Here is a 72089-nt window from a genome sequence, read left to right as displayed (position 1 = left end):
GGATGTAGCTCACTCCTTTCAGCTGTCCGACATAAACGTTAGACATACCTAATCTTCCTTGCAGACAGAGAGAAGGGGAGAGAAGAGAAATTTAATAGAGATGCTTGTTCAAGAGACAAATAAAGACCAAATTCTTCTGCAGTGTACTTTAAATGACACTCAGTTCATTGATAACATTCCTTATATGAATATCTGCAGGTTGTTTTGGCTTTTTTCCTTAAAAATGTTACCACATGTGCTTGGCACCAAAGGAAATGGATATGAGCAGCTGTTTAAGTGAAGGCTGTGTATTGCTACATAAACATGCAGGGAGGTGTTTTTTCATTATAGGGTTATAAATTCATAACTTGCAACCTGAAAGAGTGCAGTCTCTATTTCTTCCCCAAATTGTAAAAGTATTAAGGTCTGAGTTAAAAACCTCTGTTGCGATATCAAGGGAAATCAGTCTTATGGTTTCCAGGCTAAGAGAAAGTCACTACACAGATGTAAGAAAAATGAGATTTCCAACCCCTATGAGAGGTTTGTGCCTTCCTGCAAGGTGCGGAGCTGCTGCTGCAGAAGCTGGTGGGAACCAGCAGCCCAGCTCCTCGCAGAGCTGGCTTGAGCTGTCCTTGAGGGATTTGGGGTGCATGCAGCCAGCTGCCTATGCATTGCTGGGGTTGCACCAGCACCCTTTATGGGCAGGCAGATAGCTTGGTCTGAGAACATGTCTTGTCCTCAAGCAAACACCGGCTTGACCTGTGGAGCAGCCTGAGTCTCCCGCCAACACCCCAGTCCCAGGAACAGGGGCTTCCATGACATTTGGGTGTGATACCTGTCCCAATTAACCTGCATGTGGCGCCTTACTGGGCTCTGTTCATGTGTAAGGTGGAGATGATGGCATTTCACTACCTCAGCAGAGCTGGGAGAGCAAACACACAATAGAGGCACCAGCGCATTGCTGCTCCTCCTGTTCTTCAAAAGTTTTCATCCATGGATGCATTAATTTGTGTGCGTTGTGCCCAGAATCCTTTACAATTCATAGGTAACTAATAAAAAAGCAGTGATGTGTAAAGGCCTTGTTGAATTACTAATGCAGATAAATTAAAAAAAATCAAAAACCCCTCACTCCTTCCCTTGCATCAGATCCCTTGAGTCAGGCCTCAACCATAGTTTGTTCAGCATCTTTTATTTTTTTTCTTTCATTTGCCAAGGCCACAAGCATCTTTAAATTAGTATATCACAGGGGCAATCAAAAAATTCTCCCCACATTACACAGATAGAAGCAGCTGGACACCTTGATAGCTCCATGTTGTAGGCTCAGAATAATTTTATACCCTGCCAGACAACTTCAGGTGAAAGGAGAGAGTGGGAGGTGAGTATGGAAAGCCCCAGTTGCTGCTGGGCGCACTGTGGTAAAGGAAGGGTGCTCCAGCAGAGCCTCAGCCCACATGTGGTGCACACTGATGACATATTGCCCCACAGAGCAGGGGTCACCTCATGCTATTTGCAAAACTCTGTAAGCTGAGATAAACAGGAGAGGAGTTTTAGGACTGAATACAACCTTGTTTCGTCCAGTGAACTAGAGGCAAGGAAAGTAGCAAGTCCATAGACAACTCTGTGCATAGCTGCTACCAATACTCTTTGCCCATTTTGGGGTGCTGGCAGTTACCCCTTTGTACTCTGCTGCCCTTAGTTTTGTGAGTGTGTATCTCTCCTCTGCACACTACAGAGACCTAACTTTCACATCTTCTGAGGCAGGACTCATTTAAGGTGACTGGTGCTCCCTGCCCAAAATAAAGCCACCAAGAATCACTGGAAACTACTGGGAAAGCTTGCTTGCTCCTAAACCACACAGTCCTCTTCCCTGCTGACCATGAACCACCTACAAGCATCCCACCCAGTGTCACCTCTTTGCAGACAGCGTGTAGAAAGCTATTCTGCCTCCTGCCACAGTAGAAGGCACAACATGGAGGGTGAGATGACCCAGACGGAGTGGAGATATCCAGATGAGACCCTGGCTGCCAAGAAAGATGGCTTAAAGCAGCCTTGTCCAACATCCCAAGTACTCAGAACTGTAGCTTTCTTTTAAAAAGTGGCTTTTTGACATCAGTTTACTTTAAAAAAGATACTCATAAGGTAGGCTTTCTTTGACAGAAATTTTGATTCAGTTGAAGGACTTTGACAAGGATAAATGCCTCTATGCCTCTTGTTACCAGCATCCTGAGTTCTGTTCCTAAAGCAAGGTACCCTCCTGGTAAGCCAGGGCAATGCTGAGCACCTCACCTGATAGCCCAGCAGCTAACAAGCATCATCAAGCGTACTCTGAGCCTGTATGATCCCAGGGTCTGTCAAAGAGCAGGGATGAGCTGATTTTGCAGTGAGTTGCTCCTTGAAGTCAGACTTCCTCTCCATCACTACACTAAGCCACGACGCTGAAGCTGAGGGATGACACCTGCTGAGGTGGAAGAATGCCCAGAGACGCTCAGCATTTCCAGCTCACACTGTGTCAGCGTGGGTTGTCTCAGTCAACAGAGATGGTCATGACCCAGAATGGAGCAATATTCTAGTTTTCAGCTTCCTGATTTTAATAGGCCTTCTCTTTCTGCCTGAAAAAGGGGAATGAAGTGAACTTCATTTGAAGTTCACAAGCATTTCGATGGTACTGTCATTGCAGTCTACAAGCAAAGTCTCACAGAATCATCATAGAATGGTTTGGGTGGGAAGGGACCTTAAAGATCATCTAGTTCCAACGCCCCTGCCATCAGCAGGGACACCTTCCATTAGACCAGGTTGCTCAAAGCCCTGTCCAACCTGGCCTTGAACACTTCCAGGGAGGGGGCAGCCACAACTTCTCTGGGCAACCTGTGCCAGTGCCTCACAGGAAAGAATTTCTTCCTTATATCTAGTCTAAATCTACCCTCTTTCAGTTTAAAGCCATTACCCCTCATCCTATTGCTACACACCCTGATAAAAAGTCTCTCCCCATCTTTCCTGTAGGCCCCCTTTAAGTACTGGAAGGCCACTATAAGGTCTTCCCAGGGTCTTTTCTTCTCCAGGCTGAACAAACCCAACTCTCTCAGCCTGTCCTCATAGGGGAGGTGCTCCAGCTCCCTGATCACCTTTGTGGCCCTCCTCTGAACCCACTCAAGTAGGTCCATGTCCTTCTTATGTTGGGGGCCCCAGATCTGGACACAGCACTCCAGGTGGGGCCTCACGAGAGCAGAGTAGAGGGGGAGAATCACCCCCCTTGACCGGCTGGCCCCACTTCTCTTGATGCAGCCCAGGATACGGCTGGCATTCTGGGCTGTGAGTGCACATTGTTGGCTCATAGTTGTTTTCAATCCACCAGTACCCCCAAGTCCTTTTCCTCAGGGCTGCTCTCAATCCCCTCGTTGCCCAGCCTGGATTTGTGCTTGGGGTTGCCCCAACCCATGTGCAGGACCTTGCACTTGGCCTTGTTGAACTTCATGATGTTTGCATGGTCCCACATCTCCAGCCTGTCAAAATCCCTCTGAATGGCATCACTTCCTTCCAGCATGTCAACCACATCAAATGTGCAAAAGCTGTTCCTCCCCTTCCTGCCTCCTGAGGTTGTCCATCCTTGTTGCCACCAGCAAGATGGGCCTCTTGCAACCATCCAAGGTCACTTTTTAAGGCCAGCATCTCCTTTTAGGCTAACACAACCTCTCCAAATTCAGTCATCCAGGTTCAGAAGGACATTTGAGGGCCTTTTGAACCATTCACCAATGTGATTCAAATCAATCACATTTACTTCCAGGGACACATGAGACACCTACATGTTCTAGGGGAGTCTGGCCTAAGGGTTTCTCTGTGAGAGAAGCACAGTGTTGTCATTAGGCTGTCGCAACCCACAAGAGTTTATGAAATGCTTAGCTAGCAAAACAAAAAACATTAACTTCTTGGCTACAGCTTTCTGCCAAAAGATAGGCAGGTCGTGCCTCAATGCAGATGTCTCAGGGAAAAAATGTGCAGTGCATTAGAGAGCTGTGACTCATAGAATAATTATCCTCGTTTCTCATAGTTTATTAATAATTTAAACCCAATCTTGGTGTTATTGATCTATCATTGAATCGGAGATTTATTTCAGATCTGTAGTCACTGAAGCAGTAAATTTAATCCCCCTTCCCCTCCCACCCTTCCATCCACTAAACTCACTTTATAACTAAAACATGATGTTTAGGCTGTTTCAGTAATAGGAGAGGCGAAGAAGAGCTCAGAGGCTGTGTGTGGCAGGAGCAGCCTTAAGCTCACAGAAGACTAAGATGAGGGGCATTAATGTTCTGGTTTTAATACACCTTTTTCGACCAAACAATCCTCTGCACATGGTCTTAGGGATGCTAAAAGGACCAAATGCTACTTGGTGACATGTGCATCACAACCAGATTATAAACCAGTTTTGCCTGTTTTCATGTGAGTTTACTTGTTCATTCCCACAGTTAACCACCACTTTTGCACTCATGCCAGTTGCAGATCCCAGTCCTACTCTTTGTCCTCTGGAAACACAGATGTGAGTTCACCAAGATAAAAGCACCTGCAACACATAGGCTGTTGCAAGGCACACAAGCTCTTGGGCCCAATCCTAATCTTACTTAAACTGGCAAAAACCTGAAACAGCTGCCTGGGTGTCCCAGGAGTACCATGAGTGTAAAATCAATTTATGTGCATGGAGGATCAAGCCTAGAAAACTATAATGTGAAGACTCCTACAGCAGTGCTCACTTGGCTGTACCATGTGTCTGATGCATTCTCTAATATAAGCAGCAAGATCTGGCCTTTTAAAGGAAGCCAGGAATAGAAAACAACATGCTTTACAGCTGTAAAGTGCCCAGAAAAGAGATTTTTGTAGGCAAACGAAATACATTTTTATTAGACCAATTGTAGTATATAGTTGGGGTGGAAACTGTGTTCTTGGCTGTACCAACTCTTTCTCAGCTCTGAAAGAAAGCAGCAAATGTGCCCAAATGTTCATCTGTTCTTTTGCATCTATATTAATGGATACACTTAAACATATTACCATCCTCTGCCAGCCCATCCTCTCTGCTGTCCTTAGACCTTGCAGCTGGAACCACAGCAAGTGGGGGCTCTTGGATGCAGTCGGGGCTCCTGCAGCTATGGAAATGTGCAACGGGGCCAAGCTGTCACAGCCTAAAGAGCAAACAAGACTCAGTGTAACCAGGCAGAAAGGATGTGTTGGTGAGGTAAAGCACTGCATGCACTCACAAGTGTGCTCTTAGTGCATCTGATGTTTCTTGCCCAAGTGGAAGGCAACCCTATAGATAAACATCAGGAAAACAAAGCACAAGAAGTTCAGTGTAGTCTATAACGATGTTTCCCAGAGGTATCATTCTTAATTAAATAGTCATGGAGCTGGGTTTCCCTTGATTTGGTTATGGGGGGTTTTTGGTGTTTGCTTTAGATTAGCTAAACCTGGAATAAGACCAGGGAAATGCTGCTATTTCATTGATCCTGCAGGACAAAGAATGGTGCCAGCAGTAACACATCAGGGTGGAGGTGCTGGGTGTTGCAGGGCTGTTAGGAGGGGAGCAAAGCCAGGGAAATCTGTGGCTGCAAACGCTGCTTGGCAGCTGGGTCCCTGTGACACTGGGTCCCTCCTGTCCCGATGGGACAGTTGTCATCCGTGGGTCACAGCTCCTGCAAAGCCCAGGCTTGCTGACATTAAACCTTTCTCTTCTGTAAGGCCTGAGAGACTTGTTTGGTGAGCTTTCTCTTGAAGGTGTGAATTCCTAGAAATTGGGACTTTTCTGCAACCTCCCTACCTCCCACTCCTCACTCCACTCAGGTGGAGTGAGTGGTTGCAGGCACAGATAACCATCACCAGTGCGAGTATCCACCTGTCACAGGAGCAGATTTGTGCCTCTCTGAATATACAACCCTTCCTTCCACAGTTTAGTCCCGCACCATGCAATTAGGAGGGTATTTTCAGTAATGAGCAGCCAAATAGAGAAACTGAGCATCACTTGAGAGTGTAGTTCACCCGGAATATGTTATTTAATGTGTTTAAGTCTCATTGCACCCTGGTGAGGTGAGGAAATACCTTTTCCTGCCCTTTTAGGAGTGGGTAACTCACTCCTCCTGAGCTAGGTGCCTACTCCTCTGAATCACTTGCTGGAGGTGCCTGTTCCTTGCTGTTGACAACATTAGGCTCCTAATTCAGGCATTTCACTTACAGGGATGACCTTGGGCCTTGGTTTAGCTCACACAGTTCTCCTGATCCACGAGATACCCTCCTCAAAAGGCCCAGGAAAGGTATTTTCAGAGGCAGGTCATGCTCACCATTCCCCTCCACCCAGGCTGGTCGCAGCAGGGGCGCATGGTCCCCACCCCATCTGGCAGCCCTCGGAGCCTGCAACAGTGCAGAAGCAGTTTCAGCATCATGTCCTTATGGTGGGGGAAATTCTGCTCTTCCCTCCAGCCATGGAGGTGCTCTCCAGGGACACCAAGTTGTACCCCAAGGCCAGAGAAAGCAAGGGGCCAGCCGAAACCAAGGAAGAGGCAGTGGCTGAGGACAGAGAGGAGAATAACAAAGCAGAACTGTGTGAGCAAGGTACAGTGTGATATCTGGAATCATTGTAGCCACTGTGAGATAAACCTGAGTTTTCTAGGTGCCCGTCTTCCATCCTTTGATAATCTCAGGCTAAACTAAAAACCATTCTGTTCATAAGAATGATTAAAACATTTGAAATCCGCCTTTTAGTGCTGTAGATCAGAGATTAGCACTGTTTGGTGGCCATGGAGGAGAAGTTATCCTGTCTAGTCATCCAGGGCCATAAAAAAAATGAGGAGGGAAATGTGAATGGGAGCGTTTTTGTCAGAATGCTAGAGTTAGCCTCTATGAAAGGGTCAAGTGGATACCTGGGAGTACCAGCCTTAAAATGAAGGGTCGCAGCCCTCTTCCTCCCATGGTCTTCCTCCCCAATTTCAGTGAGTTTCAGTTTTGCCACATCTCAGTTGGGTGGGACATAGAGTGTCAGAGACCACAGGAGGCAAGAAAAACGTATGGTTTGGAGAAAGTTAGGAAAGGGGATGAAAGAAAGAAAACTGGGAATCTGAGAAAGAGGGCAAGAAATATGAGACTAGAGAAGGAAAAAATAGCTGTGGGGATCTGAATGAAAAACTAACGAGGACAGACCCCAGGGAGGAGAGGAAAACATGAACAGGGTTTAGGAGAGAGGTAGAGTGTGGGGAGGATGGTGGAAAAACAGAGTGAGACATTTAAAGGGGAGGTGGATATAAATTAGAAGCAAAACTTGGAGGAGAACAAATTTAGAAAAATTGCAAAATGAAAACTGCAAAGTGAAGAATGATTGATTCCAGAGAGCAGGGGATATAAATAAGCTCAGCAAGACAATGCTCCTGGTTGTCCATTGAAAGTTTGGTGACAAAATAGTGCAGAGAAGGTAACTCCTCTTTTCTTCTCCTGTCTGGATATCTGCAGTCCTCAGAGGAATCAGGCAATGAAAGAAAGACCTGGGTACTTCCTTTCTGTTTGGGATAGCAAGTGCTCATTCTGGAGAGAAAAGGGAAAAGGGCAGAAAGAAGATATTATTTTCTTTTTTTCTTTTTTTTTTCTTTTTTTGTTTTTTTTATTTTCACAACAAGCATTGACACACATTTGTTAGGTAGAGAGTCGTTGCCCAGAGCAAGGGCTGTGCTCCATGGTGTGGTCTGCTCCAGCATTTTCCAGAACAGATACCAGACAAAAGGAGGGACACAACTGCAGCGTCGCTGCCTGTGATACATTCCTTTGCCCACCCCAAACCTCTTGGTCTCCCATCACTGGGGTGCATCATCTTAAAATCTGCAGGAGGAGAATTCCTGGAAATCTGGCTCTATGCCTTCCCCCACGCTGCAGCTGGTTCCTCCATCCCTACTTTTGCTTGTCAGGCATTTGTATAAATAGGATTAACATCTGCAGTTACACTTAGCTAGGTTGCAAATTACACAGGCTATCAAGTCTTGTGCTTCAGGGCATACACTGATTACCATCAGAGGGGCAAAAATGAGTTTTTCCAATAACAGAATATTGCATGATTGAATGGGGGGACATTATGGGGCAGAGTGTATTAGCCTTTGCCATCAGTATCAGTTATATGTCATTACTGCATCAAAGCATCAGATGTGGGTAAGCCACTTCCATTCAGGCAGCGTTGGTGGTGGCTTGGTCCAGACGAGGGTTGGTTGTTAAAACAGGCAGCGATTTCTGAAGCTGCTTACAAAATGTGCCTCCAGCAAGGTGTACTCCCTGCTTCTGTTTGCCTATCTCCTGGGCTGCATGCCTTCAGCTGGTAGGAGTAGCATGCCCTCCTCTCCTTTGTGGGATTCTGGTGGGATCAAGAGGCATCAGAGGATCTGGGACCCACAGTAACAGAAGGCTGGTAAGTACCTGACTGAAGGGTATGCTGACCCCATCTTTACAGTGCTCCCAGGGGCTTGCAAGAGGGACTGAGGTCCCCATTAGCCCTCTATTGTATACCAACAGCTTTGCCCACCCTCAACTTTCAGACCATCTCATTTCCTTCATCTTGGCAGCAAATGATTGTTTCATTTGAATGGAAGATCTAGAACTGACAGCAAATCTAAAATAAGAAACATAATTAGCAGCAAAACTTTTAATTCCCCTTTCTAAGCCATTTCTAAATGTGTTAGTTCTTATTTATTGAACCTGGCTTGACATTTAGACAGTTCCTTTTAATGCTAATAGGGTTGATTACCAGGTTCAATCCTACTGCTTTGAGAAAATGGCTGCTCAGTATTCAGAACTGCCAAGTTTCCCCTGCACAGAAATACTCACCTTTCTCCACAAGTAGCATGTATTATTCAGCGCGAATACCTTAAAATGAGGCCAACGTGAGAGTGAGGATCCTGTGCCAGCAATGTCACCCTGGCAGCCCATGCATGAAGCCTGTGGCCGTAGGGTGCCCAGTCTGCCTTTTGTGGCTAAAAACTCCCTCCAGCACCAGTGGCACAGGGGCAGTTCACGCGCTGTGAACCAGGTCAGGATTTGCCCGGGCTCATCGGCTTGGCTGTGGTGCTGGGGGGCACCCTGGGGGCAGCAGGACCCCCAATCAGTGACAGGTGGGGACCCCCAAGGAGGAGAAGGAGTAGCCACAATGGGAGAGGAAGAAGAAGAGGAAGAGGAAGAGGAAGAGGAAGAGGAAGAGGAAGAGGAAGAGGAAGAGGAAGAGGAAGAGGAAGAGGAAGAGGAAGAGGAAGAGGAAGAGGAAGAGGAAGAGGAAGAGGAAGAGGAAGAGGAAGGGGAAGGGGAAGGGGAAAAGGAAAAGGAAAAGGAAAAGGAAAAGGAAAAGGAAAAGGAAAAGGAAAAGGAAAAGGAAAAGGGAGAGGAAGAGGAGGAGGAAGAGGAAGAGGAAGGGGAAGGGAGCAAGGAAACCAACTGGTTTCCCCAGGTTGCAGCTAAGAGCTGGGGTTTCCTGCTCTTGCCCACTTGCAGTTGGCACTCTTCATTCAAGGTTCTCATCTTCCTTCTTATCCTACAGAACCAAACACAGCAGGGACTCCTTCCTAATGGAAATCTAGGACCAAGAAATGTGGGTTGATTGAGGTTTTTTCCTTAATTATCACTATCAGATTATTTGCTTCAGTGCGTGTAATGGAGCTTTTTTGTGCTCCCTCTTCTGCAGATCAATCGACCAGACAGATATTCAATTGTCCTCCTGTTTCAACAGATATCATCATTACCCCTCTGGAGACACTGCAAAATAGCACAGGTGTCAATAAGAATAGAATTTGGCCTTACATTTACTTTAAATTAGGCCATAGAGGTGAAAAAGTTAGGTTTTCAGAAAATAAGCTTCACCTCCATATAGCTGAGCATGCAATGTTGACATGAGGCTGCTTGGATGATGCAGCTGCCTCCAGAAATAGGGCAGGCTCCTAAATGCTGAGAGTGTCAAGCCAGCCTGGTCTGACAATCTTTGCCAATGGCTGGCCAAGTGCAAGGTAAGTGCCCTGATCTAGAGAACAGAGATACTAGAGCTCAGGATTTTCCCCCCAGGGTGTGATTATCTTGTAATAGCCACTATCCCTCATTCTCATTTCTAGCTGGAAAGGAGGTACAAAGCGAGGCTCCTAGTTTGTATCCATCAGCTGGTAAACAGCCAAGGCATGGCTTTTAAGGCAACCTTGGAAAAGTGCACAGGGACATAAAATGTCCCTGTCATTAAGTTGTTAAGTTTTCAGCCAGAAGAGGCACTTGTATATTGTGTCATCGGAACATCCAAGTGTTTGTTTTTAATTTAGTCGGGGAAAACTTGTGTGAATGACTCAGATTTGGACTGACCATTTGAGACACTGCTGCACATTTTATTTCTTTTGCTCTCCCATCATTTGTAACCATGCATCATAAGCAGAACAGGAACCACTCTTTGAATGCTGCCTTGGAATGACAAAAACCAAGATGATCCAGGTCAGGCTAAGGGAGGGTGACCTGACTGCCACAAAACATCCTTGTTCTGAGACACAGCCACTGCCAGGTCACATTTCCACCACACGGTGAGGTGCCCATCAGGGATGGAGCATGAGGCGCATCCCTTAGTTATCAGCCGTGTTTCAGAACAACTTGGCCTCCAGCTGAGGACCGGCGGAGAAGACTTGTCCATGCAGGAGAAGGTGGACTGGACAGGTTTCTGCAGGTCCCAGACCTGGTGATGGGAGGAGATATTGCAAGCCAGCTTTCTGTCGGGTATGCCTTTTGCCTTATGTCCCTGTGCCTGTTGGAGACAGCCAGCACTCAGGTGGCTTGATACTCTCCCTCAATCACTAAGGTCTGCTTCAGGGCTCCCAGAGACAGCCACAGAGGTCACTGCTTTGCCCTCCACAGTGGCGGTATCCCATGAGAAAGGGTCTGTGCTCTGAAGTGATTGGCCTACAGAAGCTTTCGGTTTGGGAGCCAAAGAAAAAGGGGTGCATCTGCCCGCGGGTCTCGGTGGAAGGGTTATTAAGCTGAAAATTGTGCCTGGTGTGTTCAGGCTGGAAAGTCACCGAGCAGCTATATCTCTGTGATGCAGGGGGCTGCATCAGAAGTGGTGACAGGCAGCAGCACCAAACACCTTGGGCTACATTTAAGCTGCTTTGCCTTAGTGGGAGAAATGGTGTGAAATGCAGGACAACTGCAAAGGGTCAAGCCCAAAGTGAGCCTGGCTCAGCATCCTGGACAAGAGCCAGCAGATGATCAGGAAGCAATGCAAAAATAGAGCAAACATTTATTTATGCTTCCCAGAATACTCTCCATTTCCCTAGTGGTCTGTGACTCGGGAACCTCCTAACTGTAGACACCATCTCTGCATTTAATAACCCTTGATGGATCCTTCTTTCATTGATTAGTTTCCACCCTATTGAACCTATGCAAACTTTATACATCTACTGTACCCTATGGCAAGGAGTGCCACAGCTAAAAATCTCTTTTGTTTATTTTGAACTTGTCACTTGATAGCTTTCTTTGATGATGACTCTCTTCCTTTGAAGAGCACTGAATAACGTGAACAGCTGTTCCCCAGTCACGCCACTCTTTCCATCACAAAACTCGGTCATATTTCTTCTTCAGTCATTTTTTCTTCCAAGATAAAAAGTCTTAATCTATTCATTCATTCCCTGAATGGAGGCCCTTTTATGCCTTTGATCATCTTCAATTGCCTTCGTCTGTAACTTTTCTATTTCTTCTATATCATATTTGAGATTGGTGAATCAGGACTGCACAAGAGTATTCAAGAGATGGGAGCCCATGGATTTATACAGCAGTATAATGATTTCCTCTGTTTTGCTCTCTCCTCCTTTCCTAATAATTTCTAGCTTTCTGTTTGCTATTTTGATTGTTACTGAGTGTTGAGCTGACATTTGCATAGAACTATCTCTTATAACCTGAAGATTTTTCTCCCAAGTGGAAATAGCTAGCTCAGAGCCCATTATTTTGTATGTAAAGCTAGGATTGTCTTTTCCCATGTGCATCACTTTACATTTATCTACATCAGATTTCATCTGTGATTTTATTACCATTTTATTCAGTGCCATGAGGGTCTTTCTGCAACTCTTCACAGTCAGCCCTTTGCCTCAACCACCCTGAATATCATCAGCAAACTTCTTGTCTCCCTGCTCACTTCTATTTTGAGATTATTTATGAATATTTCAGAAGCATGGGACAGTGCTTAGGCTAATTTAGCAGGTTTCCCTCTCAAATTTGAAGTGCCAGGTCCCAAGAAGAGGGAAGAAATGTAGCCTCCCAAGCTCTTGGGATGCAACTAGAGATCAGTTGGTGCTTCTGGGGATGGATGGTGTGCTTAACCAGCACGTCTTCCTTTCCCCTTGCAGAAATAGATGGGGGGGGGGGGTGATGCCGCTTGCTGGGATGCATGTCTAGCCCCTCCACCAGACTGTACAGGACCAGTAGGAGATGATAGGGTTATGGTGGCCCTTTCTCTTGCTGAAGCTGGGCCCTGGCACAAAGAGGCATGCAGAAGTCCTGGGGTCCCAGGGGAGGAAGCAGAGGGGAAGCAATGGATGGCAAAGCCTTTCTCTGAGAAAAGTGCTGCACACAAACTTGTAAGACATCACTTTGAACAAATAGGAGCTAACTGGTAACCCTTTCTTGCAATAAGCTTCATGGGAATCTGTTGAGCTTGCTCAAGGGAGTCCAAGGCTAGAGTCAGAAGAGAAGCTGGTCCACGAGAGGAGAGTATGAGGATGACAGGATGACTGTGACCGCCCTCCACCTGGGTGAGGTGAGACCCAGCCAGCCAGTAACCAGGAATTACCCTGAGAAGCACTTTTTCAGTGATGGTGTTTTCCCAGGGAGCAGCAACTTGCAGCAGTGCCTGCCAGCAGGTCGGTGCCAGGGGGACAACAGTGAGGAATTCTTCTTTCTGCTGGGTGCATCCTTGTTTGGGGGAAGAGGCTGGAGAATTGCCAATGCTATTTGTAGGCAAAAGATGTTATTTGTAGGTTGAGCATCACTCTGGCACTGGAAGTGAGCATGAAATTAATTCAGATGAGAAAGTTAATAGCTTTGGTGAAGGGTTTCTCATGCTTGTCCAGTGGTGCACCTCGGAGCTGTGGGTTCACGCCAAGCATGTTTCACTCTCCTCTCCAACCCTGGTAATTTCTTGTTGCTGCATTTAGAGCCAGGCCGTGCAGGATTTGCCAGCTCTCTGGCAAGATGCCTTCCAGAAAAGGCATGTGGCTTCCAGAAAAATGCTCTGCAGAGGTTGTTTGATTCTCCTGCAGCTGTGAGAGGAGAAAGGACAATAGTATTTCTTGTCTGATAACAGAACAAAAATTGCTCCAATTGCTGCCAAAGGGCAGATGCTCTCCCCTTTAAGTGACAGAATGGAATGGAATGGAATGGAATGGAATGGAATAGAATAGAATAGAATAGAATAGAATAGAATAGAATAGAATAGAATAGAATAGAATAGAATAGAATAGAATAGAATAGAATAGAATAGAATAGAATAGAATAGAATATTTTCAGTTAGAAGGGACCTACAATGATCATCTAGTGCAACTTCCTGAACAACTCAGGGCTGACCAAAAGTTAAAGCTTCTTGTTAAGTGCATTGTCCAAATCCCTCTTAAACACCTCTCTAGGAAGCCTGTTCCAGTGTTTGACCACCCTCTTGGTAAAGAAATGTTTTGTAATGTCCAGTCTAAACCTCCCCTGGCACAGCTTTGAACCATTCCCACACATCCTGTTACTGAATTCCAGGCAGAAGAGCTCAGCACCTCCCTCTCTACTTCCCCTCCTCAGGAAGCTGCAGAGAGCAATGAGGTTGCCCCTCAGCCTCCTTTTCTCCAAACTAGACAAGCCTAAAGTCCTTAGCCAGTCCTCACAGGACATTCCTTCCAGCCCTTTCACCAGCTTTGTTGTCCTCCTCTGGACACATTTGGGTACCTGAACATCTTTCTTAAATCGTGGGGCCCAGAACTGCACACAGTACTTAAGCTTGACCCATCAGAAAACCATGACCCATTTGATGACACAAGAAAAGAGTAGGCATCAGTGATGCAGGCACAAAGTGGATCTTTAGATGTAGGAAGACCTGTCTCTCCTGGTAAAATTAATGTGCATTCACATGAAAAACCTTACTGGTTTCACAGATCCACAAAGCAAAACAGAAATTCAAGAGAAGACCAGTGGCAGACCCACTGATATTGAAGCCATCAACTCCCTCCTTGTCTGAGCAAAGAAGACACTTGGTCACCTTAAACACAAAGACAGAAGTCTCTATTTCCATCCCAACCTTTTGGCTGGTGGTCATGCCACTGCCTGCTCTGGGGACTGAAGCAAGAGACTGGCAAGTGCTGGGGGCTCCTCTGTCATGGCTGAGGGTTTCAGCTGTGTCTTCAGCCTTTGTTTGTTTAAGGTTAAGATTTGAGGCTGGAATGGCTGTGTGGTGTGCCCAGTGTCAGCCCACTGCTGGTGGACCACACCAGCGTGGTGGACATGTCTGCACAGCCATGGTGCAGTGATGGGTATAAAATCAGTCCCTTCAGTTGCTGTTAAAAATTTCCCATTTCATTTAGGTCTTTGCCCTCCTTTTTCAATGGGAGGTTTTTGGAAGGAAGAAGTACTAAATAATACCTCTTATCACCACCAGAAAGGGAGATCGGGATCACAGACATAGCATAGTTGTATAAATAGCAGTGGCAGCAACCTATGTAGCTGGACCAGTACAAACCCACAATGCATGAAAATAAAATCAGAGTACGCTGCAAAAATGTATGGGTGTCATTCATCGGTACTGGTGGCATCAGAGTTTGTATCATCAGTCAGCCCACCCAGCCCTGGACCACAGCTGGCTGACGGAAGAGGAAAACCCACCCAGAAAGCAACCTGAGGCAAGATGGAGTGGATTTAAGCGACATGACTGCTCATGGTAGAAGGCATCAGGATGACTACTATAAATACTATAGAGAGGAAAAAGGCTTTTAAAGCTAAATCAGACTTAAGCCACTTTTGAGCAATTATCAGGAAGAAGGAGAGCTAATAATGACTGTTTCCATCACAAATGCTTTGCAAAAAAAAAGGGGGGTTTTCCTTTCCAAAATGCAAACGTTCTTATTTCCCTTTAAGTTTCTCCATATCAAGATTGCCTAAAAAACTGAGTGTCTTGTTTATTAATGTAGCTTCTCAGGGGTTTGTTTTTAAAGAAGAGACAGGAGCTAATTTTTAAAACTTGTTTTAAAAGTCTTAAAGTTTTAAGTCTTTTAAAAAAGCTTAAAGCCTTTCTTTGCCCTTTTTTTTTCACTTCACAGAATGCTAGAAGAGGACCAAGTTAACAAGCTGTTCACATTTTCATTTGAAAAACAACTATAACTTTCCACTGAGCTCTTAGGAAGGAGGCATAAACATGCCAGCTGCATTTATGTCCTATGCCAGCCCCACCACTTCTGATGGACGCTGCACCCCACAGCTCTTTTGCTGCAAGACATCTAAGGAAGTGTTTGACACTTTCATCCAAGAGCTGATGAGCGAAGATGAAGTGGAGGAAGAGCTGGACATCACTCCCCATGCCAACCCTTCCCAAGCTGAGCTGAGAAGCAGCATCAAAAAGAAACTGCTGCAGCAGTAAGAGACTGAATTAGAGCAGCCCCAGGCCCTGATGGGAGGCAAGAAGCCCCATCACCAGGTCCCTTCACTCCAGTCCCAGGGAATTTCACTGGTGGGAACCTATCTGTGGCATTGCACTGCTGCCCAAATTCACCAACAAGCACTGAGACATCCTCATGTCAGCCCTACACTGGTACCACTGGCAGGAAAGATCCACTGCCTCCCCCAGGCAGGATGTGCTGAGCATGCAACAGTGCTGAACAGGGCCAGAATGAAATGTTGGACCAGGATGGTTCAGTGCTCTGAAGGCAATACTTGCCTGAGAGTCCTCACACAGCTTATCTTCACTGTAGAGCCCTTAGAAAGGTATTGCATGGCTTGATAAGGAGCAGCTAGAGCTGAGGGCTCAGCAGCCATCAGCTGCTCCATATCTGCACTTCTGGCATTGAAGGTTTGACATTCACAGATTAGGAAGATCCCTAGAAAGAGGGATGAGGCCACATGTTTTCCCAGATGGTAAAAGGTTTTCCCAAGGTAAATCCTGGGTAACTGTTCTTTCCCAAGAGACTCTGAAGGCATCTGACCCCATCTGGGGCCTCCCTCCCTTTGCACAGCCCTTGCACACCTTCCCACCACAGCTGCTTTAGTCCCCACACCCAGCAGCCTTGGTGGACGTGGATGTGACTTCCCAACCTCTTCCCAGGCTGCTCAGTAGCAGAAGAAGGGTTTAACTCCTGTTTCGCCCCCCTGGGGACACATCTTTCCCAGGGCACACCGTGGGTGGCCATGCCTGGGGCACATTGGTCTCAGCAAGGTGGGCAGAGACTGGACTGCATCACTTGAGTTATCCATGCTTTGTTGCTGTTGCCCCTTTTCTCCCACCATTTTTGGTCCTTTGGGGTCTGACTTGTAAGTGCCATCATACCTTCATGGGAGCGACAGCCCACACTGAAATTTCCCTTGGGTACAAGAGGGGCAGTATGAGGATCAAGTGCCACTCAGGTCTCCAGGTAGGATCTGGTTTGAGCCTTTTGGGTAGGGTCTTGTCTTCTGGCTCTGCAGGGGTCAGCAGCGTACATGGCATGCAGCACTTGGTCCCACCAGTCACACTAACCAAGTTTTGCCCTGAGACGCCAGAGTGGCAGTCAGGGGCATGGCACACAGGTGGAGCGGGGCAGACCATCCAGCCACACATGTGATGAGATGTGTGGGCAGAATGTCCCAAGGGCTGGGACTCACCTTACTTCCACAAGCCCATACCCATGTCTTCCCCCCATCACCTGCAGCTCCCCTTGACTGAAGGGCAGGGAAACTGGCATTTCTACTACACAGTTTGTCAGACCTGCAATGAGATGGATCTCCCACTTCTCTTCTTTGACTATAAAAGCCATCTGAGGTGACAATCTCATATGCAGACATCTACATTGCTTCAGGTGAATCCTGATATAACATCCTATGGTAATTTTTTTTTCCTTTAGATTATGTGGGTGGTGTCATTAGCCAACAATTTGTTTTATTTTTAACTTCCCTTTTTTTTTTTTTATCTTAAGTTGGATGAATAAGGCTTTAGCAGCAGTATCTGAGATTTCTTGCCTGTAAGTACCTTTGCTAGTGAGTTGCTGTGACTGCTGGGCTTGTCCTGGAGACAGAAGCATGTGGTAGCTGCAGCGCACCTAGAGAAGAAGCAGAGACTGCAGCCCTTTGTGTAGTAAAAGGTACCATAATCCTAATTACACGTGGCTAGGGGCCTTCATGGTTTCTCAAAACACAGGTCTGCATAATTCCCTGCCTGATAAGCCTGTCATCTCCAGGCCATATGTCGTCTGGTTGAGAGTTAGTAGGAGATGGTATGGAAGAGACTTGCTGGTTCGTATCGAACCCATCATTTGCTATGAGTAATTATCAGCTGCTCATGGGCAGGACATTTCATTGTTTTAAGCAAGGGGACCCCTTATATCCCTTAGGAAAGCCATCCTGCAGCATCACAGAGTCTACCCCATGCTAGTTAGGTTAGATTTTCTCTTTCCATTTATTTCTCCTCAAACAAGGCAAAACACACAAAAACTCCTCAGTCCCTCCTTCCATCCCCTCTCCTTTTCAAGTAATCCATGACACAAGGCTTGGAGAAATAAAGCTGCATCACCTTCTCCTCAACAAAAACCTTCTAAAATTTTTTTCAGGGACCAGAATATCATTCATACTCTCAAAACAAAATAAATATGCTGTCAGAGTGAAAACAGCATCTTTCAAAAAACACCAACTGACATCAGCACCTCCAGAAGACCTGATGGAGTCAGACAGTGAGTCTGTTGCAGAACACTGAAAGGTGGGTGTAGCCTGTTGGATCTCTTCTTGTTGCTTTTCAGGTAGGGATTCTAGAGAGCTGTATAGTGTTGGGTTTGCTCATATTCCCTGAGAGTCCTACGGTTCCAGTCAAGTACATTTAGATATCTCCTGTGAAATATGGAGAAGAACCTGATTCAGCAAAATGTTAAAATTATTATCAGTGGCTGCACTAAGCTGATGGGACATACCAGCTTGTGGCTGTTTGAAGATGGACTTAATCAGGTGTTCATGGCTGAGATGGAAAACTGAGTCTGCTGTCCCTGCAGTTTTACTGGGATGATGCCCACGTATAAATGGGTTTACATCCTATGCAGCTTGAAGGCTGAACAACAGCAGTCAGTGATCTCCGCCCTAACTGAAGCCTTAGAACCTGGTCTACTCACTTCCATATCATTCATCTCTCTTACCCTCCAAATTAGGCTGCCTTGTTCAAACTGCCTAGCAGGGTCAGATCCAGGTTCCTCAGCCAGGAATCACTTGGGGGAGTGCTCCCTGTCCCAGGCCAAGCCCTAGTCCAACAATTTAACAGCACAACCAAAAGTTTTACAGGGTCCAGGAAGCCTTGAATTCATCAGTAGGACATCACCACTGTGTCCAGAAAGGGATGGGGTGTCCCCTCCACTCTAGTTGCCAAGAGAAGCAGCTCTCCAAGGCCTGTTGTCCCAGCTCCAGTGTCTCTGGGAGGGCAAACAGAGACTGGTGGCCTGCCTCATCAGCCAGGGACTGGATGGGAACCCCTCACCAGCTCAGGCCCCCAAAGCACAGCTCTTCTTTTTCCTCCCATCCCTCTCCTCTCCCTTCCCAAACAAGAAAGCATTACAGTTTCTGCAGGTGTGCAAGAAAATTACCTGTGATTTATCACACAATCAGTAATTTTGTTGGCTTTTTTATTTTCAGCATAGAAATGCATTATACTGCTCTCCCCTCCTGAAATATAGGGATAGCAAATCCTCCTGCCTGGGACCGTCTCTTTTTAGCCTCATAAAAAGCCTAAAAAATGAGAGCAGGAACAAAATCATCAGTTTGTGGCTTTTTTGTTCCCCTCCATCCCTTACAACCAGGAAGTAATTCTTAGCTATTCTAGAGAGCCAAAATGTGCATCTATCAGGTTATAAATTAGTGCCGCAGTTAGGGCTGGAGTCAGCCACTTCACATGTACGTAAATGCCTCCACCTGGGAGCTTCTGCGGACAAGTCCCTCAGGTCCCTGCAACAGACAAAACCCAAGCACGTCCCCTTTCAGCACATGAGAATTAGCTGCTGCTAGTAATGATGGTGCTAAAAGGGAACAGCAAGGTCTCCCCACTTCCCCCCTCTCATAGCTGCTCTCCGTTCTTCCTGGAGAAGCAGGTGGTAATGCTGCTTATTCCTATTAGAAAGCATTAAACCCAGCTCCCTTGTAATGCTGGGAGCTAAGCCCTTAGCAAAGAAATGTTTCTATTTCACTTGTCAGTATGTTGCAGGATAAATCACTTCTGTGTCTGATGGAAAGAGGGCTCTTGGCAAATTATTTCATCAGAGAGCATAAAATAAGAAGAGCTGAGCTTTGTACATGAAATGCGAAAACACAGAAGTGAAGGATAAGTTTTCCTCAGTTACTTGAAAGGATTTAATTAAAAAGTAAGAAAACAAACACAAAAAACCAAGGCTAGGTGAAAAGCACAAAGTGTGATGGTCTGGCAGTGCTCTGGGGTTGGCAGTGTGGGGAGAGGAGGGCCTGGGGCAGAGCATCCCCGTGCCCTGTGTCCAGGCAGGCATCCCCATGACACTCCCTCCACACCCCTACTTGCCTCTCACCACCTCAGTTTTGCTCCTGCAGCACTGCCATTCTCCTGAGCCTCTAAGACAACGTTATCCTGATGGACAGACATTTTTTTTTCCTGTTCCTAGATGGAAGTAGTCAGGTTTAGTACCCAGCAGCAACAGTGCTTGGGTGGGGGGACAGCTACAGAAGTGCCCTGCCTCGAGGTGGGTCACCATGACTCTCCTCCCTTGGGGTGACCAACCTCACCTTCCTGAGCTGGCTACACAACTTGTGCTGCTCTTGCAAGGAAATGAGATCTACAGAGCTGGTTGCCTTAGGGTTGGCTGTCTGAAGAGTAGTGGAGGCTTGGGTCACTTCCCTCCAGACGCTGTCCCACAGTGGCTTTCTTACAAAGCATGCTTTCTGTGGGCCTTCTATGGGCTTCTCTTTCCTTAACTATTTCTCAGCTACCTGTCAGGCAACATAGCCATTCTCATCACGTTCCCTGAGGAATCCCTCTTTATCTATTGCATCTTGGAGGACAGCAGGCACCCAGGGGTCAGGACTGACTTTGGCAGCCACAGCCAAGGGGTCTGCTTCCACCCTGACAGGCACCTCTGGTAAGTGCAAGCCTAGAGGTGACACCAGGTCCCAGCTCATCCCCAACCCACCCTGGTGGCACCCCAGGGCTTTCAGGCACTCTGAAATCATCTTCATTTTTTGTTCCAGTTTTATTTTTTCTTATGTGAAAGTGCATGAAAAGGAGGGAGGGCTGTGCTGCAGCCCACCGGAGCGGTAGCTTCTTGTGTTGTGCACCAAGGTACCGGGTGCAGGCATCATGCACAGCATGAGGGCACTTGTGGATTGCCCCATCTCAATTGCCAGTAACATCTGTTCACAGATCCCAGCGTGAGGATTGATCTTGGCCAAGGTTAGCCACATGGCCATGGAGGTGTTTTGGCCCCATTACAGTGCAGGGATGAGAGCGCATCTACTTTACCAAGTTCCTGTAGAGCCACGCTGGAAAAATGTGGGCTTATCTGCACGCGAGGGGAAGCCAAAATAGCCAGCATCAGTTGAGGTCAACATTGCTTCTGGTTTGTTTCTCATATCCAGTGAGTGTTCCTCACTAAAGAATGGCTTAGGTGACCAATTTCTTACAGTCTAAGTTGTAATATGAGGTGACCAATGGCTTTAGTAAAAACTGCTGGCATTTGAGCAAATACTAATTTTCAACACCCCATCCCCAGTCTCCAAAGTTTCCCTTCAGAAAGCTAGTATCTGGGGGAATCAGTAAATCCTGTCTCAATTTTACAAGTCCTCCCTGTGCTGAGACTAATTAATGGACATCTTAAATGTCTAACTGGCTATTACAAATCATTTTAAATAGCTTCTGAAATAACACTTCCATTCGCCTGCAGACATGTCGGTCTTTCATCCATCACACAGCAGCCAGGTTTTTACAGCCCAGCACCAAGGTGATCCCTAGCAGCACTACACCATCGCCAACCCTGTCAGGGGTCTCTCCTGACCCCACTGGACCACATGCTCCCCATCAGTGTTAGCCACGCACCAGCTGCCAGCTTGCCACCAAGCTGGGGCAGGCTGCTACGACCCTCCCTGCACCTGTAAATTAAGGGTAATGTTAAGTGACTACTGATATTTATAAAAAGAATATGATAGGTTTGATAAAGGAAAACAGACAGCCTGTGGATATGTCATCTGACCAGTTCAGGCTTGTCCATGGTCAGAGCTATAGAACATCACAGCTGCAAAGTTAGATTTTTTTTTCCTGCTGTTTTTTCCAAGCTACACCACGATGTAATGCTGGGGAAGGCCGAGCTGCTCTCACAGCCTGGTAAGAATCAAATTCTTCACGCTTAGGCAGGAAAAACTCAATGTAACACATGCCGTGAATGATAAAAACTCCCCATGTGCCATGGCTGGGGAGATAATTCAGCACCCAGAGCCACCTACCCAGGCTGTTGTGAGATGGGGAGTATCGATTTGTATTTGTATGCCATAAATACAGGCTGTTTTCCCACACACACTGCATTTCTCTCTCCTTTGTAGTTTGGCAAGGCCGTTTCCTGTACCCAGCCACATGCACAACATCACACGCATGCACAGAGGACCTGTTTTTAGCATAAAGGCTGCCAGAGCAAAAGAAATTACCATGTCCAGGGACTTTCAGAAGATGTAGACCAGCAGTAGGAAGAGGGGGACTCACACACACACAGAGCCCACGCTCTGCCTGAGGATTTTCTCTGCCCTTCATGGACTCATTGCTCTCCCAGGGGCCAGCCAATTTCTGTAGCATGCTTTTACTGTAGGACAAAAGCTATTAACAAAAACCACTCCCTGAACTCATGCATCAGGTCCCAGCAGTGACTCTTGGATGGCAAAAATAAGAAGGTTAGTCCAACTGCAGACAAAAGATGGCATTTTGGACCAGGAAGGTGTTCACTCTGGACTCATCCAGCTTTGCATTTGTCTCCAGGGCCGCCCTGGACCCCTGCACTGGGATCTGCTTGGACCAGGCAGAGGCCAGCCAGAAGCACTGGAAGTGGCATGACTTCAGCCACCATGCTCACAGCCCACCTTTCCAGTCCATCACCATGAAACTAAACAGCCACATCACCATTAAAATCCCGACTCAGGATCAAATTGATTTATTGTTCACCTGCCGCAGCAATCGTATCCATTTCAACATGGGGTCCCTGCTCAAGGTAAGCATTTGCTGTGGTAGCCCTGACCAGCCGGTTCCTGCCTACCAGCTCCTTGGAGAGCAGCAGCAGCAGGGAAACCACTCAGTGGAGATAAGCTTGGGGCCACCACATGGAACTGGTCACAAATTTTCAGGTGGAGAAGTCACCGTTTCATTCAAAAGCAAATTTCCTGCCTGTGTGAATCTTAATGAAATTCCCTTTCAGGAAAGCATTTAGATAAGATTGAAATGCTGTCGCTGAAGGGTGAGAACAGCAAGTTGCACAAATTCATTTTGAAACACTATTTCTTACCAAAACATTTATATTAAATGTCAATAGAAACACAAAGCTCCTGATTTTATCTAAACAGCATTTCACTTACTGTGAAACAAGCATCTGGGGAGGTTTTCACAGTACAGGGTACGCTGAAATCCTTTGGTATTTGTTGTCACTCAGGTTTTCCACCTCTGACCCTTCACTGGAGGTGGAAATGCTGATCTGGCCAGGGCTCAGCCCTGCTCAGTGCCGGTGCAACTGTCCCAGCCTACTGGTATGCATCCCTGTCCTTCGCTGGATGCAAAGACAACTGGTCAGCTCTGAAACGCAGGTTACATGTTGCCAGGAGCTCATGCTTTGTTGGGGGATGTGGCCTTAGGGTGAAGGATTCAAGTTGCCTTCCCTGGTGCAGGCGCAAACCAAATTTTGACAGCCCTAACAGCAAGCCTATATGTGGCCACAGATGTGTTGCTCATGGAAACAGACATCTGGGGTAGCTATTCAGAAAGGTGACAACAAGCCAAAGTCAGTATGCAGAACCATGGAGCACAGCCATGTGCTTTTCTATCCCCAAAATTCAGACTTCTCAGGACACATTGCTACCTTTGGTAAGGAATTCATTTTCCTTGCCCCACTCCTGGGTAGCCCACTCCCACTAAAGGAGGTTAGAACCATGAGTTTAGCTCCTCTGGCCCTTTGTACACACACTGGCAGAGGATTACCTCCAAAGGGGAGCCGTAGGGTTAGTGTGCTCCATGAGCAGGGAGGGAAAGGGCACCCTGAACACGCTACACAGGTAAGCGTGAAAGGCTGGGTTACAAGGGATGTTCTCCCGCTCAGCCTTACTTCAGGGGGTTCAGCATTAATGCTCTTCACTTTGCACAGGCTCTCTTTGCAGTTGACCATTGACCCAGAGACAAGTCACCTACTGAAGTGTCCAGAAAGTGCAGAGGAGCTCTTCCTTCAGCCTAAAAAGTCAGCTCAGGAGCCTGCTGTCCAAACTAGACAGTGTTGCAATACTTTTGGCAACTCCTCTCTCAGTGATATCACTCCTTGTGCTTCATCATCTTCTATCTGCATGAAATACTGAAATAAAGATATTAAGACTCGCCGCAAGCAGTTACATCAGCATTTCACATCAACTTTTCCTTCATCAAGGTGATAACAGTCACTTTGTGATGAAAATAAAACTCCTTTTTCAAGCTCACAATGCCTATCTTCCTGTACATCAAGTCCTTGTAAGACCAAGTTTGTCTCTGTTGAAAGCACTTGATGGATCATAGTATGATCAGTGGGGTCATACACTGAACGTGCAGTGCTCTTGGAGGAGGTGGCTTCCTTCCTACAGCTGATGAACTGCACTTTGGGAACTTGTTGTACCAAGTGTGACTGAGGAGCCTGCTTTGGCTCTCAGTCAGAGACACCTGGGCTGGTGGAGAGGTGATGAACAGCAGCTTGGGCACAGGGACTGAGGGTAATCCAAGAGAGGGAAGATGAGGTGCCTCTTGAGTTTCAGGGCTCCAGGTAGTGGTAGATGATAAATCCTATAGCTTAGGGGCATGGTTGGCCACCCATGAAAGGGAACAACTGAGTCTTTTTTCTTTTTTTTGTTCTATTCAGAGGTCTTTATATTAAAGATCTGATTTGCTCCACAGCATTGGCTTGGTTTTAAGGTTCAACGAGGATAAAAATGCACGAAGGTAGGAAAAAGCAGCATTTGTGGTCACAGGGCTGTACCTACCTGCAGTCACCACAAGTTGCTTCAGCAGCACAGACTTTTTCCTCTTTTCCTACCCGTATCACTTTGCCAACACCAAATATGCAGTTTGAGCAAGGGACTATTGGCTTTGCTTGGAAAACACCCAGCATAGCGTAAACTATGCTGCGAGCATCACTGTTGTGCAAAAAGAAGCATGAATGCCTGGCCAGCTGCTTTGGCATTCACTTCACTTACGAGAGGCAATCCAAAGGGCCAGATCTCTTTAGGAGGCTCCAAGTGCCTAGGAAGCAACAGCCACACATCGCTGCCCCATACCCCTCAGACAGAAGCTGAATTCTGCAAGAAAGGAGCATTTTTCCTTAGGTTAGTTCATTCAAATGACATTGTCAAAGCTGGAGGGTGAAGGGAAGCTTCACGCTGATGTTACGGGACAAACCACAAGCCTCTGGATGATGTGCTTCTACAGTACCAAGGGCCAGGAAAACAGTATGTGGTAATGAGAAACTACGGGTAGATGAGTCTGAGTAACCATGCAACGAGAACAGCTATCAAATACAATAATGCTTGGGCCTTCTGCCACCAGCTGCCAAGTTTTCTCTTAGTAAAAGCCAACTAGTTAAAATATGTTCTTGTATTACAGTTGTGGTTTCTTCCCCCTGACGAAATTGCAAGCAAAGAGACCATTTAGTCACACAAGACCGTCTGTCAGTAAAGAAAATACAAATTTACTTTTATTGTAACCATAAAGAGGCATTATTTTAACAATTAGCTGTACATTCAGCACTCAGGTATACATTTGTGCCAAAAAGTCAATTCTCTTTCTGCTAAAAAAGAGCGTTTCTTCTCAGGGATGCACTGTCTGTGCTTACAAGATGTTTATTGTCTCCGTATTACAGTTATCTTGACAGACAAGCCTCAGGATACAGAATAAAGCTTTACTCTTGGACCAAAATAGGAGGCAACATTTTTATTTAAAAAAATTAAAAACAGCAAGTTTCTAGTCAGATAATATAAAGCATCTTAAATTAATCTTTTGAAAGTATTTACACTATTTGTAAACGTAAATATCTGAAACTGTACATGTTTAAACAAATGTTCATTTAGCAAACAGGCTGTATAAACTGATTGCTCTTCTAATCTTTCAACCAGCTGTCCTAGAGCTCTCTGGGTACTCCAAGAGAGAAAAAGATCCCAAGCACAAGAGTGACTACTGCAATGGTTTACCCTTCACATATTTTCTGTACAACATCTGTATTAAGTCAGTCATAACTCTGTACAGTGACCATGCAGTCCTTCTGTAAAACTTTATAAAAAACAGATATACATATATTACAATGCACTGGACATTATTTTACAGCCTGTATTTCTACATAAGTAAAAAGAAAGGGTAAGTTTTCTTCCTTGTTAGTTCCTTTAGTTAATTTTTAAGGGTCATGTAAGGTCCTACAAGTACCATTTATGTACCTCAGCACCACGGCTGCAACGCTTCTCGTGGTAGCTTTAAATTCTACCATCTTAGTCTCCAGCCATGTGATTTATAACAGGAAAACTATTAAATCAAAACACCACCAATGTGTATGGAAATGTTTACATATTTGAAACTACAGAACAGGTTTTATACATAAGTTAAAGATCTGCCACGTAAGTCACCACATTTTTCATTTGCAGGGCTGCACAATAAAGACTTACACACTGAAACACCCTAAAGCTGCTTGTAGTGTTTCATTCCATCAATGGCGGAGTGTTTAGCATTCAGATTTCCAAAATAATGACCAATTAATGCATACTGAACAGCATGCACCGTTTACCAGTTACCAAGTACTTGTCCTCTGTTTACAATGCTGATTTCTGGCTTGCACATTCAATTCCTGGCATCCCAACATCCCCTTATTAGCACTTACACAAAGGCTGTACAAGTTCCAGGCCCAGTTCCCACTTTAAACAATGCAACACCACCATTTGATCTTGGGTAAGGCAAAAACACAACTCTAACCTAAAACTAAGTACCTGAGAATCTCAATGCTAAGCTTTGCTGTAAAGCATCCAAAAACATGCAGTTCCCTCAGAAACAACAGAAATTATATTGCACAGCTTTCCATTGCAAATCCCAAGGAACTGAGATTCTTTACATGGAGGAAGGTTAGAGCATGAAACGTCAGGTCTGACCTCACAGCTCCCAATCACAACAGTGTAAGAAAAACAACACATCCAGTGTTTCAAGAAATGCTTCACATGCAGGAAATAGTTTTCCCAGCTAAGAATCTCTGCATTATGTTCAAGCACGTGGTGAATTACCAGGATTTTCAAGGGAGTTAAAGAAAAATCATAGCATGCCTGCTTAAGTCAAATTGTCATACCAATGTGCTTATCTCCAAGCCTTGCAAATACCTATTACCACTTCTATTTGATTCCCTGCGCATTATTTCCAGCGTGTCTTTGAAAGTGCGGCTTTTCACTGCATACATCAGCTTATTAAAGGAAAGCAAGAAAGGTTTTTACATAAAAAAAAACCAACAAGGATTTCAACTTTGAAAACATCTGGGTAAGGCAGTAACTGAGCTTCCATAACAGTGATCAGCAAAGGGCTTTTTGTTTTGTTTTCTTCCCCCCCAACTTCTCAAGCCAATGAACAGGAAAACCTTTAACAAATCAATAAAACCGTTTTTTTGCTTTTTTCCTAAAACAGGGTTAAGCAGCCTGGATAGTTTTGATGCAGACTGGACTGCACAGTGGGATCCTTTGTTTACTTCAAGCAGATCTGTTTGCATTCCCTTCACTGCCTTGCATTCAGCTGAAGCTTATTTCAAGCAGCCTCACTGTCAGGCTACTTGGACATCGATAAAAGTAAATTCACCTGAAAGACAAAAGGAAAGCCTACATTAGACAGAGCAGCTAAGTTTCAGAACTGATATCCTATATTTTAATCTTTAAATGGAATTCCTAGGAAGCACACAGAGTCTCAGATAAATCAGGAAGACAGCTACAAAACAACCGGCCAAAATTTCCAGTCAAGTGCCTACTCGCAGGATTTTTAAAATGCAGTTCTTGACCATGCTGACTAGTTATTTCAGCTGTCACAACCTACTGTGTCAAAGTTTCTAAAATTACTTCATGTGTTGTCAAGGAATTCCAAAAAATATGCACACTGCCAAAAACATTCACGTTCGGTATCTGAAAAACATTTGGGATCCTTCACAATACTTGTTCCCCACAGATTACAGTATGGTTTCCCATACACTTCAGTTTGTAGGAGAAGTGATCCTAAGGATTAACAGATAGACAACTAGAGGAAGTCATCTCCTCTAGGATAACCCCACCTCCTTCCAGTGCTCCAAGATAGTTATCATACATCCCTGTGACCACATTCACTGTAGGCAATGCCCTCTAATCTGTAAACTAGACTGTGTGCTTAAATATTGGCATCCTGGGACAATCATGATTCCATCCATATTCCCTGAACCACTAAGGTCAAAGCAAGATTTTTAAAAACCTACTTGGTTTCTGTCAGAGCATCCTAATACAGAGAATTTTTAACCCCAATCACCTCTGAAACTAAAGACCTTATCATGTAAGGTTACCTTTCCATAAACATCTGCACATTTTCCCAATGCAATTTACTTCAAATGAACCCTTTCTCATGCTTCCCAAAGGTAAAAGTTGCTGCTTTTTATATTCGTCAAAAGCAAGACTGCCTTCTCATGCACAGGCTTTTTTAAAGTGCATTCACTAGCTTTGATATTTCTCCAAAAAGACAATGCCCAGAAACGGCAACTCTGTCATGATGTTGTACAACTCAATTGCCAGCAGCATCAATCACCACCTTCAGTTTAAAAACCTCTACTGGATATTCATTAACAAAAACCAAACCAACCCCCCCCTTTAGCTGAGACCCTAGAGTTCAGATATAGCCCAGGATTAAGTGGGATAATACCTAAATAAATAGAGATTCTGAACACTGAAAATACTAAAAATGAAAAAACTAATGTTTAAAAAGAGCCAGTTACATGAAAGAGCAACTGATTAAAAACAGGGAGTTTCAATATATACCTGTTCCATTGAAGGACAAGCTATGATCTGAAGATCTTCATTACTAAATTCTTCCTTTAACAAAGCATGGAGTTTCTGGAACATTTGCTGAATGTTATTCTTTTAAAGGAAAAAAGAAAAAACTCAGTATTAAAAACCACAACACCCATCTCAAACATGAAACAGAATAAGCACAATGTACACAGAATAGCTACTGAAGTGACCAGGTAGGGAGAAGCAGTAGAGCTTTAACAGCTTTTCTTCTAAAGCAAGCCCCAAACAGCCACAAGGAATCCACACTGGCTGAGGTAAAAACTTCAGCTAAAATGTGCTAAGCTGAAACACTGAGTCCTACAGACTTAACGTAGAAGCTTAAAACTCAAGCTTGGTTCTTTCTGGTGGGTTTACAGTGGCTCTCCCATTGAATGTGTATCAACCTCTCTGTCTCCAGTGCTTCTGCCCATGCATAGCTGACCAAGCTGTACTGGTTTTGGCTGGGACAGAGTTAATTTTTTTTTTTACAGTGGCTCGTACAGAAGATGTGTAGAATGAACAGAACCAGTTACTACCCTGTACCGTGTGTGTGTTGTGTAAGCTGAGTACAACGGAGGGCAGGACAGCTGCTTGTTCTTCGGTTTGTTTTTTTTAAGCTAAACATATCATTATAAAGCATATTATTAATTTTTTTAATTTTTTTTATTTCATGTGTCTTTTCAACAGGATTCTCAGATGCAAGGACACCACAGTGACACCACAGTGACTGTAACAGTCTGTTCACTCTTACACGTGCATGGTATTTGTCACATGTTTACTGGCTGGACTGGTAGCCTAGAATAACTCTGCAGATATACAGATATGTGTCTGTATATATACACTTATAAATATATGCATACATACATTTATATAGATATACTATACATATAACCATACACACACAGAAATATAAGGTGAATGATCCCACAAAATGTGTTTAAAGTCTTTAACTAAATGAAGGCCCAACACCTACAGAAAAACATGCTTAAGTACATCTAGCAATACTCACCCTAACTGGCTTAAACAAAATTAATTCTGTATCTTTATTGGACAAGTATAACGACATGCTTCGTAACGTTGATGGCAGCTTTGTTTTTATTGTCTTATAAGTGGAAGAGACCAGATCGTTGATCTTTGCTGAAAGTAAAAGAAAATATGCTTAATGAACTAAAATGGCGTTGTGGTAGTTGAAATCTGCACTCCAGAGTATCACCTCCACTTTACTGGGGCTGATCACAGCCACACGTTTGAGTGAAAGGGAAAGAGGAGGTGACTGGCCTGTGCCAGCATCAACCCATCATACAACCACAGTATGCCAAACAATGCTTTTCTTTTGGGACCTACTCAAGACATCTGCCTCTCTTTCCCTGCAGAAAGTGCATCCAACCCATTTCTACAAGCTACCACATCCTCCTGAGGTTCCTGAAGTCACAGCCTTCCAACAGCAAAGTTCTACATAGCCCCCCCCCGCCTCCTAGAAAACTTGTCTGGAAAAGAAAAACTGTTGGGAAATAAACAGTGCTAGTAAAGAGAACAGCACACGACAAATTCTCCTTACTGACCACAGGCCACATCTGTAAGAAGGCTGCACAGCCATCTGGATTTTGAATCAACCAAACAGAAATCCTCTCTCAGACAAGACCTTCTTTCTTTATTGCTAGGTATTTTAATGATTTTACAAGATCTTTGCTTAAAGGGCAGGGGAAAAATATATTACATAGCTTTAAAGTACCAAAATTAATATACTATGGGGTTTTTAAACTCAATTTCTACTGTTTCTAAATTTTCTGCCTGCTCCTGCTTCCCAGAAAAATGACTCCAAGAAACAGCAGAAGCTCTGCTTAGATCTGCCTCTACACACATAATTATCTCCAAACAAACATTAAAAATACTCTGAAGAAGCAGGAGATGTTAAGCAGAAGCTCCAGTTAGCCCTTGAGAGTGTCTGACCCATGGACCAGCTCTGAATTATGAATGAACATAGCTGGCTTTGCATTTTAAGAACATGATGCAACAGAAGGTTCCAATGTATGAATTGGAATAATCAGATTTCTGTCACCCAGAAGCACAACTTCGTAACATGAAGAGCAAAACAACCCAGGAACATCTAAAATACTCCAAATGCTCCTACGAAGCATTCACATTTGAATTCTTAAAATGAGGGAAACAAAAACTGGATTCCATTTTTGCATAGTGACAGAAAAACTGAAAAGGAAGTAGGTACCAAATGTACAGACAATGAAAGCTTCAATGCAGATTCATTTTTTCCTACAAAACCAAAAACTTTATCTCAATGCAATCAAATAATTCCTTAAGCACATTCCGTATGCAGTTGCGGAAATGCTGTTTTCATGCAAGAACAGTCACAGCTTCAGAAATACTCAAGTCATTCATCTACTGCACCAATTAAATATATATTCTGAAGTTTGTCAGATTTTGGATTAGAGGTATCTTAGACATTTAAAATAGCACACAGGTAAAAATGGAAGCCAGGATTTTCAAGAAAAAGGTAGACAGTTCTTTGGTACTTAGAATTTTTCCAAATCATTGCACTCTCAGAGTCCAAATTAATCTGGTCAGCTTTTCAGCCTCACATAATGCAGTTTATATTGCTCTACCAAAAATGTTGAATGGAAAGGGTCTCCATTTGATGAGAACTTTTCAGAAGAAGTCTCAAAGTAGTAAATGATCATGGTTTTATTAGCCTATGATCACCTGAGGTAACATGAGTATAAAACAAAGCAAATACCTGGTTGTGCCCAAGGTTGCTGTGAAAGGCTGTACTTGGGACCTCCTTGAGTGGCCATTGTTTTTAAAGCAGCTACCTAAAACAAGTACAATCAACAAAATGGTGTTTCTTTCAGTTGAATTCACAACAAAGCGACCAAGTAACAACTGTGCAAGTCTCCCGGATACTGCAGTGTGTGGAATCTCCCCTGCTCTCTCTCTTCTATGCCCTGACTTAACAACACACAGCCGAAGTAGCTTAACAAAAATGCAATTCAAAATTACAACCATGATCACTTCTTGAAAGTAAAATTCAAAATGGGATTAAATTTACAGAGACTCTTAGGCACCTAACGATACAAAACCTCGAAAGAGATTTATACTTAAGCACGTTAGTCAAACTTCCCAGATTCCAAATGAATCACTGGGATCACCTAGATGATCTATCAATCTCACCGGTTATTCATCTGTATTTTAGGCATGCCACTGACCCCTCACCCCAGCATGACAGGCATCAGTAAATTTAACACTGTAATCTTCTAAAACAGCAGCTGGGATATTTGTGATGTTCATGCAATGCTGCAGCCCCACTTTCTGAGATGTCATGCTGCTTTTTCTCAGTACGTAAGTATCCACATCACACTTTTCATCTTCCAGAAGTAACAGATGCCGCTGCATGGTTTTCTCAAGATACCTAGAAATTCTGAGCTCTAGCGCAGGTTCTAGAAAGATGTGTATTATAACAAGACATCTCTTTTGTTCCTATCCCCTAGGATGCCTAATCTTTCTGATCAACTTTTATCAGGAATTTGTCACAAACAGGACTTGGGAGGAAAGTCCTGCTCAGCAAGCACCTCACAGGTATAAAATACGCTGAGAACAGAAAATTGTAACACACTTCACAGCCATACTCTTAAGACTTCCCTCAAGAACATGTGTGACCCAAGATTGTTTTTGAAGGCTTACAAATTCAGTCAAGATAGGAATCTTCCTGCAAACAGAAAAGCTCCTGCCAGCTTTCACAGACCTGTTTCACCTCAATGAAACATTAAAGCTTCTTGATCAAAGAGTGTAAGCGTTGCTTTCTAAAACAAACTATATCATGTTCCTTTAATCTGTTAATCTCAAAAGTGCCCGGAAAACTGTTGTTAGAATTTAAAGGGAAGCACAACCTTATCATGGGAAATGTCATCATCTTCAGCTAATCAGACAAAACTAGCAGCCTCTCCTATACCCAATTTAAATAGTAATTCCCTTGTCCTACCAGTATTTCAGTTAGGTTAACAAACATACAACACGTCTGTACCTTTGTCATGAACTCCTCCAGCTGTTCTATAAACTGTTTGGTTTGCTGCTGAATAAACTGCTCACAAGCTGATTTCAGATGACGATCTACATCTTTCTTAGAGTCAATATAATGTTCTCTGATTTCTGGAGTACCCTTGAACAGAAAACAACAATTCTCTCCTTTTTATTTGCCAGAGATCACTACCCACTTAAATGACCCAATTTTTATTAATGCAATAAGACTCCATATTACCTCCAGTAAGAACTGTATCAAGGCGTTGTTGCTGTTTAGTCGAAAAAATCTTGAAACTGTCTTAGGGTTCAGAATTTTAAATGCTGCATCTGTGAATCAGAAAGTCACTCACACTCTAAGTCAATGGGATTCAGCTCCAGGAATTAAAAACTTTAATTACTCATTTATGCATAAAAAATGGCCTAGCACGATTAGAACTATAACTAATGATTCCACTACCACTAGGTGTGGATGCACAAGTGCACATGCACAGAAGCACACAAAGCTTGATCCACTGTTTTTTTAATTGCACCTACGGTAAACCTGAATCTAACAGTTGCACAGTCTAAACAGATAAATACATCATATAAACCTAACAAATAACTTATACTAGCTGTAGTGCTGTCAGCATGCAAGTTGTGTGAGCTCTTTTCCTTTTGTAACTATATCTACAAGTGAAAGAATTTTACATAAGCATTTAGGAACAATATGCATAATTTGATCCATGTTGCCTCTGAAAACCAAGTACAGTTGCATGAAATAACTTAGAACTGGCACTCTTTTTCTCTGTGCTTAATTATTTTAGTCAGCACTAAACAACAAAGCATCAAGGTTGATATACGCTCAATGTTTTAGGCCACAACAACCCCCAGCAGCGCTACAGGCTTGGGGATGAGTGGCTGGAGAGCTGCCAGTCAGAGAGGGACCTGGGGGTGTTGATTGACAGCTGGCTGAACATGAGCCAGCAGTGTGCCCAGGTGGCCAAGAAGGCCAAAGGCATCCTGGCTTGTATCAGAAATAGCGTGGCCAGCAGGGACAGGGAAGTGATCTTACCCCTGTACTCGGCACTGGTGAGGCCGCACCTCGATTACTGTGTTCAGTTTTGGGCCCCTCACTACAAAAAGGACATTGAATCACTCGAGTGTGTCCAGAGAAGGGCAACGAAGCTGGTGAAGGGTCTGGAGCACATGTCGTACGAGGAGCGGCTGAGGGAACTGGGGCTGTTTAGTCTGGAGAAGAGGAGGCTGAGGGGAGACCTCATCGCCCTCTACAACTACCTGAAAGGAGGTTGCAGAGAGCTGGGGATGAGCCTCTTTAACCAAGTAACAAGCGATAGGAAGAGGTAATGGCCTCAAGTTGTGCCAGGGAAGGTTTAGACTAGATATTAGAAAGCATTTCTTTACAGAATGGGTTGTTAGGCCTTGGAATGGGCTGCCCAGGGAGGTGGTGGAGTCCCCATCCCTAGAGGTGTTTAAGAGTCAGGTCGACATAGCGCTGAGGGATATGGTGTAGTTGGGAACTGTCAGTGCTAGGTTAACAGTTGGACTAGATGATCTTCGAGGTCCTTTCCAACCTAGATGATTCTGTGATTCTGTAATGTTTATGGTCTCCACAGAAGTCCCAAGAAGGAAGAGCAACAACATCTTAATTAACACAAAATAATGAAATTATTCCTATATTGTTAACAGGATGTTGTCAACCTGAAATCTAGACAAATTGGGAAAATTATTAATACAGTTTCAGTATGGCTTTTTGCCCTGATGTCATTAACTTATCATCCTATAGATCCATCTGCTTTTTCTTCATTTCAAAACCAATTCTGCGCCCCTGTTGCTGTATAAAACAATGGGGGGAAACAAGACACGAGACTTAAAAGAAGTACTGTCAAAGGCATTAAACGAAGAGGAAATACCAGAGATGTAGGCATGTAGGTTTTGCATTCCTGTGCTGTTAAAGTAGACCACAGATAAAGACTAATTTTGTTTCATTACCTGAGTACTTGATTAGAAACCTATGAGCTAGTCAGTGTGAAAGTCACTTCTCCCCACTGCATACTTGGGCGGAAGCATGACTTTTACATTAAGCAGTGTCCTTTTGTCTATAAATCCCAAATTAAATCTTAAATCTATGTATAGAAAGCTTGGCTAGAACACAGTAAAACTCATATTAGCCATGTTATTTTTCTTCTACAACTCATCCCAAATATAAAAGCCCTACTGGCCTATGTTATACTACATTAAGAATTAAGCACAATGTACATCTTTTCATCACCACCACCCAATATAAAGAAAGTGTTTTCCATTACTTACCACTATCATCTGCAAAGCACTGGCTGGCACAAAAATTTATTCAACTAAATGAAGATGGAGAACAAACTTATGTGTCAGCCAGGACAAGACACCAGAAGGATGTATTTGCCCTTTAACCTCCAGTCAACTAGAAACTACTCAACAGGTAGGAGGTTTCATTGATGTTCAAATGCAACAGGTGAAATGGTTAGTGTAAGAATTGCTTGCTTCAGAGTTAAAACAGCAGCATATTAGATGGCAGGAAAGAAAAGTTACTTCTTCACCTTTCTCTTCTGGAACGGAAGACGACAAACTTGACATGCTTCCAATTATTTTTCCCATTATCTTTATAAACTTGACAAGTGTATGACAGTTCACTTTTGTATTGAGAGGTCTTTTTCTGCATTTTACAAAGGAACCATAGTACAATTTTAAAAATCATGGCCATGACCACGGCCACTACTCTTTATTTTCCCTTCCTACAGCAGCACAGTTGCTACATAAAACTGTTCAACAATACTGTTTATTGAACTTGCAACCTAAGAAATCCTTTCCAAAACAAAACCTCGCAGAAAGGTCTAGGAAATCTTAATTTGTTCTAGGCAGTCAACTATGTATTGTTAAATTCATAGTGGTAACAAAACATATTCCTTTAAAGGGTCAGAAAAGGGGAAAGACATCTCTGTGCAATAGAAATGTAGATTACTTAGCTGTTCTTAAAAAAGACTGGATAAATAAGTTAGGTCAGCAGCAAAAAGCAGTCAAATGCATTTCATACAAGAATAAAGAATTTGTTAAGATACATCTTGAATGGTTTTGGTTTTTTTTTTCAGAGAAGAACAAAGCAAGAGATTAGAACAAGCATACAAGTCATTGCAAATGAACATAAAATAAACCCAGAACTTTTACTGGCACATTAAGGGAGGACAATCCCATCCCATTCTGTAGCCAGCAACTGTTTAGTACCTCTAGTTTTCTTAAGGTCCAGGGAAATTTCCTTAATGGTGAAATCAGTGTGGAAAGGAGCAATTTGTTCACGAAGAATCAAAAGGTGTTTTATTAAGAAAAGCTGTCCATCAACCTGGGTCTACAGCACAAGAGAAAGAATATGCATTACATGTAAAAAAAACCCCACAATTAAATGAAGAGCAAAGTTTCAACACCTCCATTTTTATTAGTTACTTACTATAACAAAATCAATACTAATAATCTTACTAACAAGCTTTTTCCACTAGTCTGTAGTGCCATTAACTACACTCTGGGATCAACAAATTCCACTTCTGTACTGTTCCTAATACATTGCTCTACAGAAGCAGACTTTCTTCACTTTTCTTAGACGAATTAGATTACACAGCCATATTACTAAATGTCCACGTTAAGTACAGGTATCCATTATCTGGAAGATACAATTCTTCATAAAAGCCAGGAATTACTTCATGTAATTCATATAATTTATACTTGAAGAATGTGAGGTTCTCAAATTTCTTTAATCATTACGATGATTTAAAAAAAGCCAAACAGTTAATGTTTCTGTAATAACCTTGACTAACTGTGCTACTGTGCAAAGGTCTGACAAAGCATTTTTCTCATGTCATTAAACACAAAGCTTAGTTAATTTCTAAACAGTACAGCAAAAAATACAAAGAATAAAACAGGGCCAAGTTCACACCACCAAGATGATCAGTTTTGCACTGCTTGTTATTTTAGCTATGTGCTTTATACTGCAGGCTGCTTTTAATCTCTGAAGTTCATGGCTCATTGAAGTAAATGGAAGAGGACTCAAGAATTCAAATTTGCTTTTGCAATAGAACTTCTCCTTGATATAATATTAAATAAAAGACTAAAGAAGAAATTAGATTTAAATCTGCAGTTTTAACAATCAGAAATGTTTACTAAAAATAAGTGGTGGAAGGGTTTCTTGAGTTTGGTTGGGGGTTTTTTATTATTATTATTACATGCACAGTTTCACCAGATAATGTTAAATTCACATGCATCAAGAACAAAGTGGTACAGATCCTAGTCCTGGACCAACCTAACTAGGGTTCACTGCAGGATGAGTTTCATTCTCTGCAATACTTTAAGTCAATGCTGACCCGATATACAGTGCTGGAATGGATAATTAACTGTAGAACTCCGAATCAATTATATATGAAATAGTTATCTGCTCAAGCTAGACGGAAACACGGTTTGAATTTCTTTTTAAAGATACTACGGTTAACAGATATTTTGAAGGACACTCATAAGAAATACTTCAAAATGGATTTTCATTTCTAATAGCAACTAAAATTTTTTTCACTACTAAATAGTTACTGCCTATACAAATCCAACAATTTTACTCTAAGACTTTCTTTTTTTTTTTTTAAATTCACTTCCTGGCTGTTAGAAATTAGAAAGTTACTACAGTATTTGTATTAAAGAACTGTGACAGGAAAAAAGGTTTACTCCAACTACTTAAAGTAACAAAGTTAAAATGACTTGATGAAACTGCACTGAATTCTGAGCAACACATCAGATCAAACCTTTTGATAATAGACAGTTCTGAGCAGAGAATACTTAACAAATCTGCCTAGTGCATTTAATACCTAGAAAGATTTTTGAAAATTCAAACAATGGAGGCAGAGAAAAAGAGAAAAGAGTAATGGTCAGTGAAAACAAATATGGGAAGCAGAGACTTCTGGCAGAAAATTTTTCTTTAGGTATCACTTGATTGAATTCACGTGAGTTAGAGCAGCCCGTAAACATGATTGCTATGATTTGTATTCCACCTTTTCAGATAGGCTGGCATATGAATCATTATCTTTGCTTTACAATACATTAACCGTAACTAAAAGCTGGCAAATCCATCAGGTCTCTGGGGGCTGAGCAACATGCTTTCACTGAGATTTCAATAGCATTCCGAACATCTACTTCATGGCTTTAGATATACACAGGGGGGAGGGAAAGAAATCATACCCAAAGCACAGATTCTGACCTTGTTTTTGCTGATAGCATCGGCAGCTCCCAGCAGCGAGTGGATGCAGGCAGATAAGGCCTCTTGCGATAAGCCCTGAAACACCGCCCTCTGCAGGGAAGAGGAAATCGGACCCAAAAAAAAGGTGTTGGCAAAGCTTAAGTGGAATTTAAGGGTTGTAGCCTGTGAAGGATGTGCTTACCAGCACATAACACTCCAGATTAGTTAGCTACAAACATGTGGTCTAAATGCAATAGGACAGGATGAAGCGTTCATACATAAAAGCTTGCTACAGCACTTCGACTGGACACAGGTATACATTCAGGCATGCCCTGTTCACCCTCCAGCTCCCAATTTGCACCCAGGTAGTGACACCTAATGCATTCCCAGCTAACGGCACAAACGATGCTGATGGGGTAACCCGACTAGACACTTTGTGTGCCAGGGTAACTATCTGCGTGTGCAATTTATACCTGCAATAGACAGGAGATAGAGTGAGCTTAACCTCAAGCAAACTCAAATTACCTCACATTTGTGCCAGGTTAGTAAACAAACATGACAGCTGCCATGGCCCAGGTGACATGAGTAACTTGTTAAACTGCTGCAACTAGATCATATGGCTGAGCTAGCTGTGGGAACACAGCTCGCCTCCACCAGCACTCCAGGGAGGTACAGGACAGCCCTGCGTGCCCCAAGACTTGCCAGTGCCTCTTCATTCATGTCTTCTCCTATCTACAGGGTGCAGGCAAGGCATACTAGTTCTGCTAGACTATCTCAGTGAAAAAATAAATAAATCACTGTGCAAACACACTATAAATGAGCCTTGCAAACAACGCAAAAACGACCTCATCTCCAAAGGTCTAGCTGAAAACAAGGGCAAATACCCATTTATCTTTAATGAGATTGATATATTAAGCAATAAAGTATTAATATTTTCCAGCTTCTTTCTAAGCAAACAGTATCTTGGTTGCAGTTTCATGTAACACCTATCAAAAATATTTTGAAATGCATTAAATGTATCTAGTAAAGATACAACACATACAGAAAAGCAAAAAACACATTATGTTTCTCAGGCTTTTATGCTATTAGGTGACAGACATAAATCAGATTAAAGGGCAAGTCTCAAAATACTTGTGAAGTAAACACCACTTTTGTTTCTGTTAGACATGAAGATTCCTACTGTCTTATACTCTGGAAATGTCTCCTACATTTTGAAGGGTGAAAAGATGTGCCACAAAAAATTTTTGAGAACATTTCCAAAATGTAGTAGTAGAGTCACCATTTTTAAGAGCAGAAACATCACCTTGTCTGATATCCTACAAAGCACACAGCAAGAAACACATTCACCCAGTAATTTCAACAATAAAATAATTCTCTATAATGGACCCAGAAGTTTCTACTCTTTCTTGTCCTATTCACTCCTCAACTTTGGTGCAATAAGTACCTTCAGCATCAGACACTGAAGTATTTCTGTAATAACAAAAGCAATAGATGTACAAACCAGTGCCTTTTTTCTGATTCTACAAATACAAAACTGTCTTGGAAATGATGACCTAAATTTGTCAGTTCACTTGTTTTACACAAAGATAGCAGCAAAAAGACTACGAGATAACAGGGGCCAGTAATTGCCCATTCATAATTTACATTAAAATATTTAGACACAGTGCTACACACTTCATGATGTCACTTAAAAAAATTAGATAAAGAGATTTTTGCATACGTCTATACATCTGTACAGTTTGGAGAGACACACTAGAGTCCTTCTGACAGTTGGATACCACATTCCATGCAGATCTGCTGGTGAAATTGTGGTCTGGTGCCTGGCATTAAGGGATTCTGCTGAACCTGTTTAGAAGTAAAATATACACACATGAAAAACTTGCCCATCTATCCTTTCAGCTGAAGGAGACTGCAATACTGACTCTACTTTATACTGACCCCATAGTACTAAGTCATATTTTATTGCACCCAAACAGGTTAGGGTTTGTTTCCTTCTGAGCAGGTCAGCACTAGATTTCTGACGTGTATAGAGCACATGCCTGCAGAAGACATGAATTCGCTTTCAGGGATGGCCCAGCTCGACCTTTTTTAATTACTTAGTTTTACAGGCATGACTGCAATGACATCCCCTCACACACACACTTAGCTCAACAGCTGAAAAGATCAAACTATTACTGGGAAAAAAAAGCATAGGAGAAAAAAGTAAAAACATGGTTAGTGATCATGGAACTACAGGAGATACTCAGAAAAAAAAAGGAAAAAAACATTCCATCAATTCACTTCCTCGTGCTTTCCTTTTTGGTGAGGATAATCCTACATGGATTAAACAGTTGCAGAAAGTCTAGGATTTAAACATCATGTTATTAATCGCAAAAATAATGGCAAAAAGTTTTGTCATGAGGGGGTTGTAAACATAAGAGTGCTCCTCCTGAGTAACCTTCATAATAATTCTGTATGCTCAAAATGGATTTTCACAATATCTGATGGACAGAATTCTTATATTATTTTCATTTTGTCCTTAAATCCTGGGAAACAACTGAGTCAATACCATCAAAACTCTGATTCCAAATAGCAACCACTCAAAAAAGTAAAATTTTTAAAGTTTTACCAAATGATGGAATAAGCACTCATGAAGTGTTTGTGTGATCTATGTGGAAATTGTCTAAAATAATTTAGCAACATCTTTCTTACCTTTTGTAACAATAAATTTATTGTCACAGTCATTAGAAAGCCTGTAACACCTTAGGTGTCAGTTTGAGGTTCCTAGGCTATTTTTTAGTCACTTCAGCTACTCCTGCGGGCACTGAAATGGGAGGGAGGCACCTTTGAAAGGCAAATAATCCCAATTAACTCAGACACATCTCCAAATTACACCAATGGGTTCCCTTCCATTTCCTGAATGCAGGTGGGATTTACAGGACTTGTGAATGCCACACACCTGGCTTGAAGCAAGATGAACTCCACTCTCAGTGGGATTTGTGAGTCCAGCTAGAAACAGCCAGAAGACCTTTGCAGGCCTTGCAAGCCAAAAGCAAGAAACTACCAGGTAATCAAAAGGAATATGAGAAACAACTGACAAAGAGCTGGGAAAGGTGCTGCTGAGAAAAATAACACTGTACCATTCTGAATAATGATAAAACAACTCTCCATGGATTTTAGACAAAAATTTAAAGGGTTGTAACACTCAAATGACTGGCATCCACAGAGCCATATTTCATGGAATTTGCTTCCAGTTCACTGTAATTTACAGGCACATGGGTCACATTTAAAAAGTCTGAATTACTGTAAACAGCTAAAATTACTAACTGGTTTCAGTAAGTGGAAACACAGTCAAAGCAAGAAGTCGCCTTCCCAGGTGAAGGCACACACGACAATCCTAGATGCTCAAAGTATTAAATTAAGAGACATGCCTGACACACCTTCTCATTTTAGCACAGCTAAGAAACTGAAGCATCCTTAAGTACACATCTTGATGTCAGGGCTACTTTGCAGTAAAGAACACAGAAGCTCAATTTTATACAAAGTACAATAGATGCTGTCAGCTACAAAAGTAGTTGCTTCACAGAACTGGACTGCACTGAAAGCACAAAGGCCACCAAAAGAGCAGGATTAAATGGCTTCTCATTCAAAAAAAGTTATTAAGAACCCTGAGACAAGTTCACCTCTCAACATTTCTTATGAATTTCTCTAGGAAAACAACCCTTTAAGATATATGCAAGTTTCTCACTGATGGTTCAAGTTAATGCTCACTCTCCATGAGCTTTATGCATTAATTTGACAACATGAGATATATTTCATACCAGATTTAACTAAGCTGCAGGACTCAGGATCTTCTAGTCGGACATCTGAAAATGAAGCTTCAGATGGCAGCTTCTTCTGTTCCTCTTTTAAACTCTGTGCAATTTGCTGCAAAGGAAGACATACCACAAATTTATTTTTTTTTCCCCCCCTTCTTAAGGAGCACTACGCTGCTTTGATTACAATAAAGAAAAGCATACTAAACTGCAAAAGGAGTCAGCTACACTCAGCTCCCCAGTGTTTCAGAAACATTAAAAGATATAAAGACAGATGTTGCCAATACAGTAGCAGAAATGTTTCAATATCATTTAAGATTCACAAATATTACACAGATCTGTGTAAAGCACTGTTCTGTTTTGCCTCTTTTTACTGATCTCTAAATAATAACCAGTGAAGCCAAGTAGAAAGAGAAGCTCAAAATAGGAGAACCCAATTCAACACTCACTTGGATTTCATACAGATAATTTCTGTGATGGCTTTATTCCTATAAATGATATGTGCCAATGGCACTAAAGTACTCTCTAGTTTATTCCCTGAAGGAGTTCAACAAAAAGCTTTCCCCTAACATTACTCAACACTTCCACACTTCAACCTTTTTCACTACTTGGTCTGCTTCAAAGCAACAACAGGCAGCAAGAACGAGCAAAGAACTGCATTAATATTTGAGCAGAACAGCACAAGAAATATTTCTGCCCTGTGCTTTTAACATTTTAATAATTCATTTACTCAGACAGAAGGTCTCTCTAAATAGCAAGGTTTTGAGGTTTAAAAGCAATCAAGTAGCAAAATTAATCTCAAACCAGGCAAAAACCAGAGTCTTATAACGACATATGAAGAGCAGCGTAATTTCTCAATTTAGAATGAACTGTAAAGCTCACTTCTTCCTAACTGAACGGCCATAGGACCCTAGTTAGAAAACAAGGCTTTGTAGACTAAGTATCTACATTGCTTGCCTACAGAAGTTACAGCTAACATTAAAAAGTTCTCACAACCTTTTTTTTATCCAGTTCTATTCACACAGTTTTAGCAAAAAAACCTCAAACCAAACAAACCTGCACTCTCTAACAGTTATACTGGTAAAACTTCTGATCACTAGTTGTTCTGAATGGAGGGATCCCATTTAGCCACACTTCATGTGGTGGGCTTCTCAATTACTATTTTTGCTTTTTCTTCAGAAGCTTATTCATCCTTAAACTTGCAGTATAAAGGGCAAGTATTCTACAAACTCAGGATTTCTAAATGCTTTCCTAAAAACCTATGAATGTCCCTTACAATCACCAAAGCATCAACTACAACATAATAAAAGCTTTAGACATGTATAAAGACAAGATTATAGCAACATGAGCTCAGCACTACAAAATTTCTTAGTGTTTGTTTACAGGCAAGAACTGAACACAAAAATGTACCATTACACAATGTTAATTTCTTCCAGCGCACAGCAAAAAAATATATAGCTATAAAGCTTCTGCATTTTATATAAGTAATGCTCTGATACTGAAGTCAAACAACAGCTTCTCTACCAACTAGTCAGCTGCAAATAAGTCCTACAATTTTCTAAGCACCACCAGCTATTCTGGTAGATAGATAGAAAGCAGAATACAGCAATAAAATCTAGTCTTGCTGGTCCATGTTGCAATTGCTGTTCTTAGTCAACTCAATCCTTTGACAGCTTGGGCCTCTCATTATAAAGTGAATGGCAAGAATTATTTGGGGGGGGATCTTCATTATGTTTAATCCCTTCCATGCAATGCTACCTTTCAGTTGTGTACTAAATGCAGTTTGCTCTAGTCAAAAACTAATTTAAAGTCTTTCATTAGCCACTTTTTTATTTCTGTGAGTAGTTTTATTCTAAAATCTTTCATCAATATAGTATTAACCTTTTAAAGTAAGTAGAATTAGTTTGATTCCTTTCAACAGAAATATTAACTCAAAAGGCTTGCAATGACTACAAAAATGACTAATACTGGTAAGAATTTGAAAAAGGCTACTGGAAACCATTGCTGGCATGTTAAATCATCTAAAGGTACAAGCAAGTCTCTCCTCACGCTGTCTGAGCATAGTGTACACACATGCATACCAAATACTAGTTGACCAGTAATTCTGAAAACAAACTTGCAGCTAACTGTGCCCGTCTAAAGCTTCTCTGCAACTCCAGCTCAACTAGAAAATAGACTGGGTAATATCTGCTATTTATGAAGGTAAATAAAAATATACTGTTATGAGAGAAAAATTTAGAAGTTCCAACTTTAGATAAAACTGTTAACTGTGAGAACTATCTCCAGTTTTACTGAGTTTGACATAAAGTGTTCTCTGACATCTAGCTTAGGGTCATAATTTAATCAGCAGGTGTCAATTTGATAGTGCCACTAATGCTAAACACGCCTAAGAACGAGAAAACCCGATCTGCAAAACACTATACTACACAATCGTATATACTGCATATAAAAAGAAAACCAATCAAGGACAATAAAACCGCTGATGCTATACCTCCATCATTTCCAACTTGTCAGGATATGCAAGATCACCCGGAGCAGGCTTGTAGCCTGTGATATCAGTCTGAATGTAAATATGCGTCCTATAGACAAGACGCTCCTGTACATCTTCTAACATCTGCTTGACACCAGCTGCAAATGCACCCAGTTGTTCAGCTGGCAAAGGTAAAAAAAAAAAAAGCACAAATTTGTTAAATTAATTACAAAACAAGCTTACAGACACAGAAATTTGCAGTATCACATATAGAACTGCTACAAAACTAGCTTGCTGCAGATAGGTCAGACTATTTTTGGAACAGCGGCATGCAGGCAAATTTGCGACAAACAAGAAATTCCTGAACTTCATATTGCAGTTCCTTCAGCTCCCCAAATTTTCATTAGATTGTGAAAATGCGATCTCATACTGGTAACAGCAGATGCCAGGTTAGAATTAAGCATTTTAATTAATTGAGACCTGGGTATGTCGAGCGGCACTTCTGCCTGGACACCAAACCAACACGCTTTGGTTCTATCATAGCCAATGCCTGCAGTGTGACTGTCAGGAGTTGACAAGCTAATTCATCTATCTACCTACCAGAACATATGATCCAAAGCAGCTCACGTCCAACTTAAGAACTATTATATCGGCCTGAGTCTAAGTAGTAGAAAATCACTACTTAAGATTAGCCAAAAGATTATGTCACCAATTTTTTCTCATTCCCAAGAGTGTTACAATTCTACTTCCAGGAAAATGAGCAATTCTTTGTGATACTGGCACAGCTTCGGAGACAAAGAGCTACGCTGTGTTATATACCAGCTACTAAGTATGATTTCTGTTTATCGCTTGGTGCAAGGTTAAAGACTGTGAAATTATTCCAATATGCATTGGTCATACTAAGGAAATGAGACACCAGATTTTTTTACTGATTGTCAGTTCACTTTTATGAAACTATGAGCTCTGTGAACACTTCCAAAACTCCAAAATCTCTATCAGGTATGTAACTCCTCTGCTGAAGTTACAATTTCTAGTCTGGGAAACACTACATCAAGGAGAATGAAAAATGAGGTTTGCATTCCTTTGTTTTATCATCATGTATGCAGAAAGCTCTACACAGATGATGCATCAGCAGGGCCAAGCAAAGCAATTCATTCATTTAAATCAATTCCGGTGTATGTATAAGCACTGGGTGGATGCTTCCTTGCATCTGTACAATCTAGAGAAAATAGGACTCTATAACATCAGTATATTAATCTAGGGAATCTAGATAAAATCTAGGGATTTTTTTTGCCTAGGCAATTTAATAATTTTATCAGTTAAGATGACAGTTAAAAACAATCAGGTTCCATCTATGAGTTACCATTGTTCTGTACATGATCTTCAAGCATCTCATTTTTGAGAATCCCGCAGAGTTCAGAAAGTGTCTCTAAGTGAATGACATGGATGATCATTGGCCTCAGGACATCATACAATGAAAGACACAACTTCTCCAAGAGTTCACTATGAAGAAAAAATAAAACAAAGCAAAACACTTTCAGGATCCCACAATATGAAAATAAAACTTTATCACAAACATGGATTATTCTATGGCAAAGATTTTTCAAACGAGGGTGAGAAAACAATGCAACACGGTATCACAGAAGACTTAAGAAAGGACTGTTTAAAACAAACCCCTGATTTCCTACAAGGCCTTTTAAGACATAAAATGCTTAAAATGGTGGTAGAGTTTTGAATTCATTTTAACTAAAAACCCAGAAATAACCAACTAACAACTCAACCTGTCACAAAGGGGAGATGCTGCAAACTGGTTTACCTGGCTTCTGTGTACAGAAATGCTTCTGCTGAGCTCAAAATCATACCCCCGATTTCCCCTTGAGAAAAGGCGCATCTGATTCCAAGTATTCAATAGTTTATTAGAACCAGGAGCACACGAAGTGGGACACAGGAGAAGCTTGGTAGTCTTTCCTGTAACAACTTCCAACATTGCAGGGCATGCTTTCTAATCTAACTGACATTATGATATCAATGCAATATGAAACACCAGAAATCCCACTTTATTTTTTTCCTTCCCTGTTCAAAGTGATGCTTATCTTGGTTAAGATACCAGTACCATTCATTCTAGACATTTCTGCCATTCTCAATGGCACTTCACTAATCACAGATTAGCTAACAATTCAAGTAATTCCCCAGTTAAGACTTGGAAATACAAACACTAAGAATATTTAAGTATTTACCGTGTGGTACAGTCATTAAGTTTATTGCACTACTTTTTTTTTTTTTAATTCATGAAGAATGTCTGACAATAGGACAAAGACACTTCAGTTCCTTTCAGATAGCGGACAAAAAATGCTCACAAACATTCTGAATGTCTCTCTTCTGTTGCATTATATAGCTTTACAAGCAACTTGATAAAACAGTAACTCTCCATGTTAAAAGCAGAAGCAAAGGAGAAAGTTTCAACAGCCTTATTAAATACAACACTCAGCCTCAGATCTCTACTCTTGGTTAGATTTTTGTTAAACTCATCTGTACACCTAGCTATTATGTCTTCAGAGCACCTCAGCACTTCAGAAAAAAATCAGGCTATTTATTAGGCAGCTAAGAAAAACCTAATAAGGTAGTTACTCTGAAACATTTTCCTCAAAATATTTTATTTAAATGTAGGCAAAAAAGGGAAGTAAGTTCTTATGAAAGAAGGTAACTAGTTTCCATCAAAATCAAAATTCAAAAATAATCAGAAAGTCTATTCGCATTCTTGGCGTGAAGAACAACAGTGATAAAATTTGTGTCTGAACAACATTTTACACTGATTTCAATCAGGAATGTTTACTTCAGAATTTGGACCGAGATAGCTAAATTGGTTCTTAAGACAATTAAGTTAGGTCACCTCAAATCCTGAGCATGTCCCACACAAGACCTCAATTTCTCAGAAAAGACTGCTGTTACTCTGGCACTATGGCTTGTTTCTAGTGAGGCTTTATGCATTTATGATTTTCTTTTAGCAGGCTGGATAGTGAGCAGTATTTTTTCCAGGTTACGCTTCTTCAACTCAAGCTGCACTTGATTCTAAGATAACACAACACTCAAACCAGTGTCTCGGTTATATTAATAGAAACACACTTTACTTATGAACTTCATAGCAAGGGAACATGACCTGCCCAAATTTCAAAATTAAATATCATTATTGAAACATACCAGCAAATTGGAGAAGGGGTATAATCTACTCAGTTGCTCTAATATTACAGGTCTGTTGTAAAAAACCTACAATACTTTTATAATGCAATTACCATGTGAAGACAACAACCTGTCCCTCTTCTAGATCTAGGCAGAGCAGATACAGATACTGTTCTTGTCAGGTGTCCACTACCCTGCCTTCCATTCAGACCACACACAGGCACCTGCAAATATTCCTTGACCGTAAGGGCAGCTCACTAAGTCTAAATCCTTGATGAAAAATGGCTGGAGTTCATCAGCTTAATTTTACACTGAAGTAAATGAAAAGCACTTCTGCAACTGACTGTGCAAGCCATTGGCATAGAGGTAGTACAAAAACATCTGAGCTGTAGCACTGTAAACTTCTACAGCTATTTCCAAATCAACTGTGCATCTTCATCTCTTTCAGACCATCTACAGAGCATTTACATTACTCAGTTTATTTATGGAGAATGTAAACTATCAGCTTTGCCTGAAGAAGAAAGAAAACAAAAGAACATCAAATTCTGATGCATAAAGTGATTGAGGTTTTTTTTCTTCTTGCTGGTTCTTACCAAACCACTTCAATGCAACCCTATTTGCCATATAACATTGTCTGCTACATCACAGCATAGTAAATACAACACTTAGTAAAACAAAACCAGCATGTACCACCTACTCCAGTTTTGGTGTTGGTTTTGTGAAGAACTCATTGTAAAGCTGGTGTTCATCCTGACATACATGAACCATAAAGGCACAACCACTTCGTACCTGTATTCACAGAAAGACAAATGCTTGATTACTAAATTATTTTTCTCGCATCAGTACCACAGGAGGTATTACAGATACTATATTATACATCATTATATTGTATATTGCATTATTATTATTATTATTGCTACAGCTATGATTAAATTGAAGCTTTGTGAAATTCAAAATTACTGAGATCAAGTATAAAACTAAGAACTAAAAAGATGTTACTAGTCAAATAAAAGCTCATTGTGCAACTTCTGCCCCTTTTTGTTTCTGATGAAATTTAAGTAACCACATTTTATGCTTTTGCAAATATCCCTTTGTGAGATTTATAGCAGTTTTTACAGAAAAATCTTCCACAAAACATGCATAACTTGAAAATATTAGTAAAATTTTAATGATTCAAAACCAGAAACAAAATTGATAATTCGGTATGTAAATGACTGAATTAAATAAGTACATTTTACTTGAGAGGGGGAGAATTAAAACATAACAAAAACCCCACAATACATGACTAGTTTACCTACCAGAGCACAATGATCTCTGTTGTTCTGACTGGTTAATTCTGTAACAGTGCTAGCGATACTCGGACCAAGCAAAAGCTCCCTCTGGTCGAGGTAACACTGATGGATTTCATTGAGAACTTGTTGATACCTAGCCAAGAAATTGAAAGAGTAACTGCATCCTGCAGCTCATTTTCCAGTAAAGATAAAATTCATTTTAATACCCTCTTTTAGGTCTACATAATTTCAATTTTTAAAACTCTATTTTAAATGAATAATGTGTTAAACAGTACTTAAACAAAAGTAAAGATTTTCAAAACCTAAAATTGTTGAAAATAGATTATGTAGACATACTCACTCCGGCATTTTTTCAGATCTTTGCTCTACTTGTTCAATAAGAGTCTACTCAACAAAAAGAAAAAACTATTATCAGTAAATGATTTTTTTCTAATAATTGGAAAATAGTTTGCAGTATTTTCCATGGACACAATATGCAATCTTTGGACATTCACACTTGCACAATATGTAATCCTTGCATTCACACTACTAATAAAATTCCAATCCCATTTTCATAGCTTCCTTTTTAACAGTTAGTTACCAGCCTACTTACTCTGACTTTGGGAGCAGCTGCTCTGAATTTTACATAAAACAGCGTAAAGGCATTGTCAGAATTTGGCACAGCTGAAGGATCCTGAAAGAAGAGATGAGCAATTGGTTAAAAAGGAGAATACTCTATTTGGCTTCTAGTATTTAATGGCTGAGATAATTAGGCTCTAAAACAGGGTATTGGTTCTTTATGCTTATACTGCCAGTGGAACAGCTCTTTGCCACTTTCCACCTAGAAAGGCACTCTTGTTTCAGAACTCAGCTAAAGCCAGATGGAAGAACAAAACCCAAAACAAAAAGTTTCAACGGTCTCTACAGCAAAAGTAACATTTTCAGTAATTACAGCATTCTCCACTACAGACAATTTTCTCTGGACCTGCCACAGTAGTACTGACTGTTGCTCCTTAATCTACAGTACTAAAATGGAACAAAATTTCCCTTTTACCTGACAGTCCCAGGGTGGAGAAGCTAAGTTTCAGCTCTCATTCAAGCTTCAACTGGAATGTCAAGTTTTGAGGCAGTTTCCCCTGCAGCTTCCCAGCTTAGCTGGACAGACAGCTTGAACTTAGACAAGTTCTACCAGTAATGAACCGGAGCAGAGACCAAATTTAGCCACCAGGCTTTCTTCCCCTTATCCCTAACTGATGATATAAAGAGAAGCAGATGGCCTTCCCTTGAAACATGGTGGGGACAGGAAAACTCTTCCACCTTCCCCATCTCCTTTCATCCCTGTGAGCAACCTGATCAGCCTTCTACACACGCAGATCAAAATGCCCAAACACTCACATGGGAGGAGTAACAAAGAACATCTAGATCTCATCAGTCCCTTTCCAGTCCTGACAAGACCTCTTGTTGTGTTGCAATAGGAAATCTCAACACTTGACCACAACCGAAGACCACTGGTTCAGTACTGCACCTCCAGCAGAAGCAGATATTAGATGTTTCAGAGAAACATGCAAATATCCACAAAACTGCCATGCAGATGGGAAGGAGGAGGTCATCTAACCCCTAAAAGAGGTCTCCTTCCTGACTTAAACCTCCTAAGCAGCAATTCAAATCCAGAAGAAGGTTTCAATTCTTTCTGTAGACATGTTTACTAGAGATACTCAGTTCCACTTCAATTTAGCTCAGTCATGGCAATCAACTGGCATCAAACCAAGCTATGGTACTTTTTTCAAAATAAAAACTAGCTTTATACCAAACGTGAAAAATGTTCAATGCCACTTAACCAAGATCTTCACTCCAGAAGTATCCTTTAGCAAGTTTCCATGAGCATTGTCTAAAATCTCCTTCTTCAGGTCTGTCAATTCTCAATTCTAGCATATTTCAATTTCACTGGTTATCCCTCATGACAACAAGTTTGCCTGTAACAGGACTGAGTGTAAGGCATACAACAATTAATTGGAGAAAGAAAGAAAGACGATAGAAAGAGACATTCCCCTCTTCTTTCTCCTCTGCCAAAATATTGCAGCACTAGGCTGTTAACATTTTAATGAGACCAAAAAACCTCCCTATTCACCTTTATGTCTAAATCCCACTGGAGTGAGTGGAGTAAAGCATCTAACTCTTCCCTGTGACTCTCTAACATTGCTGTCAACTTTTTAAAACTAACCAAAAGATACTACCAAAACTATTAGGGACTCGTCACCGTTATTCTCTGCAGCTATACATACACTGCAGACTTATCAGAAAGAAATATTTAGATGACCAAGAGCATCCAAGAACACTCACTGAAATATAACACTGAGTCATGTCATGAACTCAGAGTTGTCATGTTTTAACAGTTTTCATCCTACAACATGCAGCTCCTGTATACTTTCTGCAAGTATTCCCTGCAACCTCTCTGTCTCTAATGATCCATCTCCAAACAGCACCTCACAGTACTCGTATTTCTCATGTGCACCTTCCCCGTTTGACAACTGAGACAGCAGCGTGTGCTGCGGCTGAATCAGAGCTACAGTGTGCAAACTGGTTCAGGAAAGCTGCCTGGCCGCTGCCTCTCTAACTCAGTTGTTTATCCATCCCTGGCCTTCACAGAGGTTACTGTTCACCTATCTCACTTCACCTACTTCATCATCTTCAATATCCAGGATTTTTTAATTACTACTATTTTTAAATCTTTTGGGTCACTAGGTCTCTGTCAGATTCAGCTGAAACTTGGCCAATCTACACAAACACTGTGGACTGACCTATTTTCACACAAAATTGCTGACACCTCCCACCCTCAAAAACAAAAAAAAGAAGAAAACTGAATAGTGTTACAATAGACATTTCAGTACAGCTCGAGTTACCACCTACTGTTTTCACCTTACCCTTTTCATTAACTGGCTTGTGAGGTTCTGTAGTGTATTCACAGTGTATGTCTTGATAAGGTGCATAGCTTTAGAAAGGCATTGTTTAAACTTAATCAAATATACAGGATAGTCTTTAAAATTTGGCTGAAAGAGATAAAAAAATCCATTTCAAATACAAACAATAAGAGTCAAGAATTTATCAAAACTTTAAATACTATTTTACTAGCTAGAAATGCTAGTTTGTACAAACTAAAAGCAGTATTTCATAAAAATTAAACAGAATATTAAGCACATTGAGTAAAAATTTCTTAAGTTTATAAACCATCATCTTTGCTTTCTTACTGTATTTGGTAGAGAGAATATTTTATAGGAAAAAAACACCACAAAAATTGTATGAATACGTACTTTTGAAACTATTAAGATTTAACTAAGAACAATACAGAATTACTTACATGTGATGAAATATATGCAATACAATCATCAAGCTTAGCCAGCATGGGAATGAATCCTTCACTGTTCACAGAGAGTGTAGGAGAATTCAGTTTCTTTGAAAAACAAGACAAAGCATCATTGTAAGGAACCTGAGTAACTTAGTATTGGCAACAAAGTTCAAAAGATCAGTACGTTTTCATTTTCTAAGACTATGAACAGTGAAATAATACTTACGGTGTTGATGTTTTCCAGCTCATTAAAATAAGAAAGTTTCTGCTGGATGTTTTCAGCCAGGTCAACAAGTTCTGACTATTAAAAAACAATAAATAAAAGAAAATCAGCAACCTAGCAAGTAGTTTAAATATCTATTTTTATATAAATATATATATAAAACTATTCAGCCTCCCTTTCAGCTCTCGGCACACACCAGTGTTAACTAGCTCTAGATAACTTACAACTAAGTCAGTACAACAAAAGATGCAGAATACAACAGTGCTCTCTTGCTCTGTCTTACTAGAGAAAGACATACTACTCTCAATAGTCTATTTAAAAACATATAGTCTACAGGTTTGTCAGCATTCCACAGATACTACTGCATACAAGTAGCAGTGCTGTCATCAGTATTACAGAGAACTGTAGAAATCCTGTACTTCAAGACTGGAGACTTAAAAGTCCTCACTTATCCAGTCATGCTAAAAAGACACGTTCATTATATCACTGTTGGAGCAGTTCTTGAGGAGAAAGAAAATATCTAGGAAATAAGCTTGTAACATAAAAAAAAAATATTTAAAAATTCTTCTTATAATAACCAGCTCAAAATACTTCCATAAATTATTAATCTCAATCAGGTTTGCACTTGTCAGGCATCAGTTAAAAAAGTTTAGCTAGCTATCTCCTTCTTGATTAAAGTGCTTATCAACACAAAATGAACATTTTACTGCACAGTGCCTGATACCCTAGCTGCAGATGAAACACACCAAAGCAAATGGCAGGATTGTCATACTGCTCACAAGTTTTCCCAGCCTAAGAAAAAATAAACTTTTGTTTATGGTATCTTAGAAATTTCCAGTAATCCTCCCATCAAAGACTACCTGCTCTTTCAAAAGTTGTTCACAGGCCTCGTGCAGCGTTCCTGTCTTTGTGGACACAAAGAGATACTGTTTTTGCAGTGACTCCAGGTGCTGAAGGGCACTATTCACATCGTTCAAGATAGCATCACACTGCTCCTGAAAGCCAGACAAGTAATCCCGCATTTGCCTAGAAAAAGAGAATCAACAGAAGTAAAATTTCACTGTCCGTATTTGCAAATCCAGCTGCCTGCAGTGACAGTGCCACTACCCTTCTCTCTCTAGGAATAAAAGATCACTTGCATCAAGCAAGAGTGCACAATAAGCAGATGTTTCATGACCCACAGAAATAACAGAGCTACAGGGTTTGGAATAGCCACTACGGTAACTCCATTTTCCTGTCATTCCTTATAGCAAACCTACCCAGAAAGCAGCAGCATGCACCACCGCTAGTCTGGAGCACACGAACACTGTCTAAATAGACAGCACAGAGGGACTACTGCAGGCTACTTCTAGCAGTCAAATTCCACTTGCCTTGCTTCCAATAGGGGTGTTAATTTGGGTCTCTTCTATACAGTTTTCAGTTTCCATTCAGAAATTACTTTTACTCTCCTAAAGTAGCTGAAATTATCCACAGGATTCAAAACCTACTGTGCTGATGGAAAGAGGCTTAAATGAAATAGATCCAGTATCTAATGTCTCCAAGTTTGTCTAAAGCTCAGTGAAGATATAAACTCTAAATGATCACTAGACATATATCAAACATTCAGCTTGACTAAAATATAATTTAAAATTATTACTCTTGGATGTCAGCTAAAACTTCTGAGCTCTACTTTACCACATACCAAGCAGCAAGTAAAATCACAATTCTCTGTAGTCACGTGCAACCCTTTAGTTGCAAAAGGCAAAAGACAAGGCAAAGAACTTATTTTCCTCCTGTTCCTCTGGCCTCCTGCAAATAATTACATATTGGCCATCCTATAAACCATTCTGCATCCATGGCACACTTACATATCTGTGTGAGCTATTATGAACATGTCAAGTGACAAAGTACAAGGGTGTTACTCTTTTTTATATCTTTTTAGGCTCATCTGATCATGGGCTTAGTATATGCCTAAACCTCTGCTTTTAGAAAACGCCAAATCCTCAAATGTCAGAGCAAGAGAAGAAGAGACAGACCAAAGAAAAGCAGAGAAAAACAGAAGAGGAGAATACAGCAGCATCTCTTTGTGGCCAAGGGCAAGTTTGTAAAGTCTCAAAACACAAGCCAGTTTCCATAAAAGCCATCAGTGGATTTGGCTAAGCCATTCAGCTGTACTTCAGACTCTTGAAGAGTAACTGCAGAAGTCAGTGGGAAAAGGTTCTTCCAAGCCTGATGGAAAAGTCAGTTTGACAAAAATAGATGAGAATGCCAAGTCTCAAAACCAGAGTTGACCAAAGTGTCAAGGAATGCTGGGAATGCAGATACAGAATCACAGCCATAGTCACTGCTGAATCAAATGGCAAGGGCAGAAATGACAACCAGCCACACCTGCTTACACAGTCTCACCCTCAGAGGATGCCATTTCAATACTAGCAGCAGTTGAAAAGGCATACGAAAGCTCTTAGACAGCCTCTGTCTACAGTCTTAGACAGCCTCTGTCTACAGTCCTGTCCAGAAGCCAAAATTAATTTCAATCTGGCTTAATATACTGGGCAGTTCAGAACAAAATTGGAGTCCCTTTTAACTACTCTGCCACAAGGGCAATTGCCTCCAAGATGGGAGTGGGACATACTGCCTTGGAAAGCTTCAGCTGTTCCAACATATTCCCCCATTCCCTGCCAGCTGAATCCAAATGCGTGCTAACATTATATGGACAAGATGAAGTCCTTCGAGGTTTAAACTGCTTACAGTGAAAGGAACTGAGGAAGAACACATACCTATACTTGGCACCTTCATCTTGATCCATCTGTGTTTGTACCTGAGCAAACCAGGAGAAGAACTAGAAGAGATTTTATGGTGTGAACAACACAGATATCACACGCAATCAATTAAAAAAATAATCAGATCTATTAAATTAAGATGAGCTTTTGTTAAAAACAGAGCTCTTTCATAACTTAATTATTAATCAAGCAAACAAACGATAACCCCTCATTGTAGGTCCCTTCCAAATGAAATACTCTGTTCCTCCACTAAATTAAAATGGGAAAGACTGAATTTCATCTGGCTTTATTTGCACAAGAACAAGGCTGTCACATTAGAAAGAGCAGGAGGGGGGATGACATTCTTCTATATTATGACACCACCAGCTTACTGAAGGGGTGTCTTACTCTCACATAAGATTCCACTCAAAATGGGAAAAGTGTCTGTCACTTAAGAGCTAAGACTTCAATAATTTTTTCCCCCCACGTTTCTTCATGCATCTTGAAAACAGTCCAAAAAATTTAACAAACCCACCAAAAGCTACGCAAGAGACATAGAATCTCACAGAATTCTCTGAAGATTACTGCAACTTGGAGGTTATTCAGCATCACTTACCTGCTGTGCTGTTTCAATTCTTTCATCCTCCATCCCCAGTACAGCAAATCCTTTTAAGAGGACATCCTCTGTGGATTCCGGCACCGCAGCTGTCAGCGTAACAGTTAGTGACTGGGATGTCAGGCTGCACAAATCTTCAATTGGAAGCTGCTTGCAAAATCCCACAAACTTTAGTTAAAGAACTTACTGAGAATTAGTATATTCAGCTCAACTACAGTAACACAATCCAAAGCATCAACTTAAGAAAATTACAGGCATCTACTTTTGAAGAAACAAACGCAATGGACATTTTATCAATATGATAATAAACCAACAAGTACCATACCTATATATTCAGAAACACCTAACAATGTTTTTTTAAGTCAGACAATATTATACAGCATTTTATACAAGTACATGTCTGTGTAAGAACAGAAACTGAACGTACATGTACCTGACATACTGATGAGCTATACTTTAATTTCCAATTTAACTGGTTCTATACCCAGAGAACCACACTAGAAAAGTATCTGAGAACATAAGAATTCAGAACACAGACACAAAAATAAATGCCACTATTGTCTACACTACGTGGCAACACCACCAGACAGAATTGTCAGATTTTTTTGCCAGATATTCAGAGAAAATTCAAGACTTAACACTGCAAGAATTTATTCAGGAAATAGTGTTTTAAATGCTTTTTAATGAAGAAGTCAAGCTAAAAAGAAAAGAGGCTTTTTCAGAAGACAAGGAATAGCTCTGCTGAAGGGGCATTATCGGCCACAATGATTTTTTAAGCAAGAAAAATACGAAAAAAGTAACTTGAGAGAAATGGTATTTAAGTATGATTGGAGACCATTGATTAGCTTATACGGAAGAAATTAATTCAAGAAAACAAGTATCATTATATAGTCTTAATTACCCTTTTTAATTCACTTGACCAGTAAAGTACGTTTTCTTTTGCTGAGAACATCAGTAATATAAAAACAGAAAACACTACTTAACTACAAATTGGTATCTCTCTAGAAAATTACCCCATTAGTAAAATATTCATTGCCTGGTAATATCAGTCCAGGAAAGAAAGAACAATCATGAGTTCAACTATTTGAGAAAAGACAGATTGACCTATCTTGTTCAACTTCCACATATCTTTCCCGCCCAGCCTCCAAAACAGGCAGAGCCCTAGTTGGGGAACCAGAGCTTCTCTCGTGCCTGCTACTGAGGAAAAGACGAGTCCATCAGAGCCTGCTTTTTCAGAACAGCTGAGACACCACTGTCCCAATCCACATCAGGAGGAGCCAAGACCAGCTGAAGTACTCAATGTCTTGGCATCCCTGTTGTCCTGGCTGGCAAATACGGTACCTGCCTTGTTACAAAGCTGGTTTAGATCCTTAAGAACATCCCTCCAATAGCAGTACATCCTTTTACAATCATTTTGGATGCCTGCCAATATGTACTTTAGTGCAGTTGCATATAGCTTACACAAAAAAGAAACCAGGAAGCATGAGATGAAACAGGTGCATTTCAGGAAGGAATTGCTCTACCCCCTCCCCTTTGTTAATTTTGACCTTTCAGACACTTGCCGAGAACCAACTTTGTTGATTTTAGGACACTATACCTTGTGCTACGATCCTGTTCAAATACAAAACCTCTCATGAAAAGTGCAGTTAAGGAATGCAAACGTTTCATTCCCCTTCCCTTTGTTGACAATGAAGCACTCATAAATAATCACCTTGTCAGAGTTTGATATTTTATAACTGAGTGGGAGACCACGTCTTCCACGGCAATAACAAATTATTAAGCTTTTTACCCCTATTCCTGGCTTTACACAGTTCATCGAATCATCTGTAAGTCGTACCAGGAAATAACATTGGTGGCAGCAGCTATGCCTTGATCGGGATCAGATTAAGAGGATCAAAACCACGTAACTTCACGACTAAAGCTCACAATTTCAAGAGGACAAACTTTGATGAACTGAGGGAAGTAGTAAAGGGCAGGCTGAGAAAACTCCGTGGATTTTAAGAGGAAAGCTGCTACCGCTGCCCACGACCTCCCTGCAAGCCAGGGCGGGTGGGCAGCACCGCGGCATGAGGCGCCTCGGGAAGGCTGAAGGAAAAGCGAGACCCCGCGAGGGAGGCGAAAGGGGACGACGGGCTGGGGAAGCGGCTGTGGGCGCCGCGGGGAGGGGAGGGCTCGGCACTAGAACGCAAAACGCTGCTGAGCCCCCTAAAACCCGGGGGAGAGCGGCGGCCTCACAGGCCCCAGCCGGTCAGGCCGGGCCGGGCCGCCACCCCCGGCCGCCTGGCGACGTGGCACCGCGGCGGCGCCTCCCGCCCGCCCGCCCTCCGGCCCAGGCAGCGCTGCCGCCTCACCTCGGGCGGCACCGGCAGGTTCTCGGCCGCCGCCTTCAGCTCCAGCACCGAGTCCGTCTGGCGGTCGCTGAGCGGCGCGGCGGGCTGCGGGCGGCGGTCCCACAGGCTCAGGCGGTCCCGCACCTCCCTGCCCGCCGGCTCGGCGGGCGGCGGCTCCGCCATGCTGGCAGGGGCGGGGGGCGGGGGAGCGGCGGCGGAGCCGGGCCGGGCCGGGCCACGGAGGGGAGCGGGGCGGCGCTTCCGGGGGAGGCACCGCGCGCTCCGCGCCGCGTCGCGTGGCAGTAGCGTCATTGGTGGGGAGGAGAAGTGCGGCAGCGGGGGGCGGAAGGGGGCGAGCGGCAGCGGCGGGTCGCGATGGCGCCCCCTGCCGGCGGGGAGGAGCGCAGGCGGCTGCGGCAGCGCCGGGCCTGGCCACCGCGCGGCGCCCGCCTGGCTGCCCCGAGCACAGCGGGGCCCGCTCCGGGCGCTCTCGGCTGGAGAGGGGCCGGGCCGGCGGCTGACGCGGCCCCCCCGTTCTCTGGAGCCTTCTTTCCCGAGGCGGCAGAGGCAGGCAGCCCGCGGGATAACCCCGGTGACGGCACCCCGCTCCGGGCCCCCTCCGCCCACAGCCAGCCCCGCTTCTCCAGAGCAGCGGTTCTCTGTCCCAAACTCAACCGCATCAAACCATCCATGTTAATAACCAAGGCTTGCTTTTGCAGCAGTGTTTTTGGTCTAGTTCAATCTAATATGCCACCTAAAGTCCCCCTGAAACGGGCAAGTGAAGCACAGGAGCACCTGATGCCATCAGATCCTCCTTGACTCCAGTCTCACACCCCCACCTGCCGCTGAGAGGGGACGGTTGTGTCCCCCCTTGTCACTGCCCTGAGCTCTGGCACTTGCCCAGGCCCGAGGCAGGCCGGGGCAGGGAGCCATCCTTTCTCTTCCTACATGTTAGCACCAAGTGGCACTCCCTCAGGGGCCAGGCAGCCCTCTGTTTTGGCAGCATACACATCCTTGTGTCACCACCCAACTTCCTCATTACTGAACTGGTTTTCATTTTTCTGCAGCATCACCCATTAACCAGAGCTGCCTTTTCCACGCTGCCTCAGGAAGCTGCTGCAGAATTCATTCTTTACTTTGGAAATACCCTTCAGTATCTTTGGTTTGCTGTTAGTTTTTGTAAACATACGTCTTTTATCATTACACATTAAACTAAATCCTAACTAAGGTATGTCAGAATTAAAGAGCTTGAAAATAGCTTGAGGTATTCACTGCAGCAGTCACCTTCAGCTGAGACCCTGAACTCCGATTTCACTGTTTTGATGCCCTCTGTGCTTAGCAACCTGATTTCACAGCCCATTGTGTCCATCTGTCCCTCTCCAGCTTCCCCAGAGTGACTGGTGCAGTGTGCTCCCACCCTGTTACTGCAAACCAGCAGGTTCCTCATCCCCTGGGAGCTGCATAGGTCAGACTTGTGCTACCACACATTACCTCCAGTAATCCACTCTGGTTACAATAAATGTATTTCCCTACTACACAAAGCTAAACTGATTGATCTGTACCAGACCAAGCAGTTTTCATAACAGAGTAGCAAATGGCCTTGCAGTTTAAGATATACCAAAGAATAGTGAAAAACGTGGTTAAATGCATGTTATTCAGCCAGTAAGTTACAAGAACTACAGCAACTTCAGTCTGCCATTGTTAAATAACCAATAACATCACACAGTTCAATGCCAGCAACAGCTTTCCTTTGTTAATCACCTGGAAGTATTTGAAAACGCCCTCTCACCCCCCCTATTTGAAACTTAGAAACCGAAAGCAGTTCAGAGTCATTACATAATGATTTTAAAACTTTTAATAAGCTTAAAAATTGAAAATACACACTTAGTTTACATAGTGTACAAAAATATTTACAAATACTTCTATTAAAGCACAGAAACAGCTGTAAGGAAAAACACTGCACATAAGCATACCCATATACATAGAAAAACATTGTGCCTTAGTAAACAAAGTGCCTTGTGCATTTAAAAATCCATGTGCGAATTCAAAATCAGTAGTTTTAAGTGATTATAGTAATTTTGAAATTGCAATGAAATTTCAAGTGGAATGTACGATTAACAAAAAATGTTTATGAGATTAACACAATGCCACAAAAATGCAAAACTATGCACCCTGCTTTGCTACCCTCTGAACACAGAAGAACCATCGTATGACCTGCACCTCACACGTTTCCTTTCCCAGAATTCAACAGCAACATTTGTAAGAACCTCGACATAACTGTTTAGTTAATGGCCCTGAAGTTTTGACACACATTTAAGCCAAAAGGTAATACTTTAAGAAAGCTATGGTGGATTTCTGCATAAAGTGTTTACTTGCATGTAACAGCAACCCGGGCCCATTTGCTATAGGGAAGTGCTCAGTAGTTCTGGGTTTGGGTGTCTTTTTAAAGAAGTAGTCTTTACGGTAGACCTACATTTGGAGGGGTTTGGTTCTTTTCTGTGAAAAGGCACCTCTGTGACACAGCCTGAACTGTTCAGTGTAAAACTCGAACCTTTCAGATGACACATAACAGCCAGTAACCATTACAAGTAGTTCTTCCCAACAATGGAAGAAGCACAGACAGTTTCTCTGCAAGACAGGCAGATGAGCGTGGACTTGTTTGAACTTCATTCCTACTTGCAATTTACATCTGAATATGTTGAAGAATCACGCTGAAAACCAAGAACTATACATTGGAAAAAACTTCCCTCAAGCTATGCAAAACTGACAACTGTAGCAACCACACTTTCAAATGAAGCTGGATAATTCCCAGCAAATTATGCAGACATCTAAGGACTTAGAACACAGGAAAGCTCTAAAACCAGAAGCAGATTTTGTATTGCAGCAGGTATTTTGCTGAACTAAAAGCCTGCAAAGGCATCTTGTGACACTTCCAGTTAATTAGAAACTATAAACTATTACAGTCAAATGGTATATGCTTCTGAAAACAGGAAAAGCCCAGCTCCTTGGTACTACTGATCTTTCCTAACAGAAAGATTGTTCTTTGCCTCTTATTAAAACACTGTGCATCTGAGTCTCAACAACATCAAGTTGCATTGCACATCTTCACATTCAAGAACACTTAAACAGTTGACAGAAGGTATTCCACCATGTTTGGTTCAGTCTAGAAAATAGTGCACATCATCCACTGAATCTCGTGAGCAAGGCATTGCTACAGGAGCCAGTCTGCCTTGAAATCACTTCCAGGTTGTTCTCATTCACAACAGTCTTGTAATAACCTCCTCCTTTGGCCAGCATCTCAAAGAGCAGATACTCAGGGTAACTTACAAGTTGCTCTAAACTCAGTACATTAACAGAATTCAGTATATGGTTCAGCATGTCAGGAGTCCAATTTCTTCAATTGTTCATACGTCAGAAAGAACTGGAACAGCTGATTAAGGAAAAGTGTTTCCTGTTCATGCAGCGCAAAATGTCACTTCACTACTACAGGGCAGCAGCATCTGTGTGAAACTTTACTCTTCTCTTAGTCCTGTCCTATGTAATGGTGCTGGTTGACCATTTTTGTTACACAGAACAATAAAACTTGCCTCAGAGCACTCCTGTACATGAACAGCTTTAAGGCTGGTGATGCCAACTGTTTTCCCATCCTTGTTCCTCAGGATCTTAAACACAGGACTAGGGAAGCAGGAGTGTATTATGAAAGCCCTTAGAGACTTTACTCACTTAGCTTTGATAAGCTAAAGTAGGTTTGCTCATGGTAAAAAAAACATTACTACCAAACCACTTCCCAGAGTTCCGATCAACTGGCTCTGGAAACACAAACCCTTAGTGTGAGACTAAGATAAATACAAAAAGATTTCATGGCTAACTGCTAACAGTCTCCCCAGTTCTAGAAATTGCCCCTATTTCTAACTTATCTGGTCAATTTTATTTAAAATTAAGCTCCAAACTAAGGAAATGGACAGGTATGAAATTGGAGGAAAAGAAAAATGTTTTGCAATATCACCTTCTAATATTCACTCTGTGAATCACAAATTCAATCTGACCAGCAGCAGTTGCCTAAGAGAATGGGCAACTACACAATGTTCCATTCATAAAAAGGGAATATTTGTGCTGACATGACACTTTCCACAGACCACTCCATGAAACTCTGTCAATACTTGCTGTTGTATGGCTAGCTTAATAGTTTTGCCCACCTTTGAAAAAGGATACAATGATATTCCAAGGACCAAGTCTTAACCAGTTTGGCCAAAACCCTTTATATAGAGCAAAAAAGCCTTCATTCTTCCATGTCTGGAATAAAACACATCAAGAACACACTTCTGTAATTCTTTATTAGAGAAAAATCTAAATAGCATCTCAGCTAACAAGATTTTATACCACTGAAGGGGATTGCTTAGTGCTGTAACCTTGATTTAAATATACTGTATGATGGGACAAGGAAACATTGCACTAGATAAAGCCAAGATTAGTAATGCCTGCAACATTACCTGGCAGGTAAAGATGCAGTCCATGTCATTTAGTACCCACCCCAGATTCATCCAAATTGCATTCCCAGACTTGTTTTTTCAAAAACTTTGCAGAGTGCTGCATGTAAACCTGCAGCTCATGTTAGGCACCCACCTTGAAAGTACAGTCCCTTTGAGCATAAAGGCAAAAAAGCATATCCAAGTTACTTAGATTAATTTATAGGGAAACTTAGAACAATTTCAAGTTCTACACCCAAATCATTGCTTGATGGCACCAGTTTCTACTTATGTTGATATGTGAACTACTTACTTGTAACAAGCAATCCAAAGTACCCTTGTAGTTTGAGTGTCCTCCATGTTGTTGGCTTCTCTGATTCATCATGCGTGTTCTCACAACATCAATCGGGTTGGAGGCAAGGGCTCCAGCTAACCCACAAGTAAAACTTGAGCTAATAAAAGAAAGGTTTAATGAAAATTAATCTACCACATTTAAAGATGCACAGGAATTCCCCCTCCCCAGAAAACATGTAGTAATAATGAGTGCTTAGTGCTTTTAATTAAAAATTACATCAGCTAATAGATGTGAAAAATTATTTTTCATTTACTATAAAGCATCTTTTTAAAGATTTGACATACAGCCCTTGTATACAGTTTCTGTATACTTGAACAGCTGTTTGTACCCCTGAGAATAGCAAATATTTGACTGGAACTTTCCTCTAACCTCAGTTTACAAAACTGAAGGATTCAGACCATCCACAAAACAAAATTCCATATTCAAAAGAAAGTTAAATCTAAATCCTAAATAAAATTCACTTCCGTGCTATGTGCTACCATTGAGATGCTACTGTATTAAAAATTATAAACACATCAGAAATATATTTACATCTAGACTGATGACAGGGGGAAAAAAAAAAAAATCAAAAGATTCATCCCTCATAATGAGACCTAACCATGATGAGCTATGTAGACAGTTAGTGATACAAACTTACAGGAAGTGAGTATATACTGTATCTCCCATAAATCCAGACATAATTATGTGCTTCTTGGTAAGGTCATACACTGGCAGTTCCACTCCAACAACAATAGCAGCTCTCTGTGCTGTCAATGATACCCCCTGTCAAAAGAATTTTAAATTTCAACTATATTCTTTAACTTCTGTGAACCATTAGAAAAGTCTATCTTTTATAATACAAAGCAACACACCATGAATGTATTAAGAACATTTTGAATTCAAATAAAGCTAATTAGTACAAGTCTTAGATGTATGTGCTTCAGAAGTGCAAATTCAAATTAACAGATAAATCACTTTTTCATGCTGAACAGCAATTTCAGTTCCTTTGTGCTACTCCATCTTTGCTTAACATCCAAATTCTTACATCAACAGTCAGCTAAGACCTCAACAACCAGGTGATACTGGCTCCCCTCGCTGCTAACTGAAAAACTGACAAAGTAAGGAAGATGAACAGAAAAATGGAGATCAAGAAACTTTGCAGAGAAAAGCATGCTAATATAAAAACATTTCTATTTTCCAGCCATTTTAGAACAGCTGTCCATTCTTGGTCTTCAGTTGTTATACAGTCACTGACTGTAAGTGGCATAAGAGACAACCTACAAGTCTGAGTACAAGAATTCCTGAGCTAGAGGAGATGTTCATTAGCACCTTGACATCCAAATGTTCTTTAGTACACATTTTAAAAAAAGAGCAGAGCGCACAGACTACAAGGTGTCTTGAAAAGGGTTGTCGAACTGGTCATAGACCAGTTACCCTAATTTAAGCCTCCATTTGTCTCCTTTTTTTTAAGAAGCAGCCAATCCTTGAACACAAGATTGCCAGAATGAACCAAGACACCAGCAGTGAAGTAGTCACAACAAGCTACATACATATTAGGTACCGACCTCTCCATATTTTGGCTGAGAATACTGTGAAAGTACATGAAATACAGCTAAGCAAGAAAGTGTACTTAAAGTGTAGGATATAGTTCAAAAACACTTGCCTTCCATAATCCCTTAGTGCCTTCCTTTTGGTAGATCTGTATGAAGTTTCCCATCATTCCTCCTTGAATCACACTACCTTGGGCTTGCATTCTGATCTGAGATTCATTTGAAGACCAAGTTAGAAAATAATTTTCAAACATACAACCCGTAATAGTTTAATACAGCTTTATTAACATTTTAAGTTACAATCTTTTAAGTAAAGTCAACTTCTTTTGAATAGAAATTAACAGCTGACATTATCATAACCATGATGCAATCGTTTGAAGTGCCTTAACTATCCAAATGCAGCTGCCAATTTTGAACGAGTACGTGGTGTAGTTCTTAACTGCATTAAGTCACTTCTATTTCTGTATTTATACACTACTCCATTTAGATTAGACTGACAGATGGGTTCTGCAGGATGTCCTTGACAGCATTTTTACAGGAACGTGTTAAAATGAAAGGTTAAAAAGATTAAGGGTTCAGCTAGTGACAACCATGGTCTTGTGGATTGCTAAGAATGTCCTCAGGAACCTGCATGGTAACTACCAAATACAAGTTTGGTGACGAGCAAGTTGGTACATGGGCATGATTTTGAGAAATAACTAATTGAAGCCACACTTGAAATAGAAGCTTATGTTTGAAATGCCTCTACATAATCACACTAGCCCTATGAAGGATTAAGTTTCTAGTAGTTTTAGAAAAACAGAATGAGTTTTTTTGAATTTTTCATTACAGACAGACATGTAAGTCACCTGCTATGCTACAGTTTTGTAAGTTAAATACCATCAACCCTTTTAAGTAACTGGAAAAGAGGTCACTGACTATCATTAAGCTAACAGCTTCTTATATGGATCCAACTACCTCCCCAGCCATCAGTTTCCTGTTGCATACTTCCAAATAATTAGTATGGACCAGAAGAAGGTTCCAATAATCCAGGATGTTACCGATTTTTACAACTTAAAAACTGAGAATAAATAGGGCTACAAAACAACAAATCCTATAAAATCAGGAGATTTCGCATTTCCTCGGGAAATGTCCTTAGGACAAAAACTAAGGGCAAACTCTACATAATTACCTTTAAGACATCAGTAGGGTTGGCAATAGATGATGAGATTACTCCCGAAAGAATGCCACACAGAACATTTATCATCAGGGTTTCATCTATTCCATAAACAAAGAAAAAGAGTTTAGCTGCAGATTTACAAAGCTTAAGATGCATAAGGGCAGGATGATGCCAGCCCTCCTTTAACCAGAGAAAGTGCCAATTACAGAAGCCTTAAAAACTGCTCTGACAAGTCTTCCTTGCTGACTCGCTTTATTGTAATTGGTACAAGGAATGTCTTCTCAGTAGACTTGTTCAAACCGCTACAGTAAGATACCAAATGGAAACAGCTAGCTTCAAGCAAAACAGTCCACAATTAAATTGAAAAAAACCCACTCACCTTCTGGATGCTCAACAAACATTCTTTTGAAGCTCTGGTAAGTGCCTATTTTTATAGTTCCATATGAAGCTTGCCGTAGCATTGCAGGTGCAATCCTGTAAAAATAGGCAGTGATAATATGTATGCTCAAAATTGCAAAAGATTGATTAGCAAATACTTTTTAGAGCAGGAGAGACTGGACACAAGATAATGTACCAGAGAAAGATTTGTTCATTTAAATCAACAATTTAAACGCACTACAGACAAAACAAGGGTTTGTGGTTCTTTTTGTTTGGGTTCTTTTTTTAAATAAAGCCTGCAAGAACAGGAACAAACTGTGGAAGGATTAGTATTACAGCATACCTCAGTTTGTGATCTATAAAATAACTGGCCAGCTTGTCTGAAATGTAATCTGCAGATTACATCTCTTCCCACCATCTTTCATGTTTAAAAAAAACCCAGTATGACCATTTATACACAAAGGTTAATTCAGTGTTTCTTCTGAGAGATGGAACAGCCATAGTAGCATTGCATAGAATAACTTATGCTTAGCCATTTATTTTTTTCTGCAGGTGTTTGTTTGGGTTTTTTTAATATGAAATGCTATTACACAGTGCAAGCATTGAAGCAATCTAAACTTGGGCATTCAACTTCCAGGTTAATTGAGGCTAACCAAATACCTTGTAAATCTGAAACTCAAGAATTCACACATATATTGGGCTTATACTTATCAATATACTGTTCATAAACCATTACTGCAAGTCAGTTAATTTTACCCAGAGTATAGGGCTTTCAATCCTTCTTCTCTGCATATTCTGACTAGTGCATGCACCATTCCACGGTAGCGGATCTCTTTATATTTGGCATCATTAACTTGACCTTGAACCTGCAGACGTGTTTTGGTCAGATCAATGGGGAAAGTACCTTAAAAAAAAAAATTCAGAGAGAAAAATCTATCAAGTACTTACCTAACCAAAGACAACAAAGAACATGATAAAAGAAACAGAAGCCTTTATTCTATACTAAAATATAAAAAAATACTCCCAGGGGAAAGAAATCTCTTACCAAGACTTTCTTTAAGCAAGTGGTTCATTTTATGTCACCTTGTTTCTTCTAAAGCTTGTCAGAGGTCCTACCTACTTCTTCCTATGTTTACATTTTGCATTCACTGTTTTCAGGCAACATGGTATGTCTGGCTGTAAACAGCCACACTGAAGAGGACTGTGCAATCACACTCAAGTACAGAGTTTGTGTGTGTATTCTACCAACATCTTTGAAAAGCATTTCACTGAAGGCAAAGAAATACAAATTTCATAGGACAAGTTATACAGATTCTAGCCTAGAACCTAAAAGAGCAATAGCAGTAGTACCCATTTCTGTTACTGCTTTCCTACAGCCTACTGCTATGTCAAGTTCTCCATCCCCCCTTTATGAAAAGGTTTAGAAAGCATATGCCTCCAGAGCTTATTTTTAGGAATGGGACCACCTCAACATTCAATATTCACCTAAAGGGCTAACAGGAGTCAGGATTAGCTACTTCTGTTCTAACAAGGTTTACCAGACAAGCAAGGCTGTTATGAATTGCTTGTCTTCCTCACAAAGCTTTTAGCATTATTGGCCACATTCAGTCAAGTAAGCAAGGTTTCAAACTGAAGTTTAATAAGAGAAGGTAGAAAAGGAAAGTTTTAAGTGTAATTTTATACTACATCTATTTTATTAGACAGACTTCACATGGAAGCCAAACACACGTCAGACTCTGTTCTGCTACTGCGAAAAAAACAGATTTCCTTTGTTTTCATGTACGTGCATTTCAGGTAAGACTTTAAAAGGATGTTGGTATTTTAAGTTTGTCTTTAGAATAGGCACATCAGATGCACTGGCTCACTCTAGCACTTACTCTGTGTTGGACACTAACTCAATTCAAATGTTCAAATCTAAACAGCCACTCACATTCAAGAAAAGGGAATTTAAACTGCAACATAGCTACTCAGAAAAGCTAAGAGAAAAATTTTACAAGTTAAGAGCTTGTCTACTCTAGCAAAACAAGAGCTGTGTATACTTACGACCACTGTCTAGGAACAGATCAACAAACACCAAATAACAGAATCCAAAGGCAAAGTTTTTATACAAACAAGACTCATATGGGGCATGAGTTTACAGACAGAAGTGTTCTGACATTGTAACAAAGATCTGAGCAACTCTTCAGTCAGCCTTAAAGAACAAAACTATGCTGTAGACCACCATATACTACTGTGTCACTGATAGCATGGAACCAAGCTTGCTTTAAAAGAGACTATCTGATCAAAGGAAATAATGTAAACAGTTAAAGGAAAAACTTACCACATTCTGCAGTGATTGATGCTAAACCTCCATAAATAAAGGGCTTCCAGTTTAGCGCTGACATTATTGATTCTTCTTTCTGTGAAATAAGACAATGATTTAATGCTTCTGTAAGTACATCTGTTATATAAATATATATGCTAACATTTAATAAAACTTTGTTGCTTGTCCATTTAAGATGGACCTTCCAAACATACAAAGGGTAAGAACATTTAATACCATTGACAGTCAGATGTCAGTAATACTGCACAAAGGCACCTGGGTTCAAATCAACGTCTCTACTATGTATTTTGGCCACCACTATCCTCACCATGAAAAATAAAAGCAGTTTGTCTCCCAGACATGACCTTAAGGAGCACTGCAGTGAATAACCTCCAAGGACTCTCACCAAGCTGAATTAGTTTGACTACATCTTGCAATTAAATGGAACATTAAGACAGTCATTACCAAACTCCTGTCCCTTTTTTTTTCCTGGTATCAACTTTACATGAGCCAGTACACTTGGACAGAAGATAGAGGCACATACAACATTTGCCTCCATTAAGGCCTATTTCTGCTACCAGTGTTCACAATATTAATTCCGGTAAATGTTATATGAAGAGAGTTGTAATCAGGTGCATTAGGCCTTTTACAGTAAAAAAGGCTGCTCTAACACAGTAGTCACTTGAGTGAATTTTACAAAGTGACCACAAATCACAATTAACTATGACGTATGCTTTACAAAATGCTAAAGTAATCCAATTATCTTAGAAAAGAGATAAGAACTGCAAAACCAGACTAGTCCAGCCCATACAAGATTGCCCTTCCCAAAACCAAGTAGATCTCTTCACAGCTTATCGTTCCTCTTCCTCATAACATAAATACCTTCCATTCCCCATTTTCTGCAATATCCTCCTAAACACTGGATTCTACAGTTATATTTTTGCCAGTTAATTTTGTGGAATAATTGTACTTGAAACCATTTCCCTTGGTACTTCCATTCCCTGTTACTTTGTTTATTCACCTGTACTCTTCAGATGGAAAATAATTGCAAATACACCAGTTACTTAGCTCCGCCTTTTGTAAAGATGAACCTTCTTTGGTCACTTCCTCTAGAAGTGTCAATAATTCAGTGCCCAAGTGAAGTTAATAGAAATTGCAGACACTGAGCACACCTGAATAGTTACTGCAGCCCTGGTTTTCCTTTTGTCATATTTACTTCATGAGTTACCCGGGTCTTCAGACTTCTGACACTCAATACAATTTAAAAAAAAAGAAAAACAACCAACATAGGAGCTCAAAGCACAGACTTTCAAATACTCAACAACCAAGCCCACAGAAATCCATCTTACCATTTAGGCCACTGCAGACAACACCACTGATGTAAAAAACCACAAAGAAAAGGCAAATAAGGGCACCCACTATATTGCCAAAAGCAGTGCAGTACGAAGATAGGAGCCCTGGCCATAGACTATGCCAACTTTTCAATATGAAAGCAGCAGAGCTACATGGGTATAACACTGTGCCAGAAGCAGGACACTTCCAGCTCCAAGTTCCTCATAGTCCTGTCCTGCCACGATTAATGGCAGATCATTTAATTAACGGAGACAAAGACAAGCTCAGTTTCCCCACTATCATCAACATACATAATCTTTGCTTTTGAGAAACTTACCAAAATTGAAAATACAGTTAACTTTTTTCCACTCAACACATTAAAACAAATTTTCATCTATCACAAATACTATAACACTGAAAAAACTAAAATACAACTGTACTTTGGCTTGTATTTCACTCTGCTTAGGCAATGAAGGCTACTCAGTTTTTCTGTGTAATTCTGGGGCACTGACACAATGTAGAAGTATGCAAGCGCAGCCAAATAAAGTTTTCAATTTGTACACAGATTTACTAATATTAGCTGAAGTTTTATGTACAGGATTACCCTAATGCAGATAATTTTATAGCACACTTCCTTTGACATATCCCAAGGTGAAGGCCTTACATCGCACTGGCAAGGTTTGTACCTCTGAAAGGCTTACTAGTCTCCTCTCCTGCTGTTTAGGCCAAACTAACCATCTGAGTCTTTCCACTTATTTCTACCTTGCATCCCTCCTTCTAGCTTTCCATACTTACAGGAAGAAATTAAAGCAGAGTGGCAGAGCTTATCTCAAAAAAACCAAAAAAACCCCACAAACAAATCCAAAAAAAACACCATCAAGCAACTCTGCCCTTTCACCTCAGCTGTACCATTTTCCAAATTCTTGTTTTGCTTCTTACTCAGAAGTTCTTCCCTACACTAATAGAAAACAGTAAGCATCTCCTTAGAAGCATTCCATTGGCAATTGGGAAACTACTTAAAAACTAAGTTCAGCCCTCATTATAGAATAAATAGAGGTCTCCAATTTTACTAGAAACAAATCATCCTTATCAAATATACATTGTTGTTCCCTGACCATCAGTAAGATCACAGAGGTGATACTACCGCTAAAGGACACTAGGTGAGGTTAATACAGCAATTCATTCACACACTCTTTGCAAGAGTCAGAAGCCAGTGTGATTGCTTTTAATTGGCAGTGTGACTGAAATAATGTGTCACTTGAAACAAATACTTAGATATTTCCCTGTTAGAGAACAGACTTTAAAAGTCACATAGAACGGTTTGGGTTGGAAGGAACCTTAAAGATCATCTAGTTCCAACCCCCCTGCCATGGGCAGGGACACCTTCCACTAGACCAGGTTGCTCAAAGCCCCGTCCAACCTGGCCTTGAACACTGCCAGGGAGGGGGCAGCCACAGCTTCTCTGGGCAACCTGTGCCAGTGTGTCACCACCCTCACAGTAAAGAATTTCTTCCCAATATCTAATCTAAATCTAACCTCTTTCAGTTTAAAACCGTCACCCCTCATCCTATCATTATACTACCTGATAAAGAGTCCCTCCCCATCTTTCCTGTAGGCCCCCTTTAAGTACTGAAATGCTGCAATAAGGTCTCTCTGGAGCCTTCTCTTCTCCAGGCTGAACAACCCCAACTCTCTCTGCCTGTGCTCATACGGGAGGTGCTCCAGCCCCTGATCATCTTTGTGGCCTCCTCTGGACCCACTTGAGCAAGTCCATATCAAATTTTGTATTGGTTAACAATATTGCTAGTATACTAAGCACACAGTATACTCCAGTTTACAGTAGGTTTCGCTGTTTAAAATGGATTTGACCCTTGAATGTTACAGAAGGCTTATGCTAAATGAGTTACTAGCCCTAGAAAGTTATTCCCTGTAATATAAGCATGCACATATAAGATAGTTATCTAAGCAATACTAACTACATGGATACTGCAGATACACAGCTCAGACTATATATTCAAGCAGTGAAGCATCATCATAAAGTAATAAAATCAGAGCTAAAGCTAACAAGCTTCGTGGCAAGTTCTTGGAAAATACCAGTTGCCTTTCAAGTACGGAAGCCAGTGAAGGCCCCCTCCGCAACTGAAGGGATTCCCTGCAGCAGCCCCTCCCTGAGCAGCACGGACAGTCTGCTTAAACAGCTGGAGCAAGGACACACCAACACCTGTTAAGGGGCAAAGGGAGGCAGCAACTACTGCGCCGACCAGCTCCCTTTCAGCGACAAAACGAAGCACGGCTCCCTCCGGCTTCGCCTTGAGACGAAGAGCATCAGGAGGAAAAAACAATGAAGAGAAGGAAGAGGCGCGTCCCTGCTCGGGAGTGGAGGGCTCTGGAGGGTGCCGAGCAAAGCTCAGCAAACCCCCACCCTCTTCAGAGCTAGCACTCGGTGAAGCTCACGGAGAAATACCTGCACCGGCCGGCGAGGAGAAAGGCGACCTCCCACCCCCCACCCGACCTGAGGGACCAGCAGCTACCGCCTCCCCACTCACCGCCGAGGCCTCCTCCACCCCCGCGTCCCGCCGAGCCAGCCACCAGCCCGCCGCCGCCCCGCCGGTTATAAAGCCCTGCCCAGCTCCCCTCAGCCGGGGCGGCCGATAGGGAGTGCGGGGCCCCGCCTCGCCCCCTCCCCGGTGCTGGGCGGGGGGAAGGCGGGCTCGCCTGAGGGGACGGCCGGAGAGGCCTGGGCGCTGTGTGTGTGGAAGGGGAGGGGGGGGTTAAAGGGCCCGCGGTCCATGTGGGGAGGTTTGGGCTGAGGGGGATGCTGAGCCGGCTTGTAATAAACCTGGGAAAAAATTAACCGCCCTGCCCTTCCAATCAGAAGCTTGCCGTCGCCGCTGGCCTCGGGACACT

General features: G+C 41.8%; 2 protein-coding genes across 4 annotated transcripts; both read right to left on the bottom strand.

The window, feature by feature from the left end:
- Positions 1–25078: 25078 nt before the first annotated feature.
- Positions 25079–57905, bottom strand: COG3 (component of oligomeric golgi complex 3). 3 transcript variants are annotated; one of them, XM_074859634.1, is made up of 23 exons: positions 57683–57903; positions 55332–55478; positions 54734–54795; positions 52838–53003; positions 51981–52055; positions 51767–51859; positions 51333–51458; positions 49025–49105; positions 48773–48816; positions 48439–48565; positions 47838–47929; positions 45327–45466; positions 43985–44145; positions 41500–41605; positions 39420–39544; positions 37721–37810; positions 35716–35836; positions 32702–32790; positions 32468–32602; positions 31184–31259; positions 29444–29571; positions 28423–28521; positions 25079–27229 (listed from the first exon to the last, which is right to left on the bottom strand). In XM_074859634.1, the coding sequence occupies exons 1-23, from the start codon at positions 57842–57844 to the stop codon at positions 27200–27202; spliced, it is 2475 nt and encodes an 824-aa protein (XP_074715735.1). In that variant the 5' UTR covers positions 57845–57903; the 3' UTR covers positions 25079–27199. The 3 variants fall into 3 exon arrangements, 1 of the variants encoding a protein (XP_074715735.1); XR_012627650.1 differs by lacking the exons at positions 25079–27229; positions 31184–31259 and having other exon boundaries at positions 57683–57904; XR_012627651.1 differs by lacking the exons at positions 25079–27229; positions 28423–28521 and having other exon boundaries at positions 29456–29571; positions 32468–32628; positions 57683–57905.
- Positions 57906–59498: 1593 nt separating this feature from the next.
- SLC25A30 (solute carrier family 25 member 30) lies at positions 59499–71817 on the bottom strand. Its single transcript, XM_074859633.1, has 10 exons — positions 71729–71817; positions 67869–67947; positions 66305–66452; positions 65550–65644; positions 65183–65268; positions 64125–64220; positions 63120–63244; positions 62441–62579; positions 61874–61954; positions 59499–61082 (listed from the first exon to the last, which is right to left on the bottom strand). The coding sequence occupies exons 2-10, from the start codon at positions 67930–67932 to the stop codon at positions 61041–61043; spliced, it is 876 nt and encodes a 291-aa protein (XP_074715734.1). The 5' UTR covers positions 67933–67947; positions 71729–71817; the 3' UTR covers positions 59499–61040.
- Between the last annotated feature and the right edge of the window lie 272 nt (positions 71818–72089).

The sequence above is a fragment of the Strix uralensis genome, chromosome 2 (genome assembly GCF_047716275.1).
Source record: "Strix uralensis isolate ZFMK-TIS-50842 chromosome 2, bStrUra1, whole genome shotgun sequence".
NCBI lineage: Eukaryota > Metazoa > Chordata > Aves > Strigiformes > Strigidae > Strix > Strix uralensis.
The sequence above is the reverse complement of the archived record's forward strand: the minus strand, read 5'-3'. Positions and strand labels throughout refer to the sequence as shown.

Coding starts and splice junctions, on each gene's coding strand:
- COG3 (XM_074859634.1), bottom strand. CDS start 57,844: ATGGCGGAGCCGCCGCCCGCCGAGCCGGCGGGCAGGGAGGTGCGGGAC. Junction 52,056..52,837: donor AACAACTTTTGAAAGAGCAG/GTAGTCTTTGAT, acceptor GTTTTTTAATAG/TCAGAACTTGTTGACCTGGC. Junction 51,860..51,980: donor AGCTGGAAAACATCAACACC/GTAAGTATTATT, acceptor TGTTTTTCAAAG/AAACTGAATTCTCCTACACT.
- SLC25A30 (XM_074859633.1), bottom strand. CDS start 67,932: ATGTCAGCGCTAAACTGGAAGCCCTTTATTTATGGAGGTTTAGCATCA. Junction 64,221..65,182: donor ACCCTACTGATGTCTTAAAG/GTAATTATGTAG, acceptor AATGAATCTCAG/ATCAGAATGCAAGCCCAAGG. Junction 61,955..62,440: donor CTTTGGATTGCTTGTTACAA/GTAAGTAGTTCA, acceptor GTTTTATTCCAG/ACATGGAAGAATGAAGGCTT.